Genomic DNA, 70,062 nt, shown 5'->3' with positions numbered 1-70,062 from the left:
CAATTATTAGACAATAGCCATCTCCCAAGCAAATTCAAGTTGCAGTTTTCGGCGACCGAGATAGATCCCGAATGTTTAGAAGAGTCAAAATAGATAGAACCAGTCCCCAAGTTCGTTAATCATCAAGAGAAACCAATATCGAGTTCAGCTCCACGGTCACAATTAACAACTCTGCATTAAATTCACAATGAAAATGAGAATTAAAATATCTATTGTAATATTGAAGGATATAAAAAATTACATGATAAAAAAGAAGAACCCGATACTTTTAAAGTCGTATAAGAAATGAAGAAATCGACGAGCATATTCCCAATCATCACTAGTAGGCAACCCTCTCACTTTAGGAAAGTTCTACAGCAAATTTTCTATCCCGAATATCTACTAAGTTTAAAGCCTTTTGAAACTTCAAATCCGCTTCCAACATCATGTATGTTGAGTTCCAACACGTCTCCACATCCAAACATACAAGACTCTTGGACTCGAAATTTTCTAGCTCAATGCACTCCTTAAACCGTTGCAACCTCGTAGGAGAAAACCTCACATAATGCACATCTGAGCGTATTCTAACAATGGAATCATTTATATCTTTCCAATCCTCTCTCGCAACCAAACTAAATATATGAGCACAATATCTCATGTGGAGTAACTCGCCTGTCAAAATTAGAGTGTTCCAAGAGTTAAGTCTTTTTTCAAGTATTGAACGCTCAAGTCATTTGAGCTTGCATTATCCACAATGATTGGAAAAAATTCTTTTATTTCCCCAGCCAGTCAAGCATTTGTCAACCGCTTTTCCTATAATCTCAACAGAATATCCTAGGATTTGACAAAAATTCAATATTTTCTTTCGCAACTTCCAATCAATGTCTACAAAATGAGCAATCAAACACATGTAACTCAAATTTTGACAAGAATTCCATGTGTCACTTCTGAGATAAACCCTTGGAGATATATCGAAATTTTTTTTTCAATTTATATCAGTCCTCTCTCAATGTGTTTCTTGAGGGGATTAAAAACTTCGGTTGGATTCTACTCCCAAATTACCAAAATGCCTCATTTACCATTCACCAATGATGAACATCACTGCTAGGTCTTTTCGACTAGCATTTTGGTCGAATTTCAATGGACTAAATGAACTAGAACTACTAACCTTAACAAGTTGACCCGAGATACTTTTTTGCCTTTTCTCAAAGTTCGCATATGAAAATTGCTTACATCTACCTAAATGATTACACATTGCACTTGTCCCTTGACTAGTAGAACAACCATTAAGAGCCCCACAATATAAACATTCAGTTTGGTTTGGGTTATTTTCTGTCCTTTTAAAGTGTTCCCACTCAGCAGATCTCATCCTCCTTCTATCTGTGCCACTAGATTCACTCATTGAAGACATTTATCAATCTTTTCATCTATGACAATTAGAACCTGAAATTATTCTTATAATAAGATATAATGTGTCAGACCAATATACATATGATTCAAGTGATTGCATCAAGTTGTCAACACTTTTGTATCACAAGCAAATACTTAATCGAAATAGGAACATAATTGAAAAGGGAAGCCAATAAAGCAAGCTCAAAATGGCAACTTTGTCCAAAAAAAAAAAGAAGAATTATGAGGATGGAACTTGATATGAAAGTTTAATACTAGAGCAGCAAAACTGGAAATTTTTTTCAACTAAAACATATAAGCATAATTTTACGGAGAAATACATAAGTTCTAAGAAATGGCAGGACACTTGACCCAAAGGGTCGTTGTGAAATTACACGAGAGTCGTGTGATTGCTTGTATCACAGAGTTTCTGGCGCATTGCTTTCATATTTATCTAGCAAAGAAGCTAAAAATACAATAGGTAGCAATTAGACTAAAGAGTCTCCATCTCACTCGGTTCCTCTGGGAAAACCAAAAATGGCTAAGAATTTCTCGACGCCGAGCACCAGGACAGAAGCTGCTAATTAGTTAAGATAACATTGCTACCATTGCAACGGCTAAACCTCGACTCAAAACTAAGACCGCAAGCAGAGGAGCAATGCAACAAATCCGAAAATCGCAAGTACAAATTAAGCTGCAAGACACGCCGAATGTAGTTGAGCAAGATGGAGTGTGTGTGAGAGAGAGAGAGAGATAACCGTCACAGTGCAGCGTGCTGACGCTGAAGAAGGACCGTCGGAAGTTGGCAGATGCTCGGTGCAAATGCAGGAGCCGACATGGCGGAGAGAGGGGCTGAGCAGCTCCGAGAGAGCCACGAGAACGCGAAACAAGGCAAGAGAGAGAGGATTTGAGGATTAGGGTTTTCGTTTTTTCTAGTTTTGGAAGGATTCGGGAGGAAGTTATTTTTTTAGTTCGGTTCGATCCGAACCGAATTGAAATAAACCGAATCGAAAAAAAGAATGGTTATTTTTCCATTATCCGAATTGAAAACCGAACCAAACTGAAATGCATGAAATTTTCGATTCTCGGTTCGGTTCAGTTTGGTTTTTCAGTTCAGTTCCAACACTCCTACTGTCCGTGACACATTTACCCTGACTTTTTTTGTGACATCAAAAATTCCAAATTATATCTGTTGTGACACATATACCTTCAACTTTTTCGTACTTGTACCTATGTGACACATTTACCCTCTGTCAAGGTTCAGTCGAGTGATTCTTTGACCAAGACAACGTCGTGTTTATTTCACTTAAGTGTCAACACCGTTTGTTTTTTCGGCGTTCATGGAGGTAGATTTTTAACGATTCTTATTGACGGAATCTTAACGGAAGTAAATGTGTTACGCGGGTACAAGTTTTGGATTTTTGATTTCACAGAAAAAAGTTATGAATAAATGTGTCGCAGCGGTCATAATTTGAGATTTTTGGTGACATTTTCTATATACACACATATATAAGTGGATTTTCATGCATTAATGACGTGGGATGTTTTGCCATTAGTGTTTGTCATAATTATTTTCTTATGTCTATCGTAATATGAAATGAAAGTGCGGTTTTTGCGCAGTATCTAGATTAATTTATTGCCCATGCTTCGCATGATTTCAAAGTTTTGTGAATACTAATATTCACTAAAAATCCTTCTATACTCAGAAAATTCATTTATAAGGAAATACAGAACTTGGAGATATTGCTATAAAAATAACAGTGAAGTTTAATTAATAGAAGAAACAATTAAATCATTTTAATAGATAATAGAAAGTTGATTACACAAATGGTCCATGAACTTTGGTCAAATATGCAATGTCGTCCCTGAAATTTGAATTAGTTCATTGTGGTCCCTGAATTTTAGCTAAATTGTGCAATGTTGAACCTAAATTTTTAATTTGTTCAATGTGTTCCATGAACTTTTGGTAAATGTTCAATCTAGTTTATAAACTATATGGAAATGTCCAATGTTATCCTTCTATTAATATAAGTTTAGGGACAACACTAAACATTTTCATATGTGCGGTTCAAATACTAAATTGAATATGTACCAAAGAGATCATTTTGAACAAACTGAAAGTTTGGGGATAATGTCATTACATATCGGGTTAAAGTTCAAGGACCACATTGAATAAATTAAAAATTTAAAGACGACATTGTATATTGAGCAAAAGTTCATGGACCATTTATGTCATTTTCCCATGATTTAATAATTTATTTCACTATATACTTGTCAAGCATCTTACGTCTTGTGTTTCACTAACATTTAATCTATGGTGGACTGTTCTTTTTTCTTTTTAAATTGACACGATTTTTTTTTGGTCGAAATTAAATTGACACGGTTGATTAGTCAATTTAAACAATCATCATTGTTGACTAAAAAAAGTAGCATTTACTTTATTCTTGAATTTTAATACTTGTCGCTTGCAATTTTAGTAAATAAATGTAACATTTATAACTATGTAGATCTTTTAAAATGACTTCTCTTAAAGTTTTCGTGCAAAAGAAATAACTTCTCCTTTAATTACCATTCACATTGAATGCCCTCATTGAGCAAAAGTGAACTTTAGAATAGATACATATAGATAGATGTATTGATATTTTTAACTAAAATTTAGACATTCCAAAACTACTGCATAGTTATTACATAAGTTAATATACATATATATGATCTTGTTTTTGTGTTCCACTTAGTACCTATTTCTAGCAATAGTCAATTTTATCCTATATAGCAACGGTCAATTATATCGGATACTAAATATAATGTCTTTATATGTAGATCTGAATTTGAAAAGGCTCTAGGTAGGATCATTTTCGACGTACTTTGAATTATTCTCTTTTTGCTTTGATGAATTACAGATTATACATTATGATTGGATTTAGTATTTGTAATTTGCAAAATAACATTCTATTTACAAAGAAAGAAAAAGACATATTAATTGCATTTAATAAGCTAAAGTCATTTTTTATTCAGAAAATTGAAAATGAACATTACCTACTTTCAACCAGCAAAAGTCAGTTTTACTATATAAAGGTTATAGATGGTGTACAGTCAATTAATCATTATTGAATTCTTAAACAATAATAGCATTTCTCATGGTTCATTAGAAAAAATAAATATTATTGGGCTTCGAAAAAAAATGTCAAGTTGAATACTAGACTTTCGCATATTTACTATTAACGATATCGCCATTCAATTTTGCGTGGAGGAATAACAAGGGTATCCAAACATGGAGAAAAGGAGAGTAATAGTGTTATAATTTTCGTATTATGCTCGCTTTAGTGGTATAACTTTTCAATCAATCACTTAAATATTTACATGAGCGGCTTGATGATTTTTCTTACTCGAAAATTCGAGGTGAGTTTGACTTGATTCGACGGGAAAATGATGTCGTTAAAAGCATAACAAACGACGTCATTTAGCTTATGATTTGCGGCTAAATTTAGGTTCCAAATTGGAACTTCCAATCACAAACCCTAATCCACATTATTACCTATGCAGCATCTCCGTTGTTTTTTCCCCACTCGACCATCATCATCCGCTCCTCATAACGTTGCGAGTCCAGACTAGCTTCACGCTCGTTTCGCAGCTTTTGCAAGTCCTCTCGACTCTTGAATGACTTTCCAGTGTTCCGAGACAGCATTCAAAAGAAACCCAATTGAAAAAGCTGGTACACCCGAATGACTCGGCTACTCCAAGCTGTTCTTTACAGTTTGCTTGCACTACCTTGTTGAATTTCATGATTGAAAAAGCTGGCAACTCATGTCTGATCTGGGTTTCTGCTGTTTACTCCACATTTGTGGCTATGTAGAGTAAGAGAGAGAGAACGACAACAAGACATAAGAACCTCCATCGATTCATCTTCAATGCGGCCTCTTTCTAGGGCCGCACTACTATGTGGTTTGGTCGTTTTTTTTCCACTTTGGACTTAACTCTCTTGAAGACAAAAAAAAAAAGTTGGGTTGGATATGCTACAACTGAAACAAATCCAAATAAAGTTCGTCGTGAGATATGTGTCACTAAAGTCATTTAATATCACGTCTTTCAAAAGTCGTGACATTTAAATTAACGATCGGAAAGTTATGACACCAAAATAAACGCTACACGGAAGTTATGACATTCTTGGCTCTGTTTGTTTTTTGGTGAATGAGCGATTTAAAAACATTTTCCTAAAAATGATTGTTTATATCGCTCACAAAAACGAATGAACGAAAAAAAAAATCAGTATTTACGAAAATGTTTAGACAAAAACAATTGTAAATAATGAAAAACATTTTGTATTGGCTAATGATTTCAAGCAATACAACATATCATTTTAGAAAAATATTTTTTAAATTATTTATTTTTTGCGAAATAAACAAAGTGGTGAAGTTTTTTAGGGCCGCTAGTTATTACTTCCTCAAGAAAAGGTAAGGACACTTCTTTGTGTTTCTTTTGATTTACCCTTCAATTTCTAAAGGTTTCCACAATTTCGTTGTTTGATTTGATTTTATAATTCTTTATTTTTTTTACATCTCATATGTATTTATTTCGAGAAAAATCGATGATTAGAAAAATATATTTTAAAAAAACATTTATTTATATCGTTTAGAAAAGAAATTAAAATGCTTGCATCCTTACACCCAATTTATATTTACATATTTTCGTTGACGATGGACTTTTTCTTATTCATTTTTGTAAGAGATACAAGCAACAATTTTTTTTCACCAAAGAAACAGACCTGAATCTGGTATAACTCTGAAAGTGATCGCATGCCATCCAAATTCGTGCCTTGATTATGAATATGAAATTCGACACAATAGACATATCATTGCATCAAGTATGTGGCTACTCGAGGTACAAACTCAAATTATTCGACTTAAAGGTAAAGAGCATGCGCCCACAAACACATACATACATATATATCTCGAGTAGCTATATATATATACACGTATATATGTTGAGAATATATATGCATTTTGGCCTGCCAAATTTGTTCAAGTCTTCCAAACATGTGGCACTACTTCGCTAATTAAAGATGATGCATAGATTGACAGAGGCATGGCTTTTTATAAGCACCAAGTACAGTCCACCACCAACACCAATGACCATAACTGCTCAAGATCTGCACTGTACATTTCTAGGACAGATTATCGAAGTATATTTGAAGATGGGTGTATCGGACAAGAAAGAAAGGCAAATTTGACCAGCCCAGGGAGATCCCAAGAAACAAACCACTTTTGAAACAAAATCATTTTTTGCTTTATTTATTCCGTTAAATAGCGTCACCAAGGGTACTTGTTAAATTATTAAAGATAAGAAATGTCATAATTTTCACTTTTCCTGTGTTATCCGTTTCGAATATTGAATTGTTTTAAATTAAGTATGCTCAACAAGTACCTTGATAGCACTCATGAACATGACCGATTTTGAAAATAGAATCTCTCTGTATTATACATATATAACGCTTAACGATTGTATAGGAAAATTCATTATCGCGACTCTTCTTATTGATTTGAGGTTCTGTTTGTCTCGTAAAAATCGAATGATTTGGAAAATATTTTCTTATGAATGATTACTTGTATCACTTAAAATAATTTATTAATAAAAAATATTTTTACTATTATTTCGTGTACAACAAAATTATTTTATAAATAATTATATTTTTATAAAAATATTTTTCAGATCATTCATGAAAGACATAAGTGGCCAACTTATAAAGTGGAGATATTCGAATCTTGAGGCAGAGCCAACTGAATCTTGGCTTGGGGACCCGTACAAAAGTGACCCACCAGATCTTGTGAGTGAATATCTGTATGATGGTCTGAGCTGAACTGAAGCCTCAAGCTACAACAGAAGATTTCAATAATCTTCACACACACACACACACAAATATATATATATATATATATATATTATATGTTCTCATTTGCAATATTCATGGCAACTTGGTGTTATCTCTCGCTCATGATATTAGAGGCGTTAATTCAATCAAAGCGTCCCTAGAAAAGGGAAAAGTCTGCTGTGAATGACTAGAGATTCTTACAAATTAACTTGACATAATTATGCTTTGCGTTCAAATTTCAAATATATTTCCACCCTCACTCTTAAGAATGCGAATTCGACTTTTACTTTGTCGGGTGAAATCTGGCCGATACTTTTCCCGAGATTTATTTATGATGGGTCTCGTCCAATCACTTCTCCTAATCTCGTAACGACCTCGACTTTTTTGCAAAGAAACGAGATGAGGGGAATATTAAATCCTTCGCTTTTTTGACCCGAGCACGATGAAATTGGACTCTTTCGCGTGTCGCGGTTTTTCACCTTCCAACTTTTTTCAATAGTGCATCTTCTTTGCTCTAAGATGAAATTCGAGTACCTACAAGATGGATGATCACTATTTTCTTCACCTTAGTCAACGGTTAACCCATTATATTAAGATTAAACCGACGTCGGTAAACCCGTAACAAGGATTAAAATAATGTCCTAACCATCTATAAATCCTCTATCTATGGGCGGCTTTTCCGCAACTCATCTTTGCATGTGTTTTAATCATCATTGTTCATCTTCCAAATCCTTCACGGGCAACCTATGTATAGACCACTTTATTCAAAGGAGCCACTCTATGGAATAATATGGGTGGTGTAGTATGTCTTTTTATTTATTTATTTTATCTTTTGGAATAATGTAAATTACTTATATATGTATAGTCATAGGATTGCTTATTGCTTTTCATTGCATGCGCTCAAGGAGCATCATTGCTTTGTCAACTTTCTTCCATTCCATAGCTTGCCCAGACCTTTTTACCTATGTTGCACAGTTCATTTTCTTGTACCAACAGGAACAAGACAAAAGGGTTTTTTTTATGCTCAAATAAAGGAGAGTTGGACCAACGGGGTATATTGATATGTCATAACGAATTCCGTAACCACCGTTGGACTAGTGATGTGTGTGACAATTTGATTACTTATGGACTCCGATGCCCACGTGTTGAATGTTGGAGAGACTTCAAAAAAATTTCCGATATTCAATGTTATCTTGAAAAGATAGAGCTCTATGGTTAGAGTGCTCGTCGGACTAACTCCTAGAGGCCCCTTCTAGAATGTAATACATCGTTAATCTCTCGATTCGAGGTACATAACCCCTTCTTAATTGAAAGATGGACTCAAATTGGGATGCAAAAGTCAAGATCAATTTGGACATAAGAGAAGCTTGGCCAGACCCGAGTAATTCTTCATTAATCTCTTGATTCAAGGTATATAATCTCCTTAATTGAAAGATGGACTTCAAGAATTTCACCAAACTGCAACCATGACACAAGAATAAAATCCAATTAGTGACGGTGAATGCCCTCACCAACCATGAGGTATGGAGATTGACCCCTCAACGCCCTCCCCACGCCCAATTAGTGTAAAGGAACGAATAAAACATGACGTTCGAAAGATTTCACCAAATATGAACCAGATATATTGAATCATATATAATTGGTCTTAACCGAAAGGTAAAATGGATAACCATTGGTACATAGATAGTGACTTCTTTTTTAATACAAGCCACTGCATCCTTGATATGTAATTAAATCTTTTGAGAATCAAATAACTATTTATATAAATGTTCATATAAGTGACCCGTGTAATTCCAAAAGCTATGTGCTCCCTCCCTCTGCTCCACAAGCCCTCATCATTTCCAAATTAGATGGAACTCCAAGCAGATCTTCATATGACCCACCACAAAGTCCTGCAAAAGTCCAAAAGTCCAAGAGAAAATAATTATTAGAAAAGCACCAAAGCAATTCAAGAAAAGAAATTTGGTAGTGGACAAAATATCATTACATTTGCATTGCATCCCACCCTACATTCCCCCCATCTGCAGACATATATATAATCCCTCACAGATCCTAAACCCTAGCCTCCCTCCCTCCCTCCCTCCCTCCCTCTCTCCACTAGGTTTTTGGTATATCCAGGCGTCATAATTTGTAGTGATTCTATCTTTATTGACTAAGCACCTCAGTTTTACTCTCCTAATCCTCTCACTCAAAATGCTAAAAATCATTAGCAATATCCAACATCTCTCTCTCTCTCTCTCTCTCTCTCCAAAGATTAGGCCGGTGGAGACTTCGCATATTTTAATTGATTTCGGTGATCTTATGGGGTTCTTTTTTTATTTATAGTGCAAGTGATCGACTGGCACCTCTCCCCACTAACAAATCTACGAGTGTTGTCCCTTCATTGTGCATATTTATTAAACCGTCAGTGAGGTGATTATTGTCCCATTATGATTGATCGTTGACGCCGCAATTTCACAACCACCCTCAACTCCTGGTTAATCTTACTTAAAATATATATAAGAAAAACAATATTTTTTCCATTTTCGTATCGAAGCATCGAGAGAAAAATCTACGAATCGTTGTCCATAGCCATAACAAAATTTATCACGTCATCTTATAAATAACTTTTAAAGATGAACGACGATTATCAGTAAGTATTCACTGTATCATAAGACATGTCCGGTCATCTTATCCTAAAAGTATCGAGAAATTTGTAAGTAATTTGATTTCGAGACGATGGCCACGAGAGAATCAAAATGCCTAACTCTAGATATCAAACCCAGTCAAACTCCCCAAAAGTGAGATTGGACAAACATGGGTGTGTGTTGTACCATTTCTCTAACTACTTTATCTATTCAAACTTTGACAAAATAAGTAGTTGATCTAGTTAACTGACGTTCCATCAGGGTTAGTTCTCCCTATCCTCTATCCTTACGATCTAGATTTAACATTCAAGTAGCAGTAGTTCAAAAGCGAAATTATCTAATCTAGTATTTTGCCCTGTGATATCTTCAGTCTCATTTCATTTCGTTTGATATCTTGCTCCATGATTTCGTGTCTCTTGGGATCATCTAAAGACAAAATTCTTTCAGGAATAGAGTCAACTGAACATTGAGACTGAGGATTTTGGAGAAGAAATAAAAATAGAAAATGGATAGCTTTCAGATAGGTGAGAGACAGAAAATCTCAGGTAGTTTATAAAAGATTATAGGTAATCTTTATTATATTTATGGTGGGTTAATGGATCAACGAATGTGAGCAAAAAATGAAATACGTCTATTCACTTCATGTATCTCTTGTATTCATGTATCTGCTGAATTTATGCATCTCTCAAGTTCAGGTATCTCTTAGATTCGTATATCTACTTAATTCACGTATCTCTCGAGTTCATGTATCTCTTGGGTTCTTGTATCTATTTAATTCATGTATATTTTCCGGATTCTTGAATCTATTTAATTTTTAGTTCATGTATCATTTCTGTACATGAATTCTAAATAGAGTTGAAATTCTTCCTTCCAAGAATCATCGAAAACACCTACATCTCTTCTCTTCAATTTTCTCTAAGTGTGCTAATTCAATCGGCTCTATAAAATTTTGTAACTCAACAGAAGATTAGATGCATTATCCACGTGTCTAATGCATGCATGTACCCACATCTATATATCTACTCTATACCGGTAGGATAAAACTCAAATTTTATTTAAATCCGTGCATGGATGTACTTATTTAAAGCTCCTCTCGACCATTGCCCGCCACTGTCTCATGAAGCCTAGCTTAGAAGAAACAGAAATTCCTCCTTCACCTTCATCTCTCTCTCTCTCTCTCTCTCTCTCTCCACTCCTCTGTTTCATCATCACATGCCCCATTCTGCTTCCATGCATTAGCCTTCTCTTTTCGACACTAGCCTAAGTCCAAACATGAGACCATCCGAAGTAAATGGGAAACAGAACCCACAAACAGAGCATTTCAGAATGAAGAAACAGGGGAAGTGAAAACAGAGCACAAGAAAAGCTCTCATTGTTCTGCTCCTCGAATACATTTTCGAACCACCCATCTTCTCTTTTCTCATATTTTGACATCATGGGTTCTTGTAAAGATCGAGAACGAGACCCTCAAACGACGTTTGTGTTCGTTCACGGGCCTATCATAGTAGGTGCGGGGCCATCCGGTTTAGCAGCTTCAGCTTGCCTATCTGAACATGGTGTTCCTTCACTGATTCTTGAAAAGAGCGATTGCATAGCTTCTTTATGGCAACACAGAACCTATGATCGCCTCAAATTGCATTTGCCTAAGCGGTACTGCGAGTTACCACTCCTGGGCTTTCCCGAACATTTCCCCAAGTACCCAACCAAGCACCAGTTCATCTCATACATGGAGGCCTATGCTTCGCACTTCTCAATAAGGCCAAACTTCATTCAGAATGTCGCAAAAGCTGAGTTTGACCCTATTCGTGGGTTCTGGAGGGTTCAAACTCAGGAGTTTCAGTACATTTCTAGGTGGCTCATTGTTGCCACAGGAGAAAATGCAGAGCCTTTTGATCCAGAGATTGTTGGACTGGACAAGTTCAATGGTTTGGTGGTTCATTCTAGTGAGTACAAGTCTGGTTCAGATTTCAGAAACCAGAGGGTTTTGGTTGTGGGTTGTGGCAATTCTGGGATGGAAGTTAGCTTGGACCTTTGTAGGCATAATGCAACTCCTTATATGGTTGTTAGAAACACGGTGAGTTCAGCTTTTCTCTCTCTCTGCCTCTTTGCTCTGTTGTTCTTTTTCTTCCATGAAATCATTTTCCAATCATTTTTTGGTCATCCAATTATTGATTATTAAAAGTTCTGGCAACTTAGAGTATTGAAGTTTAGAATTCAGATATGCCCTCTTTTAAATTAATTATAATATTTGAGGATAAAAAGGATTAGCATAGATTTGTCAGTCTTTTTTTAAATGCCATGACAAGTTTGCTTTTGTGATGTCAACAGGTACATGTTCTCCCTAGAGAAATGTTTGGCTTCTCAACGTTTGGAATAGCAATGTCACTGCTCAAATGGCTTCCCCTTAGAATGGTTGACAAGCTCCTCCTTGTGATGGCTAATCTTGTCTTAGGCAACACTGACCATTTAGGTCTCCGGCGGCCCAAAACTGGCCCAATCGAGCTCAAAAACATCACCGGAAAAACCCCTGTGCTCGATGTCGGTGCTCTTTCGCATATAAAATCCGGCAACATCAAGGTCATTATAAGGCACTTCAAACAGAAACTCCTCGTTTGGCTTCCCCCACATTTGTCCTGCGCCCATATTTACTGACATCAGCATATGCTAAGTTTTCTTAGGCTTTTATGTTTCAGGTGGTGGCAAGTGTTAAAGAGATCACAAAAACTGGAGCTAAATTCATGGATGGACAAGAAAAGGAGTTTGATTCCATAATATTAGCAACAGGGTTTAGGAGCACTGTTCCTTGCTGGCTCAAGGTAAGCTTTTATCAGTAAACATTCTACTTAATTTAAATCTGTGAGATTCTATATTTTAGCTTTAGTCCTGTCTCATAGTATATCATCTATCCCTTTCTATCTTTGGACACATGCAAAGTGTGAAGAAACACTCCAAAACTATTCTTTCATTTTCCGTGCAAGAATAGAATAAAAAAAAAATTAGTAGGGGCCTGTTGGGGGCTGTTCAGCATATTTCTTTGAATTTGCATTTCTAAGGACGACGTATACATGCTATGCGCATTCATGATTTGTAACTATCGTGACATGTTAGTATCCTTGGAGGGTGCAGATTGCAAAAGCATGGCCTTGATATTGTTCCTTTTGCCCTTTTCCACTTATGTACGAAACTGGGATTTGGTTTTGTTGTGATCATTTTGTCCTTATTACAAAATTTTCCTCATGGAAAAGGGGCATGCTTCTTGTTTTGAGCATTGATCTGCCATGACAATAATCTACTACTAGAACCAACGAGCATAAAAGATCTCTCTAGAATGCTATCTTCAAGTTGATGATGACATGTTCTAGGGTTTGTGATGCAGAGTGAGTTTTTCACCAAAGAGGGCATGCCCAAAACCCCATTTCCTGATGGGTGGAAAGGAGAGAATGGACTGTACACAGTTGGATTCACAAGGAGAGGCCTCCTTGGGACGGCCAGCGACGCCATTAAGATTGCCAAAGACATTGCAGATCAATGGAGGGCAATAAATGATTTATCAGAAATATCAGTGATTCCCATCTCATCCCACTTAGAAAAGTCACAAGCAACATAAAAACCTTGTCAGAAGAGAATTCCAAAAAATCATTGATGGGGTTGTGGGGTTCTAAGTGATAGAGTAGGCTGTGTGGTACTTTGAATTTTCTCTTTTCACACCTTGTGTTTTACCTTCTGTACTTGGTTCGCTCTCTCTCTCTGTAAATGCTAACAATTTTGCTTTGCTGGTTCCAACTTTGTATCTCCTTTGAGCGACTACGAGTTTTCAAGTTGAACAAACCATCAGCTAGAAGAGCTGCCCGGTCAACCCTACGCTGCAGCATGTCCTAGGGGCTAGTGGTACCAGAGTCGGAATAGATTCCCAATTTTTCTAAACCTGGAATCTATTTTCCATTCTCTAGAATCTAGAACCTAGTCACAGGTTTCAAAGTTAATTTTAAAGTTTACACAAATTTCACTTATATTATTAATTGAACGATTACAGTGAAGTATTACCTCTAATGATCGCCATTTGCTGTTACAATTCACTGATCAATTTATATTTAAACACACAAAATATATAAAATATTAACAAAGTAAAAGTTTCAGTTATGGATATGATCGGAAATGGGAACTCATACTAATATCTCCAAATTACACACTCATTATTGGATGCCGTGAAATACTGCAGGATTCCGTGAAGACATAAAACAAGAAAAACACAAAAACTCGTTTCAGGTTCCACTTAGAATTTATCCGTCGGAATCAATTTTTGGAATTTAGAACCTACAATGCATACCCTAGAACCTGAAATAAGAATGGTTCCCACGGATCCAGTTCTCCAATATCTAGTTATACCCTAAAACTGTGCTCACCATTAGCATGTCCAATCTTTAACTCCTCGCCTCTTCGCCCTGTTGCCGCCATTTAGAAACATGGAGAGGGGGAAATGTACGTAAGTGTGGAAAATGAAAACAACAACATTTTTAGTTTGCCAAGTTTGAATTTAACCACATTTTTCGCACTCACCTCTCATTTTCCTTGTATCCACACCATAACATAAATTTCTAATGATGTTACTATGATCGATCTGGCGGTCTTAAAATTGGGACAGCTCTCTTTTAAAAGTTGGACGTGAAGAAAATTTAAGAGATTTAATTAAACAAGGCTATATTATATATTGAAACCTCTCAAATGGTTCTCCTTTTACCAAGCAACAATATATATTTTTTTTTTGATGACCCAGGAACCCCCGCACGACCGACAGCCGGGAGGTAAACCCTGGGGGCGACACGTGCTAGTCACCACACACGTGCACCGGTTAAGTCACCCTGCGGCATCCGGGATTCGAACACTCAACCTTTTGCGAGAGGAAGAGTGCGCGCTCCAGCAGCGCCACCCAGGCGGGTGGTACCAAGCAACAATATTGCATAAACAAAATCCCAAAACTTTTAAAAATAGGAAATCAAGGAGAAGAAAACCAGATCATGTATGACTATACTCAAATCTTCGTTTATCTTTTATCCTCTATAATTTAGTTCCTTGAAAGTTAAAAATATGGAAATCAAACTAGGCTCAAACTAAGGACAATCGTCCATTATGAACATTCTATTTAACAGAAGATCCTTAGAACGACAAAAGAAAGCCCGCGAATTAGAAGGCACGGACGAGTCGAGGCAAGCGAAAAGCGGGCTCATACACCATCTCATTTTTACAAACCAAGGAAAAAAAGTGCCCGGTATCGGTTTACAGAAGAATATAAACAACCGAACCCGCATCTTCCGTTCCGTTTTAAAATTCAAGACTCGAAAATATCTTGCTGACTAGCCGTATGAATCGAAATACAACCATATGTATATACATCATCCCACTATTTCATTGGCAAGCACCTACTGGATAACAAAATCCTTTCTCAGAATCGAATCGAACCAGACATTTTTTCTTCATTTTATACTGTTTACTTCCACACTCGCCTTGACGAAATCACAGTCTCTGGCAATCAATATCTCTTTGCTTCTTGTGCTGTCACCTTTCAATCAGAGCCCTCATCAAATGAGCTCCTCCCAGCGAGATTACGTGCATCGAATCCCAAGTCAAATGGCTCCAAGATTTGCCGCCCACCACCCTGGTAATCTTGACTCGCATTTCTTGCAGCCTCATTTAATTCTTTTCTTGAATGAAATCGTAAAATAAAATAATTCATTTTTCACATGATAACCCACGATTGACGTGGCCTCGGTCTGCCTGCAACTCGATGTGACCAGAGCGAACGTACCTCAGAACAATCCTTGGACAATGATTTTTCCGTGCATTTCTTTTTTCTCTCCCTGGCTTATATTTCTCTCTGGGGCGACGTCATATTTCGTTTTCAGGAACGGAATCTTGAAGAACACCCACCTTTACCCGGGCACTGCAAGTTCAAGGTTTTGAGCTCCTGGGTAAAGCCGATGCTCATGGAAAGTTCATTGCAGCTTCGTATGCTTGCACTAAATTTTTTGGACCAGCTAGTGATTGTTTTGTATTCACATGTACATTTGCTTATATGTTGATCCTACTTTTTATTTTGAATTTTAACGAAAAAGTGAAAAAAACAAGTAGCTTCCGACTTTCATTCACAGGCAAAATGTACAGATCCTAAATATGGAGACGGGTTAGTCCATAACTCGACTCTCTTGAAGGTGCACCCACGACTTATATGAAAGTATGCCAACCATTATTCTTAATGCAGTGATTCTTCTGGAGAATATGGAAGGCTCCTATGTTGATGTCGAAAGAAGATTGTTATAACTCGAGGTGGAGCTACAGATACTAGCGATCGAGTCGAGTCCACAAAAATTACTCTACTCGAGACTCAACTTCACAATTCGAAAGTGCTTAGTATCTAGTTCAAGCTTTTGTTGATAATTTATATTTCAATAATTTTATACTTAATTACCGTCTCGGTTACCTAGCTTAATATATAGAATATTCATAGATAATCCATATTCGAACATATTATTTGTAATTGCCATGTATATGAAAAGAACTAAATATAAAATATAGATATCCTAAGAGCGCAAATGAAAACCATTTTCTTTCTTGGACGAGTTTCTGAGCAAAAAGTAGCATTTGATAACGACATAAAATTTATGTTTCTGGGATAGAAATTCGTTTGATATGTTATTCTTAAATTTCTGTTATATATATACACACTTTTCTTTTCTCTTCTAAACCTATTTCTTGGTTAAAAATTTATCCTAGAAATAAAATAAAAAAAATGAAGTTGCATTGCTAAACGGTTTTCTGTTTCAATTTTTTTTTTGAACAGAAAAACATAAAAATAAGGAAACGGAATAGTTATCATTTACGCCCTAAAAACTATATAATTGAGGTGGGGCAGTCTTATTATTGGCCCATGCCACATAAAATTTGCCTCGTCAGGGGGGGCTATGGGTACTTGCAATTGAGTCCGGTCGACAGATATTACTGCTCAATACTCAACTCCAGGATTGCAAGGTTTAATGTACGATTCGAGCTTTCGATGAACTAGATTTATTTTAAGCTCTTATTTGATTTCTAGGTTCGAGCTCAAGTCCACTCGACTCGATTTGAAGAGAAAAAAAAAGGGGGGGAAAATTTCACTCTAAACTTGAACTCCGACTTGAGGGAAAATTGCCAAAAAAGTCATAAACCTATTGTACGGCGGCCAATTCAGTCATAAACCTTTTAAGTTTGCCAATTCAGTCCTAAACCTTTTAAATTCTTGCCAATTGAGTCCTTTCGATCAATTTTGGCCAGCCGGCGCTGACGTGGCCGCTGGCCGGTGCCGGCCGTCCGGTCAACGCTGACGTGGCAATTTTTAATTATTTGTTTCCAATTTTTTAATCTTTTTTTTTCTGCTTTCTTCCCTCTGGCAGGTCCGGCGGCCGGCCAGAGGGGAGGGCCGGCGAGGTCGACCTTGCCGGCCTCTGGCGAAGCTCGCCCCGCTGGCCACCGGTGAGGGCGAGCCTCGCCGGCCTCGCCTCGCCGTCGCCTGGGTCGCGACAGCATGGCGAGGCTCGACCTCGCCTCTGCTGGGCGAGGCGAGGTAGGCCTCGCCTCGCCGTCGCGACCTTGACGAGGCTCGACCTCGCCTGTCGCGACCCGGGCGACGGCGAGGCGAGGTCGAGCCTCGCCAAGGTTGCGACGGCGAGGCGAGGCCGACCTCGCCTCGCCCGGCCAAGGGTCGGCGAGGCTCACCCTCGCCGGTGGCCGGCGGGGCGAGCTTCGCCAGAGGCCGGCAAGGTCCTCCCCTCTGGCCGGCCGCCAATCGCCGGACCGGCCAGAGGGAAGAAAGCAGAAAAAAAGATTAAAAAATTAGAAAAAAAATAATTAAAAATTGCCACGTCAGCGTTGACCCGATGGCTGGCGCCGGCCAGCGGCCACGTCAGCGCCGGCCGGCCAAAATTGGCCGGAAGGACTCAATTGGCAAGAATTTAAAAGGTTTAGAACTGAATTGGCAAACTTAAAAGGTTTAGGACTAAATTGGCCGCCGTACAATATGTTTAGGACTTTTTTGACAAATTTCCCTCCGACTTGATGTTGAATATTAGATGTGTTGCACGACTTAAAAAATAGTATTATTTGGATGATTTCCCCGTTTTACAACATATACGAGTAAACATAAGGGTATGGTCTAAGAATTAAACCATTCAAATGGATTGGCTCACGAGGTACTTAAATATTATGTTTCGCGGAAAATAAATGATTTGTAAAATATTTACCAAAAAAATGATCGCTTGTGTTGCTTGAAATAATTCATGGACGGTGAAAATATTTTTCGTTCATTCATTTTCGTAAGAGATTGAAACGATCATTTCTTGAAAAGTATTTTTCAAATCATTTATTTTCTACAAAATAAACGCATCCTTAACCTCCCCATAAATTAAACTTGAATTCTTCCGCCTCATAAAGGAATCGGACCGAGCTCGAGTTCGAGCGGTTCACGGCCACGGGATGGAGTCGCTGGTTTTGCGAGTCCCTGTTTTGCGCACACGCGGTGAGTACTGATGAGTCGTGAGTTTTGGTAGATTCGTCCCCGTGACGACTCATCGGCTTCACCATCAATGCCTTCTCTCTCTCTCTCTCTCTCTCTCTCTCACTCTCTAGCGCGCTGAGATCTGATAATTGAGACAATGATGGGGCTCTGATTGCACAGTGACCCCCCCGTACGGACGTCTCAGAGGACTGGGATTGACGCCTCTGCAGCAGCTCGCTGATGCAAGCAATTCCCCGTGCTCTCTCTCTCTCTCTCTCTCTGTGCCTGCGCCTGCGCCTGCGCCTGCCGCCATAAGACAAAGGGCGAGTTAAAAAGAAAGGTCCGCAGCTTGGTTCTTTTCTGGGTCATTCCGAATTGCCTTCGTCCTCGTCGTACACGTTGCCAGATCAGCCCCGTTCGAGCCCCCTGAGGTGAGCTTTCGTGTCACCCCTCTCTCTCTCTCTCTGTAGCGTCTGACGCATGGATCTCTTCTGCGTTGAGACAGTGCCACAGATTATGCATGCATGTCCCATTTCATAAGGCTAAGAACCCCTATCTCTCTGCGTTAGATTTGAGAGAACCCGTTTGTGTATATATGCTTTCATGATGGCTTCTACCTTGATTTTCTCTTTTTTTGCCAATGTTAAGAATTGTATATGAAGTTCTCAAAACCTTTAATATTTCCTTGTTTTCCAATATCATACTTATATAGAGAAGGTCAAAATGTAGAAAGAACTACGAGATCACCGCTTTCGTACCGGGGAGATATTTTTGGGGGGGTGGGGTGGGAATCGCTTCTTAATTTTGAGTCGGGTCTTTTTCTGAGGTCGGGAGAAGGATGTGATCGGGGAGGACTTCCTTGTTCCTCTTTTCCCGAAAAGGGAGCACGTGAAACTTTTTACCCCCTTTTTTTTTTTTCGGTGGGGACCAAGAAATCGGATCTGGTCATAAGAAGAATGCTTGGCTGATAAGGCATTGACATGTAGAGTTTTTTTAGCGCAGGTTTGCACTCCACTATAGTTTATCCCATGTGATTGACAATGCATGTTTTGAGTTTAGATAACACTGCTTTACCAACATCGATCACCATACTCGATATACTAAATGACAACAAAGATAGCGAGTTTTCGTTCTATTAACCGGACCATAACCATGCTCAAGACTCGATAAGAGTTCTGCAAAATCACTTGGTAAATTTTGGTAAATCGTATCTCCACATACCCGGCATCTTGTCCTCAAGGTTGCAGCTTCTTGAAATTGGGTAAGAGAGAGCTTTCTCAAAGCTATTAGAGCGCAGAAGAGTTGTATGTCCGAGGTTGTTGTCGAGGACTAACAAAAAGTTACTACAACCTTTTCTTTCATAACATACACACTCGGGAACGTATGTTTCTTGGATGTTCTCTCCACTTTTTTTTTTGTACTTTTGCCTCTCTCTTTCGCGTACTAAAGGATTGAATCCAAATTCCAACTTTTCTTGAAAAAGCTAGCTTTGATGTCATCCTTCTCGAGCACTCCTTTTCTGGGATTGGAAAGCGTTTCATTTGCTGCTTTTTCTTCTTTGCTGCTTTTCAATTGATGATAAAAATTCAACAAAACCTATGTAGAAATGATCATCTGCTCTTATAGTCTAGTTAATTTAAAAAAAAAAAAATCACACATAATAAGAATATTGAAGACCCAACAAGCACAAAATTAAAGATCACAACTTAAGAGTACGTGCGAGATTTATGATGGAAATGCTGGGAGTTTGATGTAGTTGATTACTTGGCAAAAATGTTTAACATTTGATTTTCATCTGTTGATTCCTGATCACGGAATGAGAAATTATCAACGAGTATGGTTTTCAACTTGGAACTCGTTGTTGAATAAATCTTCACATTTGAGTTGACTTACCATCTTGAGACGAAAATAAGTGAAACCACGGTTATATACCCAAGGTGACACCAGCATCTTCTTTTCCTTAATTAGCCTTTTTTTACACTTGGGTCTTGTGCTCTCACCTCCAACACTTTACAAGAACAGAAAGCAAGAGAAAAAATGAAATTCATTAGACCAACCGCTTTCCCCAAAAGTTTAAACCAGTGAGAAACGCACAATGATTATGTATTTATAGTATAGTCCTTAACATTCCTCCTCATATCTAACTCTCGCTTTACATGTGAGAGGTCGGATATAGATGTAACCACATCGGATGGATAATTAGAGGCCGGAAAAACAGGCATGAGAAGAAGAGCGACAACAGACATCGGAATACAGAAGGCGTGCAGTGATTCGATCGGATAACCTTTATTAAAACTCTAGCAGAGTAATCACTTTTTCCCAAAAGTTTAAACCATCACAAAATGGGCCAAAGAATGTATACATGGCACCACCTATTAGGGTGGAGCAACAGAAGCCTAACAACACAAATTCGGGGATATGATCGAGAGAGAGTCCAAATGCTTTACATACTAGTTTTTTTTTTTTTTGATAACCCAAGAACCCCCCGCACGGCCGATAGCCGGAGGGGTACACCTAGGGTGACGCTAGCGCAGGACCCACCACCACGGCGCCACACTTAAGAATCCCTAACGCCTACGCTGGGGTTCGAACTCCGATCCCTTCGTGGGGGGACAAGAGCGCAAGCCAACGCAGCCGCTGCGGGCGGTGGTTGCTTTACATACTAGTTAAGCTTGTACTAGTTAAGCTCGCGTTCATCCAAAAACTTAATGAACAACAAAACCAGTCGACCAATGTAAAGTCGCACGTCACTTAACAAATAAAGTTTCGAAAATTCGCTAGAGATTCTTAGAAAAGAAGGTAGAACTGTGAGCCAAAAATAGGTGGACCCTATGCATTGTACTTCAGAACATTTTTTTTCTTTTCTGCTAAATTTTGTTGATATCCCAGCTGCTAAGATTTCCATAATTTTTCCCTTCACCTCTCGCTCGCCTCTGCTACTGCTCGTGAGATCGATGCGACGTGCAGCTACCGATTCCCCACACTCTTGAATTCGATAGATGGAGGGACGTATCTACATCTACGGTGACCATGCACAAAGCATAGGTTGGCTCGATATGGCATGCACGAAGAACAAAACGTACATGCACGCAACTGACGACGCTGCATGCATGCAAAACGATCTCTTTCCATGCAGATGCAGAGAGGGAAAGGGACAGAAAACTGACGTCCCTCCTGTCGTTTCCCCGTTAAGATTCTCTCGGACCCGTGTCGGTTTTGGCTCCTCGGGGGAATTAGCTAGGATACAGTCAAAGGTCTGTGGGTTCATGGGTTGTATTCCTCCTCCCTCCTTCCTTCCTCCTTGCGATGTTGCCCCCGCTAGTCTAAGGGCTTCTGGCGCTAGGGTTTGGTCTTTACCTTTGTTCTCTCTTGATTATTATTCATTATTTTTCCTAGGGGTCCACCTGGTCTCAGTTCCAATGTGCTGTTGCTTTTGGCTCTGCTGGGTACATACGGAGAAGTGGGTCATAGGACGAGAAGGACCGCACCGTGCCCACCATTCTTGACTTCTTCCCCCACCAACATACCCCAAGTTGGCCACCAACATTTTTCTTACCCTGTATAATTTGAAACAATTCAGAGATATACACACACCAAAATAACTCGACTCGTTGTCGTTGATCTACGATAGAAGTAAAGGGAGACTGGTCAGCGAAAGTGATTCAAGCCATTGAACAATGGGCAACTATATAGCATGGGTATCGATGTCTATGAAGTATAAGGATCGACGGCTGCGTGGAATCGGCATTGACAAGTATTCAATAGGTGTTCAGCAAGACTTATCGACAGAGGAAGCAAAGGGGTTAGCCATCTTTAAAACCTGGCTAAGGGCTAAAAACAAGAAGAGAACACGATGATCGGAATGTTGATTGGACGGTTAAGGAGCCCAGCGGCTTTAGAAGTCGTAACCACTTGTAGAATATGATCGGCGTGCGAATAGAAGGGCTCCTGGAATGTCAGGAGTGCAATTGTAACTGTACATAAAGCAATAACTGCTGGTGAATGGTTGTAAATAGCAGGTTATATAAGTGGTGGCCTGTAATCATGGAAAAGACCACGAACACATTTTCTGAATGCATTTTTCTCAGTTTATTAATATTATTGTCCTTTCATTTTCCATCTTTGTTTATCATTTTCAGTACTTTCCTTTTAAATTTACCGTTCATCTTTACTATAAAAGCCAAAGACTGAGTTCCTATCCAAAATCGCCACAAAACTGATTCCCATTAAAAAACCCAGAATCTACTTTGGGGGAAAGATTTATCACTATTTGGGCAAACCACCCATTTTCGACGAAATAATATTATATAAGCCCATCGGTCAAATACTTTAAACCCAATTTAGAAATTAAATTACATCACCATGCAATACGCGACACTCAAAACACGCAATGACATTTGAATGTATGCACCCGTTGACATGCAAAGAATTCGCCTTGTGAATTGTCGTCGGTGAGTTGGTATCACTATCAGTGCATTGGACTTTCAAAATAAAACCTAACGAAAAGGCATATGCAAACTTAGCTTCACTTTTCTATATCAGTGTCGTCGTCGTCACTGTCGCCGTCGCCGTCGTTGGTGAATCGATATGTTGAGCTAGTCGAAGTATTGCGTTCACTATGCCACTAGACTCCGTCCACGCGCTATGCAAGCATGCGAACTCATCTTTGTCATTTTATTCGACAAATGCGTGCTTGGACCATCGGTATTACAATGACCCGAAGCGAAATTGCTCACGTTGTTCCCATCCCCTGTCCAATTAGAAACTTGTCGCCCAAAATTATCTTTTGCTCCCACGTAATCCCGCGATGGAAATCTATATATCTTCTCAGCTGCATCTCCATGATAAATGACCTAAGCCATAGCATGTACGTGGTGAAAATAGTAAAGAGAATGAAGTTGCATGGAGAGATGGTCATCCCCTTTCTATCTCTCTATGATCTCTTTTAGCTTAAAGGAAAAAGGCCAAAAGAAAGCTTAAACTATGTCCACTAATACATTTGTTGTAAACTTTTTTTTGTGACATAAAAAACTTCAAAACTATGCCCAGTGTAACACATTGACCTTAAACTTTTTCTCGTGACATAAAAAATTCTAAACTTATACCTATGCGGCACATTTACACTTCGTCAAGGTTTTGTTAGATGATTTTTTTTAGCAAAAACAACGTTTTTTTTTATCTAACCCACGTCGGCCCCGTGTCAATATCGTTTGTTTTTTGGCATCTATGTAAGTAGATTTTAACGGTTTTTATTAACAGAATTTTACGAAGAGTAAATGTGTCACAAGGTACAAGTTTGGGATTTTTGGTGTCACGAAAAAAAAGTTTAAAGTAAATATGTGACAATGGACAGAATTTAGGGTTTTTGGTGGCATTTGGCATAACTTTTTTTTTTTTGCTAGAAGCATTTGGCATAACTTGAATGTGGAGAAAACCGTCCTAGGAGAATAGAGACCACAAAGCACAATGTAAAGGCAAAACTACCCTCCAAAGCATAATTGAGGTTTAGGGCTTGTTTGTTTGAGCGAAAGAATTTGTTGTGAATTAATTTTCTGGATATTCACACATTTGGTTTGTTGAAATTAGTCAATAGAAAATCATTTATGGTCAAAGAAAATATGCATGCTAAAAGTTTGGAAAATGAATTCCCCAATCTAAAAAGGGGAAGATATTATCCTAGAAAATGATTTATTGCAAAGCATTTTCCTTTATTATGAAATTTTTCCCGAAACAAACACACCCTTAGAATAAATTATTTTGTCGAGGATTGTCATGTAATATTGAATTGGATATGGCTAAACACTGAGACTCTGTTTGTTTCGCGGGACATGAATAATTTGGAAAGCATTTTCTTAGAAGCTACCGCTTATATTGCTTGAAATAATTAATCGGTGATAAATATTTTTATTATCGACAACAATTTATATCAAAACATTTTCGTAGATGATCAAGATATTTCTCATTCATTCATTTTTGTAAGCAATACGAGTGATTTTTTTTAAAAATTTATTTATTTCAAATCATTCGTTTTCCATGAAACAATCACACCCAAGTCCCAATTTGTAGCACACTTTCTCTCTAACGAGTTCACACTACACCATTGGCGGTTACATAGAATGCTCCTCAGCAACTCATCATATCATTTGTATGTCTTGCCATCTTTCTCGTATGGTTAATACCATAAAAAAACTCCGAACTGGCATACCTGTGACAAATATACTCCAAACTAAATTTTTTATCACAAAAAACCCCAAACAAGTATACTTGTGACAAATTACAAAGATAAGTTATTTATGTATACATAAAAAGGCATGACATAATAAAAAGATTAAATAAAGAGAAAAGCTAAATGCAAGAATAGATATATAGTTGGTCTTGTGAAGATGGACCAGGTTGGGTAAGTTGTATCATAAAGCCCAAGAGGCCCATTTCCCTTTGTTCGTTCTCTCAGCCCACTTTATTACTGAAGATATAATTTTGTTAATTAAAATTAGCAACTAACTTGATAAACTCATAATTATTTAGGAAAAATGACACAAACAGTCCTTAAACTTTGGCCAAATGTACAATTCGATCCCTAAAATTTTTAATTTGTTCAATGTAGTCCTTGAACTTTAGCCTAATGTTCAATGTGATCCTTGAACTTTTAATTTGTTCAATATCGTCCTTGGATTTTTGTTGTGTCATTTCCCCTAATTATTTTCTTTCCGACTATATACACCAAAAGAAGAAAAAAACTAATTGCCATTAGAGGTTTTGCCCAAATCGTTTACTCTCTTCTATTCCCTCTACTTCCTCTTCTTATGAAAAGAATTTTCGAAAACCTTTTAACCCTTTGTCGAAATTCAATTATTCGAAAGCCGTTTCGATCTCACTCAACCGATACATTTGATTAAGCCTATCTTTTTATGGCCTACTAGCAAGGAAGCAAAGAGGAGCGAGGACTCTTGTTAAAGACAAGTGAAATCTAATCCCTTCGCTTCACGCCAGGCTAAGTTAGTACACAAAGATTTAAGATCATTTCTTCGATTTACTCTTCATTTCCAAGTCCGTAGCCGTCGCAGTAGCTTCATCCATGTTACCTACCAAATTAAAGATTTTCCCTTTTTCGAAATTCAATAATTCGAAAGCCGTTTTGAGCCGGCTCAACCGATACTTTGGATTAAGCCTATTTTTTATAGTCTCGTGATTAGAGTAAGGCAGAGTAGGCCGATCGATGTGTACTCGAAAGATACCATACGGTGCCTAGCAATCGGTCAACGAGAGTTCGACCTGCCTTCCCATGACCGTTGCGACTTTGGGCCGGCTCGTCGGGCAAGCGGGACGAGACGAGCCCTGAATTGCACGGCTCTCTATGTAGCACGTGAGGTGCCAAAGGACATGGCCGAAAGATGTTGACCCGAAATTGACTCCTTCCTCTCGTATGGCCGAAAGAGAAACTCCATGGTCGGATTTTACCTACCAACTTTGTGGAGTGCAGAATTCCAACAAGTTTTGAGTTTTGACTGCTCGATTATCTTCCCAAGGTCCAGTCCTCGAGAAACTATAGAAAATTGCCAAAAGAAGATCGATTGATAAAGTTTGACCATGGTCACGATCTACAGCAGCCTCTATATATATATATATATATATATATATATATATATATATATATATATATATATATATATATAAATGCAAATTCGAAACATTTTTCTAGGGAAGTTCATATTAAGTCAGCGGTGGGATGGATGATGAGGGGCACCAATGGCAAGCTAGAAAGGTCAACACGAGCTTTCTTTCTTCTTTTTTACCCTTGAGAGATTGATCTCTCGTGATATCTAAAATCAAAATTAATCGCTCCGTCGCAGCCGAGGTTAAGTTCCGAGGGGGTCTGATGAATTGCCGAGCGGGCGCGAATCGCCCCTCTCTCGAGGTGGTGCCCGCGCATTGCCCGGGCTCTCCTAAGCTATACTGATCGTAACGTTAATATACTCATTTTCACTATGCTGATGGTTTTTTTTCTTTTTAAGGGAGATGACGCTAATCTATTACGGACCGACTATAATTCGTCTCTTTTCTCTACGAACCAGAGATTCGGGACACGCGGATCGGGTTCCGCCGGATGATTAGCCACCACCCTAAATCAAAAACCTTTTCTGATTCCCCGCGAAAGCCGATAACTTCATGCTCAATTCGCTTGTGAATAGATAGGAACAAAGAGGCAAATCTTACCACGTTGTTGCCAAGCTTTATCCGGTCCTTTTATGTAGTAATAGTGAACGAGATAAGATTAAGATCCTTTTCGATTTTCTCTCGGCGGAAATTGCGCATGATTAAAAAGCCCTCTTTTGGCTTCAAATGCAAAGCCAAATTTGGGAAAAGCCATAAACAAAAAAAAAAGAGAACGGACCTTCGCGAAGGAGCTTTGCATTTTATTAATAAAAAAATCGAAACGGGGCAAGTCGCACGTGGAAATGACCATTAAAAAAAATGTCCCAGATCGATCCGAAATCACGCATCTAGCCCTTACTCGCCAAGCAATCGCGGATGGAAGTGTCAAATCGATCGCGAAATCACAAATCTAGCCCTGACCACACCCCCGCAGAGGCCGCAAGATCGCTCTCGCGTCGAGGGTACTTACGTCATTTCGATGCCAGGTCGGCGGGCTCCGGCGGAATTAAGCCAGCGCACCGAGGGTAAAAGCCTGGAAAGGGAGGAGGTGGGCATTATGGTCTTTTCACCGGTCGCCGTATTTATCGGCAAAGCAGCTATTTCTGTGATTATTTTTTTAAGGAATATGTGCACCAGAAGTCCTAAAATTTGTCACAAAAGTGTAATTGAGTTCTAAAACTTTAAAAAAGTGCAAACAAGTCCTAAAACTTATCACGAAAGTGCACTTAAGTCCTAAAACTTTAAAAAAGTGCAAACAAGTCCTAAAACTTGTCACGAAAGTGCACTTGAGTCCTAAAATTTTAAAAAAGTGCAAATAAGCCCTAAAACTTGTCACGAAAGTGCACTTGAGTCCTAAAACTTGTCACGAAAGTGCAAACAAGTCCTAAAACTTTCAAAAAGTACAATCAATGGAAAGACTTGATTAAACCAATTTGACAAGTTTTAGGACTTGTTTGCACTTTTTTAAAGTTTTAGGACTCAAGTGCACTTTCGTGACAAGTTTTAGGACTTACTTGCATTTTTTGAAAGTTTTAGGACTCAATTGCACTTTTGTGACAAATTTTAGGACTTTGAATGTACTTTTTTTTTATAATTAATTTCGTCTGTAAACATCAAAATCAGCAAATGCAAAAGTCTCGAGCGAAATTTTCCCGCAAAGAGAGAAAATAAATTGAAAAAAAAGAGAGCACTTTGACTTGGATAGGTGTAGGTGGACTAACATAAAATAGTTGATCATGTGGAAATCGGGTGAGTTAAATAATAAGGCTGGCTTCAATTAGCTTTACGGTACTTTGGCTGGTCGGTTAGAGCTAAGTTTAGCAATATTTATTCTCCTTAATTTCTATTTTCGGCACTAATTTACCGAGTACCGCCTAAAGTCGCTCGATTCCTATGCTCGAGAGACTGCATCTAACCCTCACCGGGTTAATGTTCTTCGACCACGAATTTTTCTCTACAAAATTTCGTGAATGACCCCCGTCTGTAAAGACGGATTATTGTGGCCGAATTACAAAATAAAAATCGAGGCGTAATTGACATTTAAGTTTTCGCACTTTCTAAATTTGGATTTGACCCATTTGTATCTCGCAAATTATTAATCCGTAATTTAAATTCAATTAAATCTCTGAACCATACATTCTTTTGAAAGATGCTCCGTTTCTTTTTTTTTTTTTTCCGGGCAGTTTCTCTTCCAGCGCGACTCGTGCGCTCTTCTCTTCTCAACAAGGAAATACAGAGCGACGCTGATTTGACCGACCTTATCTTCTTAATTACCATACCCATTTAAACTGGACGGAGACGGGATTATTCCACAAACCCGTCGTCTTTTTTAGCTCCCGAGTGGAAAATCTTAAATTTTTTTCCTAGGTTAATAGGATTCATGTCCTAATTAGAGCATCTCATGCCTAAATCTTCATATATATATGCCCCCCTGGCCGGTCTCACTTTCCCTTGTCCCCCCTTTTGTTCTGATCTGTTTTTCCTCCAAACTTTTATTTGCATTAAGCCTTAAAAATTTTGAGGTTCTGCTTCTATTCGCCTACAGACAGATTCCTCTCTCTTCTTCTTCTTCTTCTTCCCTCTTCTCCTTCTCCTTCTCTCTCTTTCTCTCTCTCTCTCTCTGTGTTCTCTGCTTCTGTGTTCGCTCGCGAAACCTACTCCTCCTCTCGTTCATGGCGTAGAGCGCCGAAGGCACAGAGAAGAAGCTCGAGGCGGAGCTTCTGCGTCTTCCAGATTGGGGAGCCGAGAGCTTTTCCCCTCGAACCGCTCGGTCGGGAGTCTTGGAAATCGACCAACATGTCCCAGACCAACTGGGAAGCTGATAAAATGTGAGTTCTTTCGATGCTCCGAGGTCGTCTTGGTCGTTTTGATGAAGTGGGGTTTCGCCATTTTGCTCGATTTCGCTCGTTTATGGAGTGTGCTGCTGTCCTTGCTGGGGTTGCTTCTGTTTGCCCTGCTCAAGATTTGTGCTTTTTCTGTTTATTCGCTGCTCGCGCGATTTCTTCTCGTGTTTGCATTATCTTTGGGCGATTTCGGGGGGGGGTCGTGTATTGTCAAGCAAAAATTTTTTTTTTCCGGTTGGTGTTTGCTGATTACTCTCCCATTTAGGTCGATTCAATCTGCTAGACGATTGTTTTTTCTAATACCTTGTCTTCTGTTTCCAAGATAATCGTTGTAATTTGTTCCTAGTGTGTGCTTCATTTAGGTTTGTAGTTTTAACTTGCCGAAAAAACTATGCTTTGATTACAGGTTGGATGTTTACATCCATGATTATTTAGTGAAGCGAGACTTGAAAGCCACTGCTCAGGCTTTTCTAGCTGAAGGGAAAGTGTCCTCTGATCCTGTTGGTGAGAATCTCCTTTGGCTAAGAAAGAACTGTGGATTATCTCTTTTAAGCTTTGGATTCATTTTAAAGTACTGTAAATTCCAAAATTTCCTTTTTTTATTCGGTCTTTTTTTCCCCCTGTACTTAAGTTTGCTGCATATTTGCAGCAATTGATGCCCCCGGAGGCTTTCTTTTTGAGTGGTGGTCGGTTTTCTGGGATATTTTCATAGCTCGGACCAATGAAAAGCACTCAGAGGTTGCAGCATCTTATATTGAGGTTGGTTTTAAAGAAATTTTTGGTACTTTGGCTTGAATTGAGGATCTTTCATAGGGCCGTAGATGGTGAAGGTGAAAATGAAATAACACTTTGCTGAAGTTCTCTGTTTCATGGCTATCCTAATGAGAGTTGCAGTTTTATCATCCCCACACCCCTGTTTTTCATTAGAACATCTGTCCTGTTTTGGCAGAAGCTGCAATGTTTAACCATCTTATAAGTCACATTTTTATTGCACATGATGTCTGCCACAGTATTGTTGCATATATGCTATCAAGTGCTTGATCCCATTGCCCTGTTAAATAGCTTCGTCATGCTAGAGGTTTGAAGATGGCCTTGTTTGTTTGTGGCAAAACTGATATTTAGTGTTTGTCTGGTTGAGATGAATATCCTCCTTGGTTGGACACTTGACTTAGGTTGTGTTTGTTAAACTCGATAAGTGCCGAAAATTGTGATTTTCAGCACTTTATGGCATTCCAAGGGCTTGATAATGTCCAAATAACCGGCACTTTATATAAAAAGTTCAGTTAACATTAAAATAACTTAACCTTTAAAGTACAGGGATGCCTACTTGATTTCTGTATTGAACATTGAACTGAGTGGGTGCTTCGTGTTGGCATATATACACTTCATCCTTTGCATTGGCATTGAAAGAACATAATAAGAATGATATCATTCAACCTCATACCCGTTAAATGTAGCAGATAACTGTTTTGCCTGAGAATTAATATGTATTAGAATAATAAGAGCTAGCAAAAGCACTCCCCTGAAATCTTATAATACCATCTTTTGTCCGGAATTCTTTTCTAGTTTTCCGTGTTACCCTGTGGCTGGACTTTATTTCAATTGCATAATCTCCTTCCACCAACCCAAGCTATTTGCTGTGTAATTAAATTCTTATATCCTTTTTTGGTCATGACTTGGTGGTCTTCAACTTGTGTGTGCATGAGAGAGAGAGAGAGAGAGAGAGAGAGAGAGAGAGAGAGAGAGAGAGAGAGAGAGAGAGAGAGAGAGCTGTTTCTTCGTTGCCCTGTGGAATGTCAATATCTCATGGATAGTACTGGGAAAATTGTGATGTATACAATAGAGTGAACTTTTTTCCTCATAGGAATTAAAGCGAAACCTTTTCTTTTGGTTAACTCAAATCTCTGTAAACATCTGAAAGGTGTTGCTGGTCTTTTTTCTATGCAGTGTTTTATAGCATAACAGAAATTCTGAGGTGTTGAGGTTCCAAAGCAATGTTACTCGTAACATTTAAATTGACAGTAAGGGTAGAATGGTAAAAGTCGTAAAATTGTATTTTTTTCATCCTATGATTGGAAACGATACGAGTGGATTCTGTATTTGAACTTAACATGTTTTCAAATAGATTTCGTTTTGGAGTTTTAACACTAAAAAATTAAAAGTCAGTCCATGGCTTCGCAGTTTTATCGAACACAAACTTAGATTTTAAGGATCTCTTCGGTCTTTTCTGACTCAAAGCGTAAAACAACATATTCTGGTGTCTGAACGGGAACTTAGTGATTTATCGGGGGTTAGCCTGCTTGATGGAAGGAATTTTCTGTGCGATTTGATCCAAGACAATATCTTATTTTGCTAGCTTGAGACATCTCCTGTCATTGTTAGTTCAATATAAATATGCTTGCGTATTTACATACCTTTCTGAATGATCCATTTTTTTGCTTCTGTCTAGTTTATAGAATAAAGGTTTAGTGTAATCAAGCTAGCATATTTTGATATGCAGACGCAGTTGATCAAAGCGAGGGAGCAGCAGCAGCAGCAGCAGCAGCAGCCGTCCCAGCAGCCACAGCATCAGCAACAGCAGCAGCTACAAATGCAGCAACTCTTTTTGCAGAGACATGCGCAGCAGCAGCAGCAGCAGCAGCATCAGCAGCAGCAGCAGCAACAGCAGCAGCAACAGCAGCAGCAGCAGCAGCAGCAGCAGCAACAGCAGCAGCAGCAGCAGCAGCAGCAACAGCAGCGAAGAGATGGAGCGCATCTTCTAAATGGAAACTCCAACGGGCTTGCAGGAAATGATCCCCTAATGCGACAGAGTCCTGGAGCTAATGCCCTGGCCACAAAAATGTATGAGGAAAGATTAAAATTGCCACATCAGAGGGAAGGTTTGGATGAAACAGCTATTAAGGTTGGACCCTTTCTGAGTTGGTATGGGAAAGCTTGGTAGTCTTGGTAGATTGAAAGAGTCGGTATTCTTTTCTGTTTTGCAGCAGCGTTTTGGTGAGAATGTGGGCCAGCTTTTGGATGCCAATCATGCATCAATTCTGAAATCAGCTGCTGCCACTGGCCAGCCTTCGGGGTGAATCTCTTGTGATACCTAGGCTTTGTCATCATTATCCGTTATCTTATGATTTTCCACATGAGAACATGAGATTAAGTGAAAATTTTTGCTCTCACACTTTCAATGAGTTTCTACTTAGTGCCGGGGGGAGAGGTTCTTCATACTACCAGTGCAATCTTTTGGCTCAAAGAACTGATTACTAGTCAATTTGGTGCACTGAGGGAAACATATGCATGATGTACTCTTTACCAACCATGTTACAATGATGTCATTAATGTGCAGTGTAAAACTTGATGTAATGATGTTACATACTAAACTCTGACGGAGCCTGTTCGATACAAATTTTTCATGTTTTTCGGATTGATAATCTTGACTAGATATACACAGCTTGCACTCACTTATTGATGAGAAAAAATGTCAAATTGTTGCTGGAAGGATCATTTTTTTGGTCTCTGATGGTGGCATTTTTGGTCTTAGGCAAGTGTTGCATGGTACTGCTGGTGGGATGTCTCCACAAGTTCAAGCTCGTAACCAACAGCTGCCTGGATCCACACCGGTATGCGAAATTTCTTGAAAGATGCCAAACCTTTGATTTGGATATGTATATGCATTATCTGCAATGTTCTTATCAATGACTGGGATCAGGACATAAAAAGCGAGATCAATTCTGTGTTGAACCCCAGAGGCCCTGGTCCAGAAGGATCTTTGATAGGAATTCCTGGTATGTTGTTAGCGTCTATTTGTATGAAAGTGACAATTATTGATGTAAATTATGTGCTTATTTGCTGTGTGTAATTTCTTGCTTTCTTTTCTGAAGTCTGCATGATGTCGAATTAAAAAACTAAAAGCAATCAAGATAAGCTGAATAATGAATTTACTGCTAACCACCGCTGATTTATCTTTATTGGCCAACTGTTACTAACAATGACATTTCAACTAACCTCAATGGTCGTGATGCATCAGGGTCAAATCAGGGTGGTAATAATTTGACTTTGAAAGGCTGGCCCCTTACTGTAAGTTTCTCTCTCTCACTCTCTCTCTCTCCCCTTTTGTTGATTTTAACAAATAACATCAGTATTTTTGGCTATAGTTGTGATATATGAAGGCACACATTTTAAAAGTCCTGTTCTTGGGCATCTTTGATCCTTAGGGACTAGATCAGCTTCGCACACTTCAGCAGCAAAAGTCCTTTATACAAGCCCCACAGCCGTTTCATCAACTACAGATGCTACCACAACACCAGCAGCAGCAGCTTATGCTTGCTCAGCAAAATTTGACCTCACCATCTGCCAGTGAAGACAGCAGAAGACTCCGGATGCTTTTGAACAGTCGGAATATAATGGGCAAGGATGGACTTCAAAATTCCATTGGAGATGTGGTCCCGAACGTTGGATCACCTTTACAAGCTGGTGTACCTCGAGGGGAGACAGATATGCTGATGAAGGTGCTTCTTATGCCTATTGTTTTTTCCCCCTGAATCTGTTTTGCTGTATTAGTTCTTTGAGAGTTTTCCCAATGTCGTTTTGATGAAAGTTTGATAGTCATTTTGACTGGTAAATGTTACAATGGATGTAGTTAAGGTTGGCTCATTATCAACAGCAACAGCAGCAGCAGCAGCTCCAACAGAACAGTAATCCTCAGCTGCAGCAGCAGCACCACACTATTGCGAATCAGCAATCTCAGAGTTCGAACCACAATCTTCATCAACAAGAGAAAATGGGTGGTGCTGGCAGCGCTAACGTGGATGGTACCATGTCGAATTCCTTTCGAGGAAATGATCAGGTCTGTCCAAATGGCAATTACCTTTTCTAGTACTTGAATATTTACTCCACTTAATTAGTATGCCCTTTGGTTGTGATTGTTCTTGGTACTTCTTGAATGTGTGCAATTCTGACTGGCCCTGCAAAATCTTTTGGTCTCAACTCTCAATTAGTGCCAGAAGAAGGACGTTGCTTTAGTCTCAAACTTGCATGATCTCTATTCTCCTCACCAGTGTTCAGTGTTCACTTGAGAACTGTTTAGCTGCCAACTTGACATGTGCCTTTCCTATGATTTTTTTCCCTGATATGTAAGATATTGTCGCAAGTTCTAGAGCTTTGTCAATAAATTACAGAGGTGAAAGATATCTGCTATGGGAGTCAGAGGTTAAGGCCATCTTTTAATTTTCATGTTATATTTTCTGGGAGGAGTTGGAAGCTTTTCCTATGGGCATCCAATAATTTCATTGACATCGTTCTAAAACTCTTTAAGAAGAGGCTCTTCTTAGCAGAATCACCTGAAGACTGCTGGATAGATTTACTGTTTACTTCTATAATATTTATGTAGCTGGATTCCTAACGTCTTCCTTGATGTATTTAAGGTTTCAAAAAACCAATCTGGGAGGAAACGAAAGCAGCCAGTGTCATCTTCAGGTCCTGCCAATAGCTCTGGAACTGCAAATACTGCAGGTCCCTCCCCTAGCTCTGCACCTTCTACACCATCAACTCACACTCCTGGTGATGTGATGTCTATGCCTCCATTGGCACATAGTGGTAGTTCGTCCAAGCCATTAATGATGTTTGGCGCTGAGGGCACTGGAAGTCTTCCATCGCCATCAAATCAATTGGTCAGTCAGATTTAGACTCTGTTGTTGGCTGGCAATAATCATCTAGCACGAATTCAGTTATATTGTTAAGTATTGATCTGGATCTTCAATTACAGGCAGATATGGATCGATTTGTAGAGGACGGATCTCTTGATGATAATGTTGAGTCTTTTTTATCTCATGATGAGACAGATCCTCGAGATACTGTTGGTCGCTGCATGGATGTCAGCAAAGGTACCTGAGAACTCTTCATTAATGAAAAATTTTGGTGACATGCCAATCTTTAATTGTAGTTTTTGAACTAGAATGATCTGACATGTTCTATTCTATGTACTTTAGATTTTCTAGGGAAACATGGTCATCAAAATTGCTATATTTGTTCACATTGTTGTTTTCTGCTCCAAATTTAGATCTGTTGTGCATAGCGGTGAAAGAAATCTGTCAGCCTCCTGTTTCTTGGAGGCTTCACTGATCTATTGATTCCTATAGATGTTGTTGGGATTTATTTTGTCCTTCAGTCTGAAACACTATTACCAATTCACGCACTCTAGTGCGTCCTCCTGAGCCTTTTTCCCTTTTAAAAAATATTTAAGATTTTGTGCACCATGAGCTCAGAGTTTAACTGGTAGAAACAGAAGAGAACCATACAGAAAAACTACTTTTTCAGAAGGACTTATCTTTGACTGACAAACAGAGAAACATAAGTAGTATAAGCAGAAAAGGACCAAACTCAATAAACTAATTTACAACGAAGGAAATGCCTTTCACGACAAGCTTTTCACTAATGAACTTTCAAGATAATTTGTAATTTCTCTCCATCACTTCTATCTATATGGAAAGAAGGAAATGAATGTCACCAGTTGTCACATGATGATAACTAGCATGCCTCTGAAATCAAGTATAACTTTCCTCAAGGTAAATTTTTATTAACCATAAAATCCTGATGAATATTTTTAGTTAATTAATGGAAGAACTTTGCCTTTAGATGTTCTTCCTTGTTATTAATTTAGACTATCATTCTCAGGTCCTTCTAATTGAGGTTTGATTCAGAATCATTTCCCTAGTTGGCTGAATGATGAAGTGTCTTTCACAATTTCACTCATAGTGTTCAAATTGGGTGCTACAGAATTCTCATTTACTGAAGTGAGTACTATTCGAGCAAGCACCAGCAAGGTTGTCTGTTGCCACTTCTCATCAGATGGAAAACTGCTTGCTACTGGTGGACATGATAAGAAAGTAAGTTATGGGCAGTTATATGTAGACATGATGATATGCTGTCTTCTGCCATAGTCTGATGTGGGATGGTTCAATTTCTGGATTATGCAGGCTGTGCTGTGGTATGTAGATACTTTAAAGACAAAAACAACTCTGGAAGAACATTCTTCTTTGATCACAGATGTTCGATTTAGTCCAACCATGCCACGCCTGGCAACATCTTCTTTTGACAAAACTGTCAGAGTCTGGGATGCTGACAATGTTGGTGAACATAATATCTCGTTGACACTGGTGTTTTTTAGATTTTTCAATTCCTTTTGTCTTTGAAGCTTCTTGCAACAGCCTTCTGATATACTGAACTCCACGAGGTGTCTGTCTGTCTGACTATAAAGTACTGATGAAATTTCAAAACTTTTTGCACTATGATATAAGTGCGTTTCATGCAAGTTTGTTGTTTCTGGCATGAACAATCTAATGAAACCTATTTTTTTTTTTATTTACCCTGGAAAGTTACGTAGAACATGATCTCCACTTGTAGCTCCAAGCTAGCAGATGTATTAGCATGAGTTAATTGACAGGACTTTGAATGTATAGTTAGTGTATGATGGGGAAGGGTGAAGAAGTAGTTAATCTGTCCCTTAGAGCTGGCCACTGAAGATTTTGGTCTTTTACCGGAATGGAACAGGAATTTTAATTAAAGCTGGTCACCTGTTATTATTCAGATACTAGGATATCCCTGTATTTGGCTTGTAGCCACTTGCAATATCAATAAGAAATGATTTTGTGGTCGATTTTTGGCTTGTAGCCCTAAGAGTTGCCATTGTTTTAAAATCTGAACATTGAAATTTTGGGAAAACACACACACATATTGAGTTGATATTATGAATTTATCGCCTAAGTGTCCATGTGAATGGTTATGCAATCTGACTGTTGTTTAAAACCTAGAGAGTTGCCTCAATATATCAAGTTCTCTGAATTTCCACACTTGTTTACATGAGATGATTGTCTCCTCTTATTACTCTCGAAGCTGGAATTCCAGAGCCTGCTGTTATTGATAAATTCTGCCATGGGTACTCTCTTGTGATATAATCAAGTGAAGATTTGGCTACTTCCTTCATAGATCATTTTGAGAGCATTCTCTTCTGAGCTCAATGAATTGCTGTTTTTCAAGTGCAGACTTCTATGGCATTTGTTGTGTGGCTTTTATATGAGATAGGGTCTGTAACTATTAGGATTGTATTCATCCTTCTTGGCTTATTTGCATTCTTTTGGAAGCTCAATGTCGGGGTTCCTTGATTTTACCCTGATAATGATCAATTATTAAGAGTTTCCGGTGTTGGTAGTTGTTGGTCAATGTAGAGGGCAAATTGACATGTGACCTTGCTTAGATTTATTCGACTGTGTCTGTGTTGTCCCTTTGTGGTAGGATGTATTTAGCTTCACTTTTGTTGGCTTTATGTTTAATGTCTTTGTGCATATAGTCTCATCAATGGATCATTTTTTCATTCAGTCTGGTTATTCTCTTCGGACTTTTATGGGGCATTCTGCTACTGTTATGTCTCTGGACTTCCACCCAAATAAAGATGATCTTTTCTGCTCTTGCGATGGGGATGGTGAGATAAGATACTGGAGCATTAATAATGGCAGCTGTTCGAGGGTATTCAGGGTACAAATCAATATGAATCATCGTACTAATCATGTTGTTCCTTGTGGGTTTTAGTGAGATGGTGCATCAAGTGGTTCTCTAAAAACGTTTAACTTATGTTGGTTGTGAATCAGGGTGGCACAGCCCAGTTGAGATTCCAACCACGTCTTGGAAAGTATCTTGCTGCAGCTACAGACAATTTCGTATCTATATTTGATGTAGAGACACAAGCAGGCAGGCAAACCTTGCAGGTTGAATTTTAGTAACTTTTTCCTTTTTATTCATTCTAGTCAAATAGGGATTGTTACTGGCAGAAAAAAGGGAATATTGTTGCTGAGTGAATGATTGTCTAGTAGCTATAATTTAATGATGTTGCGGTTCCTCTTGGATCTGCAACTACCTTTTCCAAATTTTATGCCATTGTATTGAAAGCCTGCCACTGATGGCTGTAGTTCATGCTCTGTTATTGTTTTGAAATTTTAAATGACTGTTTTATTTCTCTGAGCATTAGAATAGAAGCTATTATTTCATCTCTGCCAAAATTTTACAGTGGCGATGGTAGATATTTCAGTTTATATGCTAGGGTCTATTGGTGACCCTATTGGCTTGCTGAATATGTGTGAGTCGACTTGCCTTAAATAAGTAAGTATTTTCCCAGGTCTAGGTTAGAGGTTCGATCCGGATGAGAAATAACAGTAGGTAAAAAGTTTGTCGTCTTTTTATCTGCAGTATCTAAGTATATGACGTTCAAGTATGTGTCACCATTTACGTATGCTATTTTAACGAGACAATTAGTTTCTAGGTGTATGCCATCTTTCAGAGAATTAGGTTTTGCACATATCTTATCCTTATTGAAATTGTTAGTCATTCATTTACAGGCCTTTTCATTCAAGTTGCCCTTTCTAGTCTTTAGATAGTCACAATTGTTACCTTTTTCTCTTTGTTTCCGGCTTCTCGTAATATGTTGATAGTTCCTGCATGAATCTGAATTTTGATGACAGGGGCATACTAAGTCAATCAATTCTGTGTGTTGGGATTCTACTGGCGAGTTACTTGCATCTGTTAGTGAAGACTCTGTGAGAGTTTGGGCAGTTGGGTCAGGTAGTGAATGGGACTGTGTACATGAATTGAGCTACAATGGAAACAAGGTCCACTCCTGCGTGTTCCACCCAACTTATCCTTCACTTTTGGTGATTGGCTGCTACCAGGTAAGTGACACGTTTGAAGTATTTATTTTAGCATTTTCGTGTGCATTATAGCTCCGTGCATGGGAGAAGTAAGATATAAGTCCATGGTTAGATGTTCCCAGATCTTGTGAATTCTTAGGATTATATAAGAAATTTCTAGCTAGCTTCTTGGGATGCTAATCAGGCTCAGGAGTTTTTAATATATTAAGTGATTGTCTAGTACAAATCAGGCATCTTTCTCACTATCCTTCGAAATAGTGAAGGCCGGTTAATTGGTAATTTCAGAATCATGGCTTCTGAAGCTGGCTCTACAAGAGCCCTGGAACAGCAAAAGCTACGTGCCTTAAACGAGTCACGAGAATAGACTTTAGACTTCTATTGCCCCATAAGATCTTGGTTTAATTGTGCTTTGGTCTAAGCTAATTGAAAATTCTGTGCAGACCCTGGAGCTTTGGAATATGGCCGAGAATAAGACAATGTCTTTGCCAGCTCATGATGGACTAATTGCTGCATTGGCAGTGTCAAATGTGACAGGCATGGTTGCTTCAGCTAGTCACGACAAGACAGTGAAGCTGTGGAAGTGATACTTTGGTATCTCCAGGTATTTGTCCTACGCACTCGGATTGGAAGACTGAATTTGCCGTTCCCATTATAGTGCATGTATTTTGTCCCTGTATCAGTTGCCTCAGTACGCCCAGTTGGTGTCGTCTCACTGATACTGATTTAGAGCTTATCATGAGCGATGGGATTTAACTTTTGTGACATTTGTTGCTGTTGTACATCGGGTGATGACTTCTTTTGTCAAGTTGAAGCTTTCTGCGAATGCTTCAGTGCCCTTAGATAAGGAAATGTTCTTGGATAGGCTACATCGATAATTGCCGTCTTTTCTCCTTTGGTATTCATGCCATGTCTTTTTTCTTTGAACTTCGATGTCATATACTTTTTTAGTTGGATTGGAATTCTCATTGTCGGTTTCATTCTCAGCGACTTAATGGGCCAAAAGAAACAGATTTCGATGAATTCTCACGTTTCTAGGTGTTGAGAGTTTGAGATGGAATGTAATATGTTTTGGTGAGATCCGTAGGAAACAAGTGGATCTACCAACTCTAAGAATGGGTGAAGGGAAGGAAAAAGGTTATGGGGACTACTAAAAATGTATTCCCCTGCTGTAGTCTTATTCAGATATTACCTTTCTTGTATCGATGAATAACTGCACCTGGATAATATGAAATCTGTGCTTAAGAGATAGTTACTCTCTCTGGTGATTCCATCTGTTGGGTGATTAAATGGTGGCTTTCATATGAGAGTTATAGCCTTTGAAACGAATCAAGATTTACTGTGCGAAAAATATGATGGACTTGTTGAAGTCGTCATTTCTTCGTGTGAATGCTGCATCGGTGAACAATTTGAGCGGCCAACTTTTTTCTTGTAATAACCGTGTGAATGCATATGTAGAAATCAAGGCATTCTACTAAATCACTATTGTAACATGTTTAGTATGATGCAACTAATGCACGGTCGGCATGCCTTGCATTCAAAGATATATAATGGTACCGTATATTGTATTGCTGTCGAGCGAAAAAGCTAGAAGCAGCTGTAAAAGTAACTTGCTTTCAGCGATGTGATGTTCGTCTGATATGCTTGGCTTATGGTGATGATAAATTCTCCAGTTAGTTTTATGCCCTCCACTTTGTAGGTTGGTTTGGCGGCAGAACGCAGAAACAACATAGGGACTAACATGCGAACCTGGGCTTTCTCTCTCTCTCTCTCTCTCTCTCTCTCTCTCTCTCCCTCTCTCTGCCGGCACGCTCTTGTCTGCCTTTGGTTTGGTCGGAACTGTTTATTTTTGGTGGCTTGTCTGAGAAGGCTCCGAACCAGAACAATGAAAATGGAAGGTCTGGGGTGGCAGGATATAGAAAAATTTCAATCCTGGATAATCTTGGTACCGGTCAGGCGAGAGATTATGACTCGCCCGCCCTTGCATCGCCTTCAGTCATATCATTTTATGCTAAAGATACTTTGCCGCATTACGGATCTCATCTTAGTTCCGTTCTCCCTCCCGCCCGGTGAAGTGCATAATTCCGTTAACCTGCCGTGCCACCCGAGGGTTCTCCTGTCTTTGCTTAGTGTTCGTACCAAGCAGGTTTTATGCATGTGGTGGGGCTAAATACAGAGTCCCATCATACATAATGAGCCGCGACTGGCGATTGACCGTAGAAATTCCTACATCATAAGAGAGTTCTGGTCCGATAATGTCAAGTTGATCTGCTGCATTCCTCTCTTGTGAAAGAGCATATGTATGAGATGGGCAAGAAAAGGTTCAAGTTCTTTCAAATAAATTTAATTAAGAGTACACGAAATACAACAGATGACAAGTTTTATCTATCTAAATGTTAGAAACAAGATTTGGATTAATATTTGTACTAGTATTTATAGATAAATTAGTATCGTTCTTAGGTATTGTAATGAAAATACTTAGATAATCCGATACAATTTGAAATGAGGCTCCACTTTTATTATTTTAGAGATCATAAGTTAAAATATGCTTAACTAGAAGTGTGATGATATTATAGAGACCGAAAATGTAAAAAAGTAACAAAAAGAGCATCTTGTTTTTTGTTGATTTAGGAAGTGAATTAAAATGAAAAGAAAGTCTAAAATATAGGCAATAGTGTAATTTTGAAAATTTGTGAATAGCACCAAAGAATTGATTTGATTTTATTATGGAAAGTTGATGACTGGATTCAACAAATTGAGAGTTTGAGGACTAGATTGCACATTTGGCAATAATATAAGGATTAGATTGCACATTTCACAACAGTTTAGGGATTTGTGGCTACTTTCTTCATTGTTTGATCGAACATAAGGATTACATAGGATATTTAGGAATTATGTAAGGGTCACATCGAATGAATTAAAAGCCTAAGGATGATATTACACATTGAGGTAAAATTTATTAGTATCATTTTCCTTTCGTTGTAGTTTATGCTTAGGTTCTTGTTCCTTGTGTGTTTGCATGCTTTGCCGGATAGTTCAAAACGAACTCTCCTGTGGATGTTTTGTTTGACTAAATGTCAATGTTATCTCGAGACGGATCAATTTCCTTTACCAGCGATTTCAATGATCAAGACTTAGACACTCTTTATCACATGGAGTTAATTTGCTTCCTGCTGCTAGAGGAGAAGATCAGAGTGTAAGAATGATGAGAAACAATTGAATGTAACATAAACTTACGGTATTCGTTCAAGCTTGATGATTTCTCATGTGGTGATGATCTCCCTCTCAAATGAAGAAACACAAATCAATTAAACATGCTAAAGTGTACATCTCTCCATGTTAATGAACTGCTATACTAGTTTCTCTCCTTCTCTTCATGTTAATAATTTTGGAAAGGACAATTTCCAATATTAGGTAAGGGCAAGTGATGATTTTGCATATTCTTAAGAACGGAATGAAGACTTATGTTGAATGGGCTTATTCCATTGTCCCTGCAATTTCTGGCGGTGAATTAAAGTTGTCAATCTCACTTATAAGGAATAAACAATGTGATAATTTTTGGTATCTGTAAGGATCATTTATAAATTCAAGTTGGTAATGGATATAGAATCAATCTCGATTGAGCTTCAATAGAGTATGAACCATTTGATTTTTTTTTTATCTTAACTCACGTTTATCAACGAAGTTTGTAGAGATTTAATTTGGTCGATTAATCTTCTAGAATAAATATTATAAAAAAAACAAGGAATCCTTTTTTACTTTAAAGCTTAAAAGTTTTTTAACTGAAAAAATAAAAATTATTTGGGCAGAGTTGTTATATAAATCGAGAAAATTAGTAAGAAAAGAAAAGTACTATTTCCCAATTTTAGCCCTGTTTTTTAGGCTCGCAAGACTCTCTAAATAATAAAGGGAAGATCTAACGGCAAAAAGATGGCTACAACTCTGGAGATGGCCGGGCCACCGTCCGATTCCTCAAGCGAGGCCCATCATCGATCTTCTCGAATCGATCGATCTTGGCCGGGCACGAGGTCCACATCCATCGGACTCCGTCTCGCTCATTGCCGAACTATCCCGGTGCATTCGCGCCCTTGATCCCGAACTCAGCCTCCCCCTCACCAATTTTGGCTTTAAGTTATTTTGTCATTCTTAATTTTACTTAATATCAGTGTCTATCTTGCATAAGATCAAGAAAAGATGTGCGTGATAAGGGCGAGCAACATATCCGATTCAACTCGGGAGCTAGACCGAACTGGCATGAAACCACCGGTTCAAGGATTGAACCAGCCTAGGACCGGTTGAATTACCGATTCCAAGGTTGGAACCGCCGGTTCTACTATGGAACCGATTCAACCGGTTCGGTTTCTAGATGGAATCAATTCTAAATCAGTTTTGAAGTATCTTTTAGAAGAAAAATGTACTAGGAGCGCATTAAGAATTGAATCGATAACCACTTGATCAACAAATGCTTTTTGTGGGAATCGGCGGTTCAATCTGATTGGAACGGACACGCACGCATCTGTCTGAAAATCTCTGAAGTGCGGCAAGCGCATCTTTGTCATCGTGTGCTAATGCGTGAGAACATAAAGATGAGCTGATAACAGTGACGGTGGAGAAATTTTCCCATCGCAGAACAAGAGGCTCTTTTTTTTGTCTCATCCTCACATGGCGTGAAGAAAGATCCAAGCCCCAACATGATACCAAGCCGTCAATGATGTTTGGCGCTGATGGTACTGGTGGAAGTCTTCCATCGCCTTCGTATAAGTCGGTCAGCCAGATTTAGACTTTTGCCTTTTGATTGGCGATGGTCTTCTAGAATGAATTCGGTTGTTGTGTTGCTCCGTATTGATCTGGACCTTCGCTTGCAGGCAGAAATGGATCGACTTGTATCTCGTGATGAGACAGATCGTCGACATACTGTTGGTCGCTGCATGGATGTCAGCGAAGGTGCCTGAGAACTCTCCCCGTTGATGAGGAATTTTGGTGACATGCCCATCTTAGTAACTGTTGTTTTCTGCTCCAAATTTGCATCTGTTGTGTGTATGGCAGTGAAAGAAATCTGTTAGCCTCCTATTTCTTGGAGGCTTCAATGAGCTCAGAGTTTAGCTGGTAGTAACAGAAGAGAACCATGCAGAACCAACTACGTAAGAGTTTCAGAAGGACTTACCTTTGACCGACAAACAGAGAAACATAAGTAGCATAAGCAGAAAAAAGGACCAAACTCAGTAAACTAATTTACAACGAAGAAAAAAGACTTTCACGACAAGCCTTTGACTAATGAACGGACAAGATAATTTGTAATCTCTCTCTATCGCTTTCTATCTGTCTGGAAAGAAGGAAAAGAACCCAATGTCACCAGTTGTCACATGATGATAACTAGCCCGCCTTTGAAGTCGAGTATAACTTTCCTCGAGGTGATTTGTCAGTAACCATAAAATCGTGACGAATATCTTTAGATAATTAATGGAAGAACTTTACCTTAAGATGTTCTTCTTTGTTGTTAATTTAGATGCCATTCTCAGGTCCTACTAATTGAGGTTTGATTCAGAATCATTTCCCTAGTAGGCTGAATGATGAAGTGTCTTCCGCAGTTTCACTCGTAGTGTTCAAATTTGGTGCTACAGAATTCTCATTTACTGAAGTGAGTACTATTCGAGCAAGCACCGGCAAGGTTGTCTGTTGCCACTTCTCATCAGACGGGAAACTGCTTGCTACTGGTGGACATGATAAGAAAGTAAGTACGGGCAGTTATATGTAGACATGATGATATGCTGTCTTCTGCCATAGTCTGATGTGGGATGGTTCAATTTCTGGATTATGCAGGCTGTACTGTGGCATGCAGATACTTTAAAGACAAAAACAACTCTGGAAGAACATTCTTCTTTGATCACAGATGTTCGATTTAGTCCAACCATGCCACGCCTGGCAACATCTTCTTTTGACAAGACTGTCAGAGTCTGGGATGCTGACAATGTTGGTGAACATAATATCTCATTGACACTGGTGTTTTTTTAGATTTTTCAATTCCTTTTGTCTTTGAAGCTTCTTGCAACAGCCTTCTGATATACTGAACTACACGAGGTGCCTGTCTGACTATATGTACTGATGACATTTCAAAACTTTTGCCACTATGATATAAGTGCTTCTGTTACAAGTTTGTTGTTTCTGGAATGAACAATCTGATGAAAGCTTTTTTTTCACATACCCTGGAAAGTTACTTAGAACATGATCTACACTTGTCGCTCCAAGCAAGCAGATGTATTAGCATGAGTTAATTGACAGGACTTTGAATGTATAGTTAGTGCATGATGGCAAAGGGTGAAGAAGTTGGTAGTCTGTCCCTTAGAGATGACCACAGAAGATTTTGGTTGTTTACAGGAATGGAGCAGGACTTTTAATTAAAGCTGGTCACCTTTTATTATTTAGATATTCACATATCCCCGTCTTTAGCTTGTTGCCACTTGCAACATCAATAAGAAATGACTCTGTGGTCGATTTTAGGCTTGTAGCCTAATTGGGGTTGCCATTGTTCTAAAATCTGAACATTAAAATTTTGGGAACATATATATATTGAGTTGATATTAGGAATTATTGCCTAAGTGTCCATGTGAATGGTTATGCAATCTGACTCTTGTTTAAAACCTAGAGAGTTGCTTTAATACATCAAATTCTCTATATTTCCACACTTTTTTGCATGAGATGATCATCTCCTCTTGTTACCCTTGAAGCTGGCATTCCAGAGCCTGCTGGTATTGATAAATTCTGCCATGGGTATCCTCTTGTGATAATGATCAAGTGAAGTTTTGGCTACTTCCTTCATAGATCATTTTGAGAGCATCCTGTCAGAGCTCAATGAATTGCCGTTTTCCCAGTGAAGACTTCTATTGCAGTTGTTGTGTGGCCTTTACATGAGATAGTGTCTGTAACTATTAGGATTGTATTTATCCTTCTTGGCTTTTATGCATTCTTTTGGAAGCTCAATGTCGAGGTTCCTTGATTTTACCCTGATAATGATCATGTTTTAAGAGTTTCCTGCGTTGGTAGTTGTTGGTCAATGTAGAGGGCAAACATACATGTGACCTTGCTTAGATTTAAATGACCGTCTTTTTTTTCCCCATTGTGGTAGGATGTATTTAGCTTCACTTTTGTTGGCTCTATGTTAAATGTCTTTGTGCATATGGTATATCAATGGATCATTTGTGCCTTTCAGCCTGGTTATCCTCTTCGGACTTTTATGGGGCATTCTTCTACTGTTATGTCTCTGGACTTCCACCCAGATAGAGATGATCTTATCTGCTCTTGCGATTGGGATGGTGAGATAAGATACTGGAGCTTTTATAATGGCAGTTGTTCGAGGGTATTCAGGGTACAAATCAATCTAAATTATCATACTAATCGTGTTGTCCCTTGCGGGTTTTAGTGAGATGGTGCATCAAGTACATCTCGGTTCTGTAAAATCGTATAACTTATGTTGCTCGTGAATCAGGGTGGCCTAGCCCACACGAGATTCCAACCGCATCTTGGAAGGTATCTTGCTGCAGCTGCAGATGATGCCGTAAATATATTTGATGTAGACACACAAGCGTGCAGGCAAACCTTGCAGGTTGAAGTTTTAGTAACTTTTTCCTTTTTATTCGGTCTAGTCAAATGGGGATTGTTAACGGTTGAATTTTACGCCATTGCATTGTATGCTTGCTACTGATGGCTGTAGTTCATGCTCTGTTATTGTATTGAAATTTTAAACGACAATATGTTTTCTTTCTCTGAGCATTAGAAGAAAAGCTATTATTTCGTCTCAGCCAAAATTTTATAGTGGTGAAGGGAGATATTTCATTTATTATGCTAGGGTCTTTTGGTGACCCTATTGGCTTGCTCAATATGTATGAGTCAACTGGCCTTAATAAAGTCATTTTCCCAGGTCTAGGTTTGAGGCTCGATCCAGATGAGAAATAATAGTAGGTGAAAAGTTTGTCATCTAAACTTGTCATCTTTTTATCTGCTGTTTTTAAGTATATGACGTTCAAGTATGTGTCACCATTTACGGATGCTATTTTAATGACACAATTAGTTTCTAGGTGTGTGTCAACTTTCAGAGAATTTTATGATTTGCATCTGTCTTATCCTTATTGAAATTGTTACTCTTTCAATTGCAGGGCCTTTTAATTTAAGTGGGTCTTTCTACTCTTTGAGATAGTCACAGTTGTTACTTTTTTTATTTTTGTTTCCTTCTTCTCGTAACATGTTGATAGTTCCTGCATGAATCTGAATTTTGGAAGCAGGGGCATAGTAAGTCAATCGATTCTGTGTGTTGGGATTCTACTGGCGAGTTACTTGCGTCTGTCAGTGAGAACTCTGTGAGAGTTTGGGCAGTTGGGTCGGGTAGTGAATGGGACTGTGTACGCGAATTGAGCTGCAATGGAAACAAGTTCCACTCCTGTGTGTTCCACCCAACTTATCCTTCAATTTTGGTGATTGGATGCTACCAAGTAAGTGACACGTTTGAAGTATTTATATTAGCATTTTCATGTGCATTATATCTCCGTATATAGGAGAAGTAAGATGTAAGTCCATGGTTTGATGTTCCCAAATCTTATGAATTCTTAGGATTATATAAGAAATTTCTACCGAGCTTCTTGGGATTCTAATTAGGCTTATGAGTTTCTAAAATGTCAAGTGATTGTGTTGTACAAATTAGGCATCTTTCTCACTATCCTTCGAAGTAGTGAAGGCCGGTTAATTGGCAATTTCAGAATCATGGCTTCTGAAGCTGGCTCTACAAGAGCCACGGAACAGCAAAAGCTATTTGCCTTAACTAAAGTACAAGTCACGTGAATAGACTCTTTAGACTTCTATTGCCCCATAAGATCTTGGTTTCACTGTGCTTTGGTTTAAGCTAATTGAAAATTCTCTGCAGACCCTGGAGCTTTGGAATATGGCCGAGAATAAGACAATGTCTTTGCCGGCTCATGATGGACTAATTGCTGCATTAGCAGTGTCAAATGTGACAGGCCTGGTTGCTTCAGCTAGTCACGACAAGACAGTGAAGCTGTGGAAGAGTTACTTTGGCATCTCCAGGTATTTGTCCTCTGCGCTCAGTTTGGAAGACTGAATTTGCTGTTCCCATCAAAGTTCTTGTATTTTGTCCTTGTATCAGTTACCTCAGTATGCCCAGTTGGTGTCGTCTCACTGATAAAAATATAAAGCTTCTCACGAGCGATGGGATTTAACTTTGTGACATTCGTTGTTGTTGTACATCGGGGGATGACTTCTTCTGTCAAGCTGAAGCTTTCTGCGAATGCTTCAGTGACCTGTAATGTTTGGCCTTCCGTAGAGAAGGAAATGTTCTTGGATAGGACTCTACATCGATAATTGCCGACTTCTCTCCTTTGGTATTCATGCCATGTCTTTCTTACTTGAACTTCGATGTCATATACTTTTTTGGTTGGATTGGAATTCTCATTGTCGGTTTCGTTCTCATCAACTGAAAGGGCCAAAAGAAACAGATTTCCAGGAACCCTCGCGTTTCTAGGTGTTTAAGAGCTTGAGATGGATTGAACTATGTTTCGGTTCCATCCCTCGGAAACAAGTGGATCTACCAACTCTAAGAATGGGTGAAGGGAAGGAAAAAGGTTAATGGGACTTCTAAGAAAGTATTCTCCTGCTGTAATCTTTTTTTTATTTTTTTGTCTATCCTATCTCTAATTCTTACCACTCTCTAAATTTTACTTTGCCTCTTATAGAGGACGGGAGTCAAACCCCGCACCTGTGATACTAGCGTCCCTGCCCCCCAAACCCTTTTACCATCAGGGCCGCATGCCTATTGGCCCCTGCTGTAGTCTTTATTGAGGTATTACCTTTCTTGTGTCGAGGAATAACTGCACACGGATAATACGAAATCTCAGCCTAAGAGATAGTTACTCTCTCTGGTGATTCCATCCATTGGGTGATTAAATGGAGTCTTTCATATAAGAGTTACTGTGTGAAAATTATAGTGGACATGTTGAAGTCGTCATTTCTTTGTGAATGATGCATTCGTGAATAATTTGGGGGGCAAACTCTTTTCTTGTAATAACTGTGTGTTTGCATATGTTGCAATCAAGGCGTTCTACTAAATCACTACTGTTACATGTTTTGTATGATGCGACGAAGGCACCGTCGGCACACCTCGTATTCAAAGATATAATAGTGGTACCATATATTGTATTGCTGTCGAGTGAGAAAGCTAGAAGCAGCTGTAAAAGCAACTTGTTTTCAGCGGAATCGAGGAGGGAATTGGATCTGCAAGTATGGGATGCTCGTCTGAAATGCTTGGCTCATGGTGATATCAAATTCTCCGGTCAGTTTTGTTTTATGCCCTCCACTTTGTAGGTTGGTTTGGCGGCAGAACACACAAACAACATCGGGACTAACATGCGAACCCAGGCTCTCTCTCCCTCTCTGCCGGCGCGCTCTCGCCTGCCTTTGTGACTTGTTTGAGAAGGCCCGCAACCAGAACAATGAAAATGGAAGGTCTGGGGTGGTAGGATATAGAGAACTTTCAATCCTGGATCAACTTGGTACTGGTCGGGCGAGAGATCATGACTCGCCCGCCCTTGCATCGCCTTCCATCATATCATTTTAAGCTAAAAATCCTTTGCCGCATCACGGATCTCATCGTAGTTCCGTTCTCCCTCCCGCCCGGTGAAGTGCATAATGCTGTTCACCCGCCGTGCCGCGCGAAGGTTCTCCTGTCTTTGCTCATTGATCCTACCAAGCAGGTTTTATGCATGTGGTGGGGCTAAATACAGAATCCCATCATACAAAACGAGCTACGGCTGGCGATTGACCGTAGAAATTCCTGCATCATGAGATAGTTCTGGTCCGATAATGTCAAGTTGATCTGTTGCATTCCTCTCTTGTGAAAGAGCATATGTATTGTGTTGGGCAATGAAGGGTTTGGGCTTTTTTCCTGGACTAAATTTAAATAACGAGAAGTACATAGGCTGAGAAATTTTATCTATCTAAAAGATTGGAAACAAGATTAGATTGAAAAATGTATTAGCATCTATTGATAAATTAATATCGTGTTTAGAATCTAGATATCTCGATAAAAATAAATAGACAACTCGATATAACACTAAATGAGGTTTTGATTTTTCTATCGTAAAGATCATAAGTTAAAATATGCTTTAAGTAGAACTACCGTAATATTTGTAAAGATCAACAAGATAAAAAGATAATAAAAAGATGGCATTCTTTTTATTTAAGAAATGAATTGAAATAAAAAGGTATTCTAAAATCTAGGCAATAGTGTAATTTTGAAAATTTGTGATTAATATTGAAGAATTGATTTAACTTTGTTATGGATTGTTGAGAGATTTGATTCATCAAATCGAGGGATTTGTTATGCACATTTCGCAATAGTTTAGGGACTTGTGGTGACTTTCTTCCTTGTTTGATTAACAAAAGGACCATGCTTGAACATTTAGGAACAGTTCAAAGGTCGCATCAAACGAATCAAAAGCCCAAGGATGACATTGTGCATCAGACCGAAATTCAGGAACTATTAGCATCATTTAGCATCATTTTCCTTTCGTTGTATAGTGTTCTTAGGTTCCTATTCCGTGTGGGTTTGCCGAATTTGCCAGATAGTTCGAAGCGACCTCTCGGGCGGATGTCTTGTCCAACTAGATGTCACGGTTATCTCTTGAGACGGATCAATTTCCTTTACCAACGACTTCGATGATCGTGACCTAGACACTCTCTATCACATGGAGTTAATTTGCTTCCTGCTGCTTGAGGAGAAGATCATAATGTCAGAATGATGAGAAACAATTGAATGTAACTCAAACTTAGGGCCTTCATTCACGCTTGATGGTTCCTCGTATGATGATGATCTCCCTCTCAAATGAAGAAACACAAATCAATCAAACATGCTAAAGTGTGCATCTCTCCATGTTAATGAACTACTATACTAGTTTCTCTCTCTCTCTTAATGTGAATGTGTCTTGGGCAAGTGATGATTTTGCATATTATTAAGAACATAATGAAGATTTATATTCAGTGGGCTTATCCCATTGTCCCTGCAATTTTTCATACCGAATTAAAGCTGTCAATCTCACTTATACGGAATAAATAATGAGATTATTTGCGGTCTATCTAGGGCTCATCTATAAATTGAGGTTACCATAGATACGGAATTGATCTTGATTGAGCTTCGGTCAAGCACGGATCATTTGATTTTTAGTTTAACCCGAGTTTATCTAAGAAATTTGTAGAGATTCAATTTGGTCGATTAATCTCCGGAAACAGATACCGTAAAAAAAAAAATCAAGGAATCCATTTTCACTTAAAAGCTTAAAACTTTATAAACTCAAAAAATAAAAATTATTTTGCACTGAGTTATTATATAGGTCGAGAAAATTAGTAGGAAAAGAAAATACACTATCACCCAATTTTAGCCCTGTTATTCAGGCTCGCGAATCCGCTCTATAATAGTAAAGAGAAGATCTAACGGCGAAAAGGCGGCTCCGACTCTGGAGATGGCCGAGCCACCGTCCGATTCCTCGAGTCAGCCGAAGCCCGTCATCGATCTCCTCGAATCGATCGATCTTGGCCGGACACGACGGCCCCGCCCGCCGGACGCCGCCGCGCTCGCCGCCGGGCTGTCCCGGTGCATCCGCGCCGTCGATCCCGAGCTCAGCCTCCCTCCGCCTGAGACTCTAACTCAAGATAACATCAGGCAATCTCTCTCTCTCTCTCTCTCTCTCTCTCTCTCTCTCTCTCTCTACTGTGCGCAGCGCGCGCGCGCGAGATGGGGAGCGCATTTGTATTGCTTCTTGTATTGACAATTTGGGTTACAGCTCCTCTGTCGACAGTAGTTGTCCTAAGATGAGACATTTAGGGGGGAGATGAAAGAAAGGACGTTCCTTTGTTTCGATCCGTTCGTTCGTTTTAGTGGGTTGATCGTTGATAGCAGTGGCACCGCATGGGGTGTGGTGAGCCCTCTTGAGTTTCACGTCATAGCACTGCTCAAGATGAAGTTTGCACACCTGTGTTCTGAGGTTGTTGATTGTTAGAGAGCGTGCATTCCTTTTGGTTAATATGAGTTCTGAGGGGAACTTGGGTCTTGACCAATTTGGCCTAAATCCTGTGTTTCTTGCTCAAGTAAATTATTTGCTTTTCAGGGCGTCACGTCGATTTAGTTTATATTGCCCTACTTTTGCAATCATATCACAAGGTAATTGGGTATTCGGATCGAACTTCTTTCGTTGCGTTTGTGGCGTTTGTGTTGGTATTCAGGGAAGCAAGTCACGGTGTTGAAGAAGCTTTAAAATTGATAAACTGCCCGCACCCTCTGCAAGCTTCGGACATTTACAACCTCGAGGTCCGAAATGTGTATCCTGTTGCACAGTGGCTGGTCAATCATGTTCGGATGCGCAATGGAGTTATGGGGGATGAGGTAAGTTTCGCTAATTGGTATGGCGCCATGCTTCTGAACTAGTTTTATGTCTTTACGTGCTAATGTAGCTTCTTTTCTGTCGTAAAATGAATCTCTCTTGCTAGTAGGATCATGCCATCTTTGCTCTAGAGACACACATAATACTCACACAGGACTTTTCACTAAAGATTGGGAAAATACTCTTTGGCAGCTTGATGGTGGATTAGGTGTTCCAAGAACTACTTTTGAGTCTAGATACAACGATTGAGAGGAAAAGTTTAGTGAGATGCTATAATGGTTGGAGCTAATTAATTCGGATTCATGCAAGAGATTAACACTTATTTAGGAGTACTTTCTGCAACAGGCAGAAGCTCTTTTCTCTGTTTCCTGTGGTAGCTAGATCCATCTGGTGGTAACTTTAGTTTTCTTCTTCTCCTGGCCAGAAGCCGATGAGAATGCATATTTTAGAAGAGATGCAACTCTTACATGAGAAAATCAGGGCAGCAAGAGTTGATTCTGTGGTTCACAGATTAATGTTGCTGATGGAGTCACTGAAGGTGGATATTCTCCCTCTACTATGTAGACATGTTTCTAAACCTTTTTTTTAAGCTAATACTTTTGTTCCTGGACCAACTGTTAATCTAGTCTCAAATCAATGTCCTTTTTCATTTTCTGGGGTTTGGCCAGGATGTTGATGTCCTACCATATTCTCTCATCATCTGTCACGTGTAGATCCTTATTTTTTCCTTTTTTCCCCCAATAACTTTGAGCTTTTTGCTCCTGCTTTTGCATTATGTAATGGGAATGGCTACAGGTCTTGGAAAAGAAAGAATTGGATCTCCAATCTGACTACACTGCAAAGAAATCAGATTTGGAAGCCAAGATTATTCACTTGGAGGAGAAAATATCCAACGACTGTGATAGCAAGAGTCTCCATGATGATCTAGATCATTGTATTAGCATGTCATTGGAAAAGTTGCACCTTGCAAAGAAGGTATTGGGTCTTATTACTCTCCTCGAGGACTTATGTCATCTGATTGTATATATTTGTCCACTGCCAGAATATCACCAATCCATAATTTCTTGCATATATCTGATAAACACTTTTGAGTCATGGTAGTTAGTCAGTGATTGAGCATTATAGGGGCTAGTCAACAATAATCATTCATACCGTCCGTGTATGAATTGAAATGTTTTGCATGGTCCAAATCACAAGTTATAGGGATATAAGGATCGTGTTGAGAACAGGTAGTTTTTGCTGGGATTCTGATGTCCTTTTTTTCTATCTCACCCAAAGAGCTGCTATGTTACTTTGTGTTCATCTTCAATTTTTCTGCTTAAGAATTTTAGCTGATGCTTTCTTCTGCCAACCCTTTGTAACTTGTACCGATTATAATGAGCAGAAACATAATAGAAGTTCTCTTTCCTGGGGGCCCTTTCATTAGTTCAATGGATGAGACGAATAGCGTTTGAGATGGATTGCTAATTAGCTAGTGCAATTCGCTGCATATCCTCTCTGCTTGTTGTGAATTTAATTTGGTCTATCTTTGAATTTGACATTGGATGGCTCTAGTCAAATCTCGTCCTGTCATAAGAATTTGGTCAAGATTTCTTCTTTGATTTTATGTTCATGTTGTTATAACAGTGCATGCAAATTTTCTTATAAGACCGCAATCATTTTGATAAAGGAAACCCATGTTGTATCAACTGCATAAAAATTCTTTTGGGATTTCAAATCTGTCATATTTGATTCTGATATCTATCCAGTAAACTGCTGCCATTGATCAAGGTATAGAAGCTCCCTCTCTGCGTAGTAGGGCAATTCAATATCCTTTGGCCTTGGGCCCCAATTTTTGCAGGCAACCTTTGAGTGCTAGATTTCTTCAAATGGATATTATCTTTGTTTTGATTTCTTTGGCAGAACGCGGTAGCAAATGACTTGCTATTGCATGTCTGATTTTTTTTTGGTCCAGTGATATAGCTTAGCTTTCATACCTATTGAGCTTCTTTTGTACATGAAAGTTAGAGGTCCTCCAATTCTCATTTATGGTGCATGATGTATTCTCAATGGTAGGAACTAGCGGCTAGACTGAGGATGGTATTGTCTGTAAAGCGGCAACTTGAAGATGTGCCTTCTCAATCGGAACTCATTCAGTATGTTCTCCCTCTCCCTTGCCCTACTTTTGTCTTTTGGATTTCTCTAGAATCTATGATGAGGTGGTCTGCTTTTATCACCCAGATTTTTCAATTTTAATTTGACTCCTGATTTCATTGTTTTGATTCCATAGACTAGTTTTATCATTTCCTAGTCCTTACTCTGGTGCCAGCGACAGGTATTTTCTTTATTTAGCATTGTAGTCTGTGTCAAAATCATAACATAGGTTATAAATCCATATAATGTGTGCTGGTGCTCCAACACATCTAGCCATTTCTCCTTAGTTGTTCTTTTCCTGTCTAATTGAAGATCCAAAATCTATTTTCATTCTTGTTCTTCTCCTTCTTGGATGTAGTTAGTAATGCTCTGCCATGAAAATATGAATTAAGCTATGGGACCCTGCATTGATGAGATCCAAACTCTAGTTTCAGGCCTTCTCTTCTCCTCTTAAGTATTGCTACTACTTGTTAACTTTAGATAGTTGATCCTGTTCACATGATGATTTGCTTCCTAGTTGACTCTTAAAACAAACTTGCTGTGCAGACCATTATTAACACGTTTTCAGTTTTGAACTAAATCAGAGTGGATCAATCTGGGTCTGGTTTAAGGGAAAACTTTTTCTCCTAGTATGAGAGTAAGTTTTTTAGGGATTGGTAACCAAAGTGCTCTCTTTGCAGGTATGAACGCCGCTTTTCCGAGTTGAATATGAATATTGAGGTGAGGAGTTCATTTTTTGAAGCTTTGCATCTTTGTATCTTGTACATTGTGTGTAAACGATTCTTAGTGCTGACACTGCAATTACAATTCTTTTTGTTTGTTAATTTCCAGGAAATTCATAGACAAACACGTAAATACTACGCAACATATAATGCACTTTTGGACATTAAAGAGCTAATGCTGAAGGAAACATCGTTATTGAATTCGCTAAATTCCCAGGTATAACATTATAGATCAAAGATCTTGAGTAATATTTGTCTGTTCCCCCTCCTCTTCTGAAGTGCTCCCCACGTCCTCTCCTGTAATCATTCTATTTTACCAGATACCTTTTCTTCTTTCTTCAAGTCTCATGAACGTTGCCTCAAACGAGAAGTATCTAGCTGTAGTGAAATTCATTTTGAAAGGGCTCATGGAGCCCCCACAAATTTCTCTTTTAGCGAAGCCCTTTATTAGGTTTAGAAGGAATAGCATCTTGTGCCTTCAAAGTGGTAGTGCTTTTCAACAACAATCATAAACTCCTACTGAAGGAGTTATAATTTGCTGCATTGTTGATCACATTTGGCATCGAAAGATTTAGTGAGATAGAAGCCAACATGTTAAGTCACGACATTTTCTTTGGTAAATGCAATATTTAGTATCTTTTTTACTAAAAGGCTGATGTAGGAAATTTTCCATTTCGCTGTTTTACTACTAGAATTTTTTTAAAGGAAGTTATCACAAACATAAGCCTTTGGTTGGTCATCAATTTTTTAACAGTTTTACCTTCCCTTTAACTATTTTGTTGGTAATTCCATTCAGTTTCAAGATGCTATAAGCGATACTGCTGGTCGCCTGAAACTTATTGATTCCATGGAAGGAATTTTGAAGGGCATAAAACAGGTAAAATTATATACAAACTTTGTGCCTTCTCCTCCTCCGGCTTGGCTTAGAGTTAATTTCACTGCACCAAGCTGTAACGCAAATTATATGGTCCTATGTGCAATTTTTACTAACTATACATCACTGCTGTATGTTCAGCTAAGTGATGATTGAACAATCAGCGTTGTGCTGAACCTTCTATGGTTTTGTGTTTTAAGAATAAAATAGAGATTGCTTTTGCCTTCTTTTAGTTGCATTTTCTCACTCATATTTTCTTGTCACGTCTCTCCAAACATCTGAATATGTCCACTTCTTCTCTGTTTCCTGTATAGGGTTGGATGCCTTATTAGTTAAAAGAACATATTCGGGGATGTCAAACTTGCATAAATTGACGGTTTCTTGGTAGAACTTTTCCCATCTAATTTTTACTGGGAGAAAGACTACTGGTGCTAATATGTTTCTTTTTAGTCTTGGTACTTTGTTCACCAATTGATCTTTTTCCTTATGTTCGGTGTTTGGGTCTCTTAGAGCACCCAGCTAATTGCAATACTTCGTCAATTGACTTACACATCTAGTACCACATTCTCCAGTTTTTGCTTTTACATATTTTCTGATGCCCATTGGGAGAGCTCTACAGGCATGATGAAAATTTTGAAATAATGCTTGATATGTTGGGTGTTGGAAGACTTTCGGGTTGGCTAAGCCTGAGATATGTTAAGTCTTAGATGCTTAAACTATGTGTTGTAAAACTGAGGCCCGTGACAAACTTTCTTAAAAGCATGAAGAAGCTATACGTCAGTTTTCATCTCTTTCTTCTTTTAGCAGTATTTTTTTGTATTAGTCAGCACAGACGGATTGTGTTGTAATGCAGAAGCTAGAGAAAGTGCAAGATGGGATCCAGGCAGATCAGAGAGTCTGTAAAACACTCAGGGAGAAGTATGCAGCCGCAGCAGCTAGGCAAAGACGTGGTTCTAGTCTGTTGAAAGCTCTTCAGGTAACCATTAGCAGCAGAACAGTAACTAACTAAAGTACACTGTTCTTCCTCATTTACGTGCCTTAGAGAAAATTACTCACTTCACATTCTAATATAAAGAAGCCAAATGTGTTCCGTTTTCATATGATAGAGTTGGATCCCGTAATCAATGGTTCTTGTGACAATGCTGTGAAAGGCTATTACTGGCTTTTATTTTTTTTTGAGGTCATTGTCTACAGTGGTGGAAACTACAAATGAACCATCTTTCTACAGAGGGATCCTTCTATACCATGGTGGGATCTCTATGTGAAGTTGACATTATAAAATCACTTATTCCCTTCCTTGTTGTTAATTCACCTCTTTTTAGTGGGACTAAGTAACATTATAGCTCCAAATAAAATAGGAAAAGGGTCTTGGCCTAGTGGTGGTTGAGGATGCTTTGATCTGTATATGGGAAAGAACTTTTAATGTATAGAAAGAGGGATGCAGATCCTCCATTTTCTTGGGAGTCTGTCAACTGAGGAACTAATGTTCAGGGCGCAATCAAGTTATATTACCACTTGTTTTATAATCCTCTATCGACTGGGTAATTGGCATTGACTAATAACAATCTGATCTCTCTTATATCTTACTGCTTATTTAGAGAAACCATAGAAGAAATGGCATTTGTTTGAAAAATTAGTAGTATCTTTCCGGAGGAGCAATGACAAACAACCCAACAGCAATGAGGAAGTTTCATTTCTCGTACGAGTTTTACTTTATAAAGTATTATGACCAATCGATACCAATTCATATTGCATATCTTGTTTATGTTAGTTTTGTTCCGTTCTAGTTTTCTAATCCTTAGCTATACATTAGCTTAGTCTATTACATTGCTTCAAGATCTTGCGATACACTTGAAGCCTAAATTAAGACATCCAATTTCCAGGAGGAAATCACGAGAAACCAGAGACTTAAAAATGAACTTCAGTCCAGAAATGCAGCTACACTATGTGAAGTTGAGGTGATAGGAAGTTTGTGAAGTTGTGGAACTAATATGAGGGTGCACCTTCGGTAAAGATGATTCACGTGACCTGTGTACCACATGCCTGCGTAGGAAACTAGTCTCTATGCAATGCAGGATTGAGGCTACATGCATCTGGTCATCCTGAAAATCCTCAATGTGGGGGCATCATGGATCGAGTGTCCCAGTTAGCATGTTCAGGTAAATGATTGCAGAGTATATGGAGCGACATATTCTTTAGTTACTCTTGATGTTCCCTCAAGGCCTTAAATTGTTGTTTATGGTTTTCAAAGCCAACACAAAAGTCAATAATCAGGTTCTGAATGATGTAAAATCATCTAAATACAACCTTTCTTACCTTTGATAATAATAATATGATTACTTTTGGACATTTTTCTTTGCTTTGCCAAATCTTTATGTAATAATTCATCCAAGTTGATTAGCTTTGGATCATCATTTTCCTAATCATCCCTATTTTAAAGAAAAACTTAAAATATGTAAAGCTCTCTTGTTCAACTATTGGTCAACATGAATCTTCCGGGTCTTGCCAATAGTCATCTTTTACTCCTAACCGAGCTAAATGATGAGAATATCTTCACTTGTGACTTCTTTTAGTTTATGGGTTTTAAATCTTTGTGGATATGCACTAATCTGATATTATATGATTGAAAAGGGTGCTAGCTAGTAGTTGAAATTCTCATGTCAAGATGGGGTGATTTGTCCAATTCTGAAAAGAAATATCTTATTGCAAAAGGGTTAAAGAGATTGTTGTGCACTTGTCTTTGTACTAGAATATTTTAAGCCTCTTACATCTGTTACCTTTTGGCATCAGGACAAAAGGGGCAACACAAACGACACTAAGCCTGACATCCCATCATATTCATGTGTTTTCTTCTGTAGACACTTGTGAATTGTGTTAGGGGACTTGGAAGTGCCATGTTGTGCACCCAACAAGACAAATGAAATAAGAGAGCTTTTCTCTGCATTGTTAATTTACTTCTTTTGGCTGCATGCTCTTTACTTAATTCAGCTAAGAAGAGCCGCAATCCATGCCAAGATTGGTTCTCGTATTGCGTATCATACTTTGAAATGGTCCTTGATTGAAGGAACAAAGTGTTTTGTCCCATCATGCACCAATCAAGACATTATAACTTCATGATCCACTGTGCTCAACATTAATGGAGGAGGTAGTAGAGACAATGAAATCATCCATATCTGAGTATGCCAATCATGGATGAAAGGATTGCACCTTCTCTGGATGCTGCTTTTTGATGCTCTTGAAACTCTTTCTACAAAGGACAAATTTTGGGTGGGCCACAGAATTAGGCAAGAAGAAATATCTATAGCATTTGCCTCTGTCTCAGGGCGGACGGATGGGCAACTGGAATCCTTTTGATCACATTTCATTGTTTTTTAAGGTCTCCTTAGTTGTCAATAAGTTAAAACTTTGGAAATCCTCAGAAAAGGACAAAATGCATCCCCTCTCCCCCACCACCATGACATAAATCAGATTATAATAAAATAAAAGGCATGGAGAAGGGGACACAGAGCCACAGACACTTCCAAACTCCCCAGAAAAGGACAAGAAAGAGGAGGGTACAAAGAAGAGCTAACCCTCTCTGATCTTGGAAGGTGGGTTAGTAAACAAGAACAATGCTAAGAAAAAATAACGAGAAGAGTTAGTCATCTTTACTTAACAACAGTTTATCACATCACTCGGTACACCGATTCACGAATCTGTGTTCGTATGCTCGGCTGCACTCTTGTTCCTAATGGTTTTTCTGATCAAGAAAGAGTGATGTTGCTGCGGGCTCGAGTTCACGGTTTCACAAGATATCCTCAATTTCGGTATAACTTAAATTCAGGGGAAATCTTTAAATCTACTGGCATGAGATAGAGCAAAAGGCATGGTAGAGAAATAAAAACAGCACACATTCAATCATAGAATGATTTTGAATCTCATTTCATTTCTTACTCCACTCAAAAGGAATGCTTAGTCCATCTCCAAAATATTAGATTAATGCAATGATATTGTTAATTAATTTTCTCTGTCACACTTCATTAAAAACACAGTTTCAGAGTTTTGGCCTAAGTCCCAAACTCTTCCGACCAGTCATTCTGTTAACACATTACAGCTGCTTCTCTTTAAACCTGTCACTTCACTTTGTACGATGATAATCACGCCAGGAATTCTTGAACTTGCACAGAATTCAGCTTAGAGATAAGCTTGCCATACCATGGAATTGCAAACAAAGTGAGAAACTCCATTTTCATAAAGATTCGTTTGGACTGATGCTAAAGTTGGTCTATTTTGGAGGTATTTTACTTTCTAATTCAAAGCCTTCCAGGCTCTAATTATTGGTGTTTTAGCTATCAAATACATGTCAAGAAAATAAGATAAAGGTCATAAAAACAGCTATTATCTTCGTCATTACATTCCAAAGAAAATTGGACCGCCTTACTGTTTAATGAACTTCATGCATACCCTTGTACATATATCTGCAGTAAGACTCCATTTGATCCGCTAACAGGATCACTAGAAGAGTGCGTTTGGAATGAAATTGAATCAAAATTTTGATTTTTTTCGTTATAATCTGTTGATACCAGAATGTGAATCGAACATCGACTTGGGATTTATCTTCTTCATTAGCTTTTTACGTTATTCATTATTATAACCATCAAATGTCAAATCATATACATTAACTTAAAGTGTATATTTAATCTTTTGTTTGGTTATCTAAGTATTGAAATTTTGGTTGTTTCACCTTGCATGCGTAATTTATTTGACCAAAAAAAAGATTATCCCTTGCGTAAGTTGACACATGATCACCACAAAGTCGTGTGAAAGGACTTGTAGACAGAGGAAGGTGAAGACAAGTTTGACTGTGCACTCTTGTCTGGTTTCAAATTTACTGCTTTTGACTTGATCGTGACAATCTATTTTCCAGCTTTCTTTGCCCCTCGTGTACTATTCTCTGTATTTTTTTTAAGAATGAAAAAAGCACTTTTGGCCCCTAAATTTGAAGGTCATTTAATAAATAATTTATTATCATAGCATATAAAATCTTGAACCTTAATTAGCCTCGGCTAATTTTAACAAAATATAGGCAAACCATCCCGACCACTTAGACCCAAAATTTCCTCTAGCTGAGAAGTACTTCGATTTGAATTTGGCATTACCTTATTCAAACAAAGCGTTTTGCCACTTAGCCAATTAACTTCTGGAGGCTCGGTTGATACACCGATTTTGGCTTTTAGTTATTGTCATTCTTAATTTTACTTAATATCGGTGCCGTTCTTGCATAAGATGAAGAAAAGACGTGGGTGATAGGGGTGAGCAGAGGATCCAATTCAATCCGGGAACCAGAACGAACTGGCATGGAATCACCAGTTCAGGGCCTAATTTAGGGATATTCGATTCGGTTCTGCGTACCTAGAACTAGCCTAGGAGTAGTTCAATTCCCGCTTCCAAGGCGAGAACCGCTAGTTTTACCGACGAACCGGTTCAAAATCAGTCCGGTTCCTGAGTTGAATCAATTCTAGACCAGTTTTGAAATTTCTTTTAGAAAAACAAAAGGTTCTTTAGAACCCATCACGAATTGAATAATGGTTTTCAACACGAATAAACAAGATAACCACTTAATCAACGAATGCTTTTGCAGTAAATTAGTACAACTTGTATATTTTATCATAAGAATCTGCTTCTTTACTTTAAATGGGCCCGTTCTCTGTAGGAATTGGGAATCGGACCGGGAACCGGACAGGGCGGTTCGATCTAATGGGAACGAACACAGACCTGTCTGCAAAGCTTTAAAGCGTGGCAATCGCATCTTGTCATCATATGTTGATGATGCTTGACAAGATAAAAATGTGCTGCTAACAGCGACGGTGGAGAAATTCCAGTCGCTGGACAAGAGGCTCTTTTTGTCTCATCTTCACATGCGTAAAGAAAGATCCAAGCCCCAATGTAATATCAAAACGTGTCTAACTGTTTCTTCTTTGTCCTCTTCTTTTCCTTTCAACTTGTAAAATACGAGGCGGGCAAAGTTGACAGAAGAGTTCTTCCTTTTGGCTCGTTTAGATAAGCACAATTCGAACACGCAGGCTCAGGACAAGAACTCGCACCATAATTGCTTCGTCTAGGTTAAGGCGACTTTGGTTTCCACCTGTTGAAGCTTTGCAAATGAACTACGTAATTGTAAGTTCCAATTTCGGGCGCTCTTAAAATGCAGAAACGTGGAACTTTCGTCCTTTCACAAACGGCGTTTCATCGAGACGTGTGCGTTCAAATAGTTTATGGAATAATCATGCGTCATGCACCTGACTGGGAACTTACAACAAAGACCAGACTTTACAAAGAAGACGACGGGAGGGGAAAAAGGAAGGAACAAAAACAAGAGTTGATTCTTTATCATCTAATCCTAATCATAGAGAGTGCCATGTCAAGATTCTTGGCCTTCATCTGAACGTAATCCTTCACTGTGACGGACCGGAACCGAGCGGTGACCTCTCGGCCCGAGGCCCGCGTGAGTCCATGAACCGGGCCAACGCGAAAGTCTGTCGGGGGTCCGTAAAAGTAAGCGACCGATAGCCGGTGCCTATGCTCGCTCGGGATCACCCGGTGAACGACACTGGGGAACATGGCATTAGACATGATGTGGAGCATGTCACCCACGTTCACCACAAGTGCACCGTTCATGGGAAACACGGGAACCCAACCTCGGCCTTCCCTGTGGACTTGGAGCCCATGTGCGCTGTCGTTTTGGTGAAGTATTGTCAAGAGGAAGGTGTCGGTGTGCGGTGCGAGCCCCATGGCCTGGCCCGGGTCGGGACACCGCGGGTACGAGTTCAGCTGCAGCGCGGTGCATGCGTTGCCCCGGAGTCGCGGCCAGTCGATGTCGCGTTCGGATATGCTGAGGTACTTCAGGACCATGGCGAGTAGTCTCTCGGAGAGCGCCTTCATTTTGTCCTGATAGTCTTCCATTACTTCACTGTTGTACGTGACCACAAGAGAACAAGAGAGGACAAAAACATGATTAGGGCCAGTAGAAGAAAGATCAATAATGCTAACGATGCCAAAGACTAGTTAATTGACTTACCAATGGGACATATTCTAAGTAATCAAAAGAGTCTTCTCTATCACTTTTAAAACCAAATTTTGAAAATACATTCTTGTACCTATAGCATTATTCGTTATTAAAAATCACTCTTTCACTAAAATAAGAAATTAAGTGTTGAGCATATTGAAAGCTGTCGCTAGAAGTGGTTTATTAGATCTACATAAACGATAAAGACCAAAGAAGTGGATACATGCGATGGACATTTTCAGCATCACTTAGTAGGAAGCTTGAATAACAAGCTTTAGTGTCTCTAATCTTTAGTAAACACGGAGCTCTCTCCTCTCTTTTAGCTCTTTGATATTGATGTTCACTAGAATCACAAAATTGACTACTTTCTGGAGGAGTATCTGAATCTCTAGAAAGAAGGGAAAAAGACTGTTCAATTTAGTCATCATGCAAGTAAGAATTTAGGGAAAAATAGTAGCTAACCTTTTTAATTTGCCTTTGGTACTAGAATGGCATTGAACTAGGTTCTGGGTTGAAGTAGAAGACCATATTCCTTGCACTCAATGAAAAGTACTTTCAGTTATCATCTACTTATTGATTTATATAGACTTTCTTAATTATTACCAAGCTTTGATGAAAGATTTCTCCAGCCAAACCCTAGCTCTACCTAGTCATGCCTAAATGAACCATCTACCTAATCATCACCTTCTCTACGTGCATGAATGGTCCATGCATGGAAGTTATCACTCACCAAAACTTGCGATACCCATGAGGCCAAACCTCCCTAGCATGCTCCAATGGCGATCCCATCATGGTAAACCCTTCATGCCACATGAACTTGTTGAAGAACGGTGCGATCCGAGCGACGCCGTAGCCCGTAGCTCCACCGGGGGACCTTAGGGCCTTTACCTTGGCTCTCGCCGGGAGTGAGAAAAACCGCCAAGCTTGCGACTCGACCTCCCTCAGAAGACTTGAAGGGATTCCGTGCTTAGTGACCTGGAATATGCCCATAATTTTGCATGCATGACCCACCATTTCGATCGCGTCCGGGCTATCAAGATCGACGGATGGAAGTGAGAAGTGATCGCCATCTAAATCGAGCATCCTCCTTGGAGACTCGTCACCGGATTGAGGCCATGAATGCGATTGCGGCACTTCTTCAACAGAATCAAAGTCTATGGGGATGATGTGCTGAAGATGGAGAGGTGTTTCTGTGTAGGCTTCAGAGAGGGTAGCCATGAAAAGCTGGAATTTGAAAGGAAAATAGAAGCTAACAAGGAAAGATAGGGTTTTTGATACGGTCTTCTTTCATTAATCAAATAAGGGTGTATATATTTACACACGCACTTAAGCACACACTAATTGAGTGAGTACATTAATGTAAAACATCTGGTTCAAATGTTAATAGGGTGGAGAAGAGGCCGGCCGGTGGACAGAAGTGGTGTCTGGATGTGGTTTTGGAAGGATGTGGGGGATGGTTGAATAAGACAAATAGGGAACAGAAAAATTTGTAGAAATTGTGGCATCTCAATAAGACTCCAAACAGTTTTTAGTGTTTACATGACGAGGCTGTTTTTTCCTTCCTTTTCTTTCTTCTCTCTTTGTGCTCTCGTGTGGACAATAGACACATGCTTTGTCCACTAGTGGGAAAATGAAAAATGGACCCACTTAAAGGGACTAATTGGATACAAATATAGTATGAACTTTGCTATCTAGATGATATGTAGTGGAAATTGGGGAGAACTAATCATACTTCTACATAAACTAATGTATATTTATTGGACCATTCACTTTTCCTAACAAAATCCATCGCTGTCTTAATTACTATATATTGGGGGGAAGAACAGCATTGGTGCCAAAACTTATGTACGGAGGCCACTTTGGTGCCAAAAGTTCCATTTGGATCACTTTAGTGCCAAATCGGAGGAAAAATGATCACTTTGGTGTCAACGACGAGAAATTCCGGCCAAATTAATACGTGGCATTTATAATTAAATTTTTAATCTTAGTTGGATTTTTTTATAAAAAAATTAGTCTACTTGGCATTTCCACGTATATATTTCGATTTTTTAAATACTTTTATGAATTTTTTTTTCTTCTTTTCTTTTTTTCTTTTCTTTCTTCTCCCTTTGGTCACCGCCGGTGACCGGAGGCCGGCCACCTGGCCTCGCCCGGACCAGGCCGCCGCTGCCCGCCACAGGCGAGGCCCCGCCGACCCTCGCACGGGCGACGGCGGGCAAGCCCGGCGAGGTCGGCCTCGCCTCGCATGGGCGAGGCAAGCCCCGGCGAGGGCTCCCTCGCCCAGTTCGGCGAGGCCGGTGTCGCCCAGGGCCACGGTGGCCCCGCCGGCGTCGCCTTCCCCGAGCGACGTCCGGCGGGGCCGCCGTGGCCTGGGCAACGGCCGGCCTCGCCAAATCTGGCGAGGGAGCCCTCGCCGGGCTTGCCCGCCGCCGCCCGGCGAGGGTCGGCCGGTCTCTCCTGTGGCGGGCGGCGGCGGCCTCGTCCGGGCGAGGCCCGATCGACCCTCGCCGGGCGACGGCGGGCAAGCCCCGGCGAGGTCGGCCTCGCCTCGCATGGGTGAGGGCGAGCCCCGGCGAGGCCGGCCATGGCCCAGGCCACGGCGGCCCCACCGGGCGACGTCCGACGAGGCCGCCGTGGCCCGGGCCATGGCCGGCCTCGCCGGGCTCGCCCTCACCCATGCGAGGCGAGGCCGACCTCGCCGGGCTTGCCCGCCGTCGCCCGGCGAGGGTCGGCCGAGCCTCGCCCGTGGCAGCGGCGGCGCAGCCTCGTCCGGCGAGGCCAGCGGCGTGGTGGCCATCCCACACGGCGGTGACCAAAGGGAGAAGAAAGAAAAAAGAAAAGAAGGAAAAAAGAAAGAAAAGAAATAAAAAGGAAAAAAGAAAAAAAAATATTTAAAATAAAAAATGCTGACTGTGCATGCTCACTGTATCTCCGGCGAGCCACGTCGGCTTCAAATACTAATAAAAAATTGCCACGTCAGATTTCCGACCAATCAGATCGGAATTGGCACTTAAAAGATCGTTTTTCAAATTTTTTGGCACTAAAGTGATCCAAATGAAACTTTTGGCACCAAAGTGGCCTCCGTACACAAGTTTTGGCACCAATGCTGTTCTTACCCCCTATATATTGACTTGTGATTGGAGTTAATTTAGTGAAATGAATTTAGGTAATGATTTTTTTTTTCATATGCAGTGACATAGAGTAAGCATAAGATTGTAATTGCTACGGGCCACATGCAATTGGTTCGTGAGAGTAGCGTTGGGGCACGGATGAGATAGTTATCATTTTAGAGGATCTTTGAAGGCAGGGTTAGTTCCCGTCTGCAAACTGGTCGAGAGTTGATGCTGGTGTCCTGATGACGGCCATTGGAGCACAATTGGCTTGAGATGCCACACTTTCGAGGGAGAGCACAAGTGACTGGAGATTCAAGAATAACTTTTATCAAGGGAAGCAACTAATGGAGTGAAGTGACCTGTTCTATTGCGCAAGCATTTACCATTCATATAAGTTTCAAGGGAGGGCTGGTGATGGTTGAAGAACGTGAGGAAGTGACTGAATAGCTTGCAATGAGGACGTTGCAGAATTTGTGTGGGGAAGAGTGTCATGACCCGAATTCTTCCGTACCCCTATGAGCTGAAAGTGGGGTTTTGTGGCATCGGAATGAGGTATGAGAAATGGAGAATGGTTCATTCAACTGGTTCGTGGGAGCGGTGTTAGATCGTTTGTGCTATGAATCCAAGGATGGGATGACTATCATCTTAGAGGATCTCTGAAGTTGGGGTTTGCCTCTTGTTCGCAAACTGGTCATGAGCTAATGTTGCTCTCCTAATGATGGGGCAGGCCAAAACCAATTATTGTACTGAAGTGTTTTGTATCTCGCTCTAGAGACTGGATATGCGATGTAAATTAGGCACGGTAAGGTCAATTATGAGAATGTAATTTGCCAAATTATCCTTGAAAACGATATGTTGAGGAAAAGCAGTTCCGCCTCATCAAGCACTGCACAGGCTCGTTCTCGGCCAGGATACTTTTGGCCCGTGACACAGGTGCGAGAAAATGACGATTGGCGATGGATTAAGAGTATTCTCTTGGTTTTATGAGAATGGAGCAGCAAGTCAATCAGTTTCCCAGAGGCACTACACTTGGGACAGCATATCCACATACTTACAGAATTCATAATAATTCGAGGCCAAGGTTTAAGTTACATAGTCAATCGATTAAACAACTTATAAATAGGGGTATCTGCACAGTACTAGAGGTTTGCCCTTTTTTGTCGGTATAAATAGTACTCTTCATGTTTGGAAGCAGTTTTCAACTATACTTTTAGTACTTGTACATAAACTTCTTCCACCATTACCGACCCACCTAAGTTTACTTGCGCTATGTTGAAATTAGGTGAAATATGGGGAAAGTCTAACCGAGACCAAATGATCCTTTCTCTTATGCTGAAGGTACTTAGAGTGCGTTTGGGAAAATTTTAGCTTGATGACTTTGTATCTAGACAAAATTCTTTAACTCAAGGTGTTCTAAAACAACAAATATTGTTTGAATAATTGGCTCTGGGTACATTTTAGTGAAACAACTTTTCAATGGAGTAAAATTACAGCAAAAAAGAAAAAAAGAGAGGATAGGGACTATTGGAACCCGCCCAGCGTCATCCAGAGGCCGTGAGACCTCGGCAAGGCTCATTGGGGTCGCGGGACCCCAGCCAAGGAGGCGCCGAGGTCACTTGAACCAAGGTGAGATAGATCTCGCTTGGGTGAAGTTTGCTGACGTCGAGCAACCCTTGGCAAAGCTTGCTAGCGTTGCGCTTGGTGGTGTCACGTGATCCTCGACGAGGGTCGAATAAAGGTCGCAAGACCTCGGCAAGGCTCGTCAAGGTTGTGTGACCCTAGCCAAGGCTGCATCCAACATTGCTTGACCCAAGGTGAGACAGATCTTGCTTGGGTGAAGATTGTTGGCATTGTGCGACCATTGGCAAGCTAGATCTGGAGCCTGGCAAGCATCGACTAGAGGCCGTGAGACCTCGGGACGGCCCGTCGGGGTTGGGCAACCCCAGCTAAGGTGGCGCTGAGGTCATCGCTTGGCCCAAGTTGAGGCTGATCTCGTCTAAGCAAAGCTTGTCGGCGTCAAGCGACCGTCGATGAAGCTACGTCGGCATCCCTCAACCTCCCAACCACTATTGTCTTTGTCTCTATCCAAGCAAGGTGAGTAAAACAGGAATACTAATATATTAGCGAGGCCAAAATTGAAAGAAAAAAAAGATGATTAAACCCTTGAAATAGCGTTCCGAAAATGATAAAGCCCAAAGTTGAGGGGTTTTGCCGTGAGCTGCGAGCATTTTCAAAGCTTGACTTTGCACTAAAGGTTGCATTACCAAACACAAAAATTTAGGCTTGAGGGTCTCCAGAGGTCCAAAGCCACTTGCAATGCCGCACCAAACGCGTGCGCAAAAATTGACTTTTTGGAGGCTTGAACAAAGAAAATGGTGCATTCCAAGACTCGCTGGCTTCACTAGAAATTTAGAGATGTAGCTGAAGGCCAAACGTCAAGTCGGCACATCATGATCTGACGAAGCGTTTTCCACTCCCATTTATAGGGCATTGGAAAATTTCTCAGTTTACCTAGAATTTGCCCATTTCGTGGAAGATTTTGCCTTCTCACCAAGCCCTTTTACCTTTCGTGCTATATACAAAGATTTGATGATTGTAAGTAGCTCGTTTATTCAACGAAGATTTGGGGGGATCACCGTCAAGGGTAGAACTTTGTCCGTTTTAGATTACTTAAAGAGGCGTCTTACCCTGATTATGATGATGATTATTTGATTGTGATAGGACGTGGGAACTGCCGTGATACAAAGAGATTAGTTAAGTGCTCCAAAAGAATTCAACGATCGACGTCAAAAGATGCTCCGAAAAATCCAACAATCGATGTTATAAAGAAAACAAAATAGCAAATTTTTAGTTCGCCAACATTAAATCTAATATGGATCATCATCTAGTTGTAGCTTTCCAACCCAAGTTGTGGAACTTGAACCGCAAAGTTTTGAAGCGTAGACCGATCCACGCACAGACTTCCCTACATCAGAAACTCCATTCCACATACAATAAGGCCACAATGATTAAATTGCATTGTCATCGAATCGATTTTATTGAGAAATATTAAAGTAAGGTCAGATCCGAAAAATAAAAAAGACCGGGAGTTATAGAGAAAATTAATCATTGAAATATCTAGGACTTTCGATTACACCAAGTAGATAATAACATGATGTGGCCAAACGGCTTTGTATAAAAAATTGGACTTCAAAGCAATAGAGCAAGGAAGAAACTCGGATGGCAGAGTGGTATTCCACTTCGATATATAGAGGACGAAGTGATATTCGACCTCGATACAGAAGTCAGTAACGAAGTGCAAAAGACATCAAGGAAATATTGATTGTCCATGTTGCTTTCTTGGTCGAGCTGCCCATATCTAAATACCCGATCCGACGAGGGTAGGGAAATGATCATTGGAGCGCCAAGATGAGGAGCCGCTCGTAACCTTCTAGGATGGCAAAGGGGGGTAAGAATGAATTGAATTCCGCATCGAACATGGGGAGAGCATTCCTTAAATATATGGGTGAAGCTGGAACTAACTCATAAGTTGTGTTTTTTAATGTGATGACAACGTTTGGCATTGGACGTCCAATGTTATGATTGCTTAGATGAGAGCATTATTAGGATGGGTGACCTCATAAGTACCTACATGTACGTCAAATGACAAAACCATGATACTCGGTATGGAATGGACCAAAGCGAACAGTATCTTGAATGAGTTAATCTAGGAAGGTAGCGCATACTAATATAACATTGGATTGATTAAAGAGTAGTTGACAAATAATGGATCAATTACGATACTTGGCCCCACTTGCATGCAGTTGCAATCGAACGAGCAAGTATAAAATTAAGCAGAGAAGAACTCTGGTAAATTTTCAAAGTCTCAACTAATCTCACCAACTCGAAATAAAATTCCCACTTTTCTTCAAGTGGCTTGACTTAAGTATCAAAAGGCCTTTAGGTCATTGAAAATTCTTCAAAGGATCAAGAAGCTCGAATTTAACCTCCAATATTATCGAGTAAAAATTGCGAAATTCACATCAAATCACCAAATTAAAGATAGAGGTAATGTATGAGCATGTTGTAATTAAATTTATGGTTCACCTTAACAGTGAAATTAGCCTATGCAATAGCTTCTCTTACTCTCTTTCAAAGGCAGATGATGTCAAAAAATGTTGTGGGTGGCAATTTTC

At 39.5% G+C, this 70,062-nt stretch overlaps 5 protein-coding genes across 14 annotated transcripts; 4 read left to right on the top strand and 1 right to left on the bottom strand.

Annotated features, from left to right (window-relative positions):
* The first annotated feature begins 11,029 nt into the window (after positions 1 to 11,029).
* On the top strand, positions 11,030 to 13,564 carry LOC115674401 (probable indole-3-pyruvate monooxygenase YUCCA4). The gene is made up of 4 exons (XM_030596787.2): positions 11,030 to 11,935; positions 12,190 to 12,438; positions 12,555 to 12,677; positions 13,238 to 13,564. Exons 1-4 carry the CDS (start codon positions 11,297 to 11,299, stop codon positions 13,466 to 13,468), a joined length of 1,242 nt encoding a protein of 413 aa, XP_030452647.1. The 5' UTR covers positions 11,030 to 11,296; the 3' UTR covers positions 13,469 to 13,564.
* A 15,046-nt stretch (positions 13,565 to 28,610) lies between these two features.
* Positions 28,611 to 40,840, top strand: LOC115674262 (transcriptional corepressor LEUNIG). Of its 5 annotated transcripts, none has more exons than XM_056310587.1 (19): positions 28,611 to 28,866; positions 29,288 to 29,385; positions 29,531 to 29,640; positions 31,382 to 31,783; positions 31,866 to 31,954; positions 32,414 to 32,492; positions 32,582 to 32,657; positions 32,900 to 32,949; positions 33,087 to 33,380; positions 33,512 to 33,718; positions 34,296 to 34,541; positions 34,637 to 34,754; positions 35,647 to 35,756; positions 35,847 to 35,996; positions 37,246 to 37,401; positions 37,515 to 37,631; positions 38,382 to 38,588; positions 39,008 to 39,168; positions 40,264 to 40,840. In XM_056310587.1, the coding sequence occupies exons 1-18, from the start codon at positions 28,835 to 28,837 to the stop codon at positions 39,149 to 39,151; spliced, it is 2,685 nt and encodes an 894-aa protein (XP_056166562.1). In that variant the 5' UTR covers positions 28,611 to 28,834; the 3' UTR covers positions 39,152 to 39,168; positions 40,264 to 40,840. The 5 variants fall into 5 exon arrangements, with proteins under 5 accessions (XP_056166562.1, XP_056166564.1, XP_056166563.1 ...); XM_056310589.1 differs by lacking the exon at positions 40,264 to 40,840 and having other exon boundaries at positions 31,382 to 31,455; positions 31,501 to 31,783; positions 39,008 to 39,400; XM_056310590.1 differs by lacking the exon at positions 40,264 to 40,840 and having other exon boundaries at positions 28,612 to 28,866; positions 31,382 to 31,455; positions 31,564 to 31,783; positions 39,008 to 39,400.
* A 2,417-nt stretch (positions 40,841 to 43,257) lies between these two features.
* On the top strand, positions 43,258 to 47,921 carry LOC115674263 (transcriptional corepressor LEUNIG-like). Of its 5 annotated transcripts, none has more exons than XM_056310592.1 (8): positions 43,258 to 43,329; positions 43,430 to 43,508; positions 44,186 to 44,295; positions 44,385 to 44,534; positions 45,772 to 45,927; positions 46,048 to 46,164; positions 46,841 to 47,047; positions 47,476 to 47,921. In XM_056310592.1, the coding sequence occupies exons 1-8, from the start codon at positions 43,273 to 43,275 to the stop codon at positions 47,668 to 47,670; spliced, it is 1,071 nt and encodes a 356-aa protein (XP_056166567.1). In that variant the 5' UTR covers positions 43,258 to 43,272; the 3' UTR covers positions 47,671 to 47,921. The 5 variants fall into 5 exon arrangements, with proteins under 5 accessions (XP_056166567.1, XP_056166566.1, XP_056166570.1 ...); XM_056310591.1 differs by having other exon boundaries at positions 44,153 to 44,295; XM_056310595.1 differs by having other exon boundaries at positions 43,274 to 43,291.
* Positions 47,922 to 50,960: 3,039 nt separating this feature from the next.
* Positions 50,961 to 58,068, top strand: LOC115674373 (uncharacterized). 2 transcript variants are annotated; one of them, XM_030596745.2, is made up of 10 exons: positions 50,961 to 51,282; positions 51,843 to 52,002; positions 52,428 to 52,538; positions 52,796 to 52,975; positions 54,056 to 54,135; positions 54,814 to 54,853; positions 54,965 to 55,072; positions 55,652 to 55,732; positions 56,583 to 56,705; positions 57,613 to 58,068. In XM_030596745.2, exons 1-10 carry the CDS (start codon positions 51,083 to 51,085, stop codon positions 57,703 to 57,705), a joined length of 1,176 nt encoding a protein of 391 aa, XP_030452605.1. In that variant the 5' UTR covers positions 50,961 to 51,082; the 3' UTR covers positions 57,706 to 58,068. The 2 variants fall into 2 exon arrangements, with proteins under 2 accessions (XP_030452605.1, XP_030452604.1); XM_030596744.2 differs by having other exon boundaries at positions 50,963 to 51,282; positions 52,425 to 52,538.
* Positions 58,069 to 61,967: 3,899 nt separating this feature from the next.
* LOC115674399 (gibberellin 3-beta-dioxygenase 1-like) lies at positions 61,968 to 64,204 on the bottom strand. The gene is made up of 2 exons (XM_030596786.2): positions 63,505 to 64,204; positions 61,968 to 62,678 (listed from the first exon to the last, which is right to left on the bottom strand). The coding sequence occupies exons 1-2, from the start codon at positions 63,990 to 63,992 to the stop codon at positions 62,099 to 62,101; spliced, it is 1,068 nt and encodes a 355-aa protein (XP_030452646.1). The 5' UTR covers positions 63,993 to 64,204; the 3' UTR covers positions 61,968 to 62,098.
* Positions 64,205 to 70,062: the final 5,858 nt, after the last annotated feature.

The sequence above is a fragment of the Syzygium oleosum genome, unplaced genomic scaffold (genome assembly GCF_021117445.2).
Source record: "Syzygium oleosum isolate NSW1041296 unplaced genomic scaffold, Sole_v2.1 Sole_v2.04, whole genome shotgun sequence".
NCBI classification, from domain to species: domain Eukaryota; kingdom Viridiplantae; phylum Streptophyta; class Magnoliopsida; order Myrtales; family Myrtaceae; genus Syzygium; species Syzygium oleosum.
Note: the sequence above shows the minus strand (reverse complement) of the source record. Positions and strands in the feature narration are given on the sequence as shown.

What these genes read in the sequence shown, in the direction of transcription:
- LOC115674373 (XM_030596744.2), top strand. Translation starts at nt 51,083, where the DNA reads ATGGCCGAGCCACCGTCCGATTCCTCGAGTCAGCCGAAGCCCGTCATC. An exon ending in CTAACTCAAGATAACATCAG is followed by an intron (nt 51,283 to 51,842) that starts GCAATCTCTCTC and finishes GTTGGTATTCAG; the next exon opens with GGAAGCAAGTCACGGTGTTG. An exon ending in TGAATTCGCTAAATTCCCAG is followed by an intron (nt 55,073 to 55,651) that starts GTATAACATTAT and finishes AATTCCATTCAG; the next exon opens with TTTCAAGATGCTATAAGCGA.
- LOC115674399 (XM_030596786.2), bottom strand. Translation starts at nt 63,992, where the DNA reads ATGGCTACCCTCTCTGAAGCCTACACAGAAACACCTCTCCATCTTCAG. An exon ending in CATGGGTATCGCAAGTTTTG is followed by an intron (nt 62,679 to 63,504) that starts GTGAGTGATAAC and finishes CACGTACAACAG; the next exon opens with TGAAGTAATGGAAGACTATC.
- LOC115674262 (XM_056310587.1), top strand. Translation starts at nt 28,835, where the DNA reads ATGTCCCAGACCAACTGGGAAGCTGATAAAAT. An exon ending in GCCACTGGCCAGCCTTCGGG is followed by an intron (nt 31,955 to 32,413) that starts GTGAATCTCTTG and finishes TTTTGGTCTTAG; the next exon opens with GCAAGTGTTGCATGGTACTG. An exon ending in AGACAGATATGCTGATGAAG is followed by an intron (nt 33,381 to 33,511) that starts GTGCTTCTTATG and finishes CAATGGATGTAG; the next exon opens with TTAAGGTTGGCTCATTATCA.
- LOC115674401 (XM_030596787.2), top strand. Translation starts at nt 11,297, where the DNA reads ATGGGTTCTTGTAAAGATCGAGAACGAGACCCTCAAACGACGTTTGTG. An exon ending in TAAAATCCGGCAACATCAAG is followed by an intron (nt 12,439 to 12,554) that starts GTCATTATAAGG and finishes TTTATGTTTCAG; the next exon opens with GTGGTGGCAAGTGTTAAAGA. An exon ending in CTGTTCCTTGCTGGCTCAAG is followed by an intron (nt 12,678 to 13,237) that starts GTAAGCTTTTAT and finishes TTTGTGATGCAG; the next exon opens with AGTGAGTTTTTCACCAAAGA.
- LOC115674263 (XM_056310591.1), top strand. Translation starts at nt 43,273, where the DNA reads ATGATGTTTGGCGCTGATGGTACTGGTGGAAGTCTTCCATCGCCTTCG. An exon ending in CTGCATGGATGTCAGCGAAG is followed by an intron (nt 43,509 to 44,152) that starts GTGCCTGAGAAC and finishes TGTCTTCCGCAG; the next exon opens with TTTCACTCGTAGTGTTCAAA. An exon ending in CTGGTGGACATGATAAGAAA is followed by an intron (nt 44,296 to 44,384) that starts GTAAGTACGGGC and finishes TGGATTATGCAG; the next exon opens with GCTGTACTGTGGCATGCAGA.